General features: G+C 42.3%; 1 pseudogene; it reads right to left on the bottom strand.

Moving 5' to 3' along the window:
• Window positions 1-20,333: 20,333 nt before the first annotated feature.
• Window positions 20,334-51,043, bottom strand: LOC147145456 (uncharacterized; annotated as a pseudogene).
• Window positions 51,044-72,089: the final 21,046 nt, after the last annotated feature.

The raw sequence follows: 72,089 nt of genomic DNA on the forward strand, positions 1-72,089 counted from the left end.
AAGATATAGGTCACACAGGGACGGCGGCATAATGTAGCCATTAATGTATGACATTGACGGCAAACATTCAGGATCAAACCTATGTAAATATACGCAGTAACATGTGCATATACACATGTATATACACACCACCATACATCTACATAAAAAGTATGAGGAACACTCATTTTGGCCTGTACATATTACAGAGGAAAAATACTCTAAGTAAGTGACAGTGCTGCTGTGCTGTAGTGAAATGTAAGGAACAGCATTGGATAAAAATAAAACTAGACTAACAGTAGTGGGGAATGTTGAGTATTGCACGGTATTACAGTAGTGGGGAATATTGGGTATTGCACGATATGAGCTCAGGTGCAGGACTGCACAATTGCACTAATGTTCGCCAGTTTGCAGAGACTACACAATGTTCTTGTTAAAGAGTCTGACAGCAGCAGGCAAGAAGGAACGGCGGAATCTCTCCTTTGCACAGCGAGGGTGTAACAGTCTGTCACTGAAGGTGCTGTGGAGTGCTGTTAGGGTTCCCTGGAGGGGGTGGTCCGGGTTGTCCAGCATTGTTGACAGCTTGGCCAACATCCTCCTGTCCCCCACTGAGTCCACAGAGTCCAGGGAGCAGCCCAGGACAGAGCCGGCCCTCCTGACCAGTTTGTCCAGCCGCTTCTTGTCCCGGGCCGAGACGCCGCCTGCCCAGGTGGCCACTCCCTGGAAGATGACCGATGCAACCACAGAGTCATAAAAGTTCCTGAGGAGTGTCCCCTGAACCCCAAAAGACCTCAGTTACCACCGTGCCGCCTCGTATGGATATATATATATATATATATATATATATATATATATATACGGTGGTCACCGTGCCGCCTCGTATGGATATATATATATATATATATATATATATATATATATATATATATATATATATATATCCATACGAGGCGGCACGGTGGTCGACTGGTTAGCACGTCCGCCTCACAGTTCAGAGGTCGTTGGTTCGATCCCAGCTCTGGCATCCCTGTGTGGAGTTTGCATGTTCTCCCCGTGCCTGCGTGGGTTTTCTCCGGGTACTCCGGTTTCCTCCCACATTCCAAAAACATGCATGGTAAGTTGATTGGATACTCGGTACAGATAATGCATGGATACATCCATCCAGCCATTATCCTTACCTCTTATCCTCACAAGGGTCGCGGGTCGTACTGGAGCCTATCCCGGCTGTCTTCGGGCAGTAGGCGGGGGACACCCTGAATTGGTTGCCAGCCAATCACAGGGCACACAGAGACAAACAAACATCCGCACTCACAATAACACCTAGGGGCAATTTAGATTTAGAGAGTCCAATCAACTGACCATGCATGTTTTTGGAATGTGGGAGGAAACCGGAGTACCCGGAGAAAACCCACGATGGCACGGGGAGAACACGCAAACTCCACACAGGGAGGCCAGAGCCGGGATCGAAGGACGTGCTAACCTATATATATATATATATATATATATATATATATATACACACACACATACACACAGTATATATAATATGATATTCACCAAAATGTGATTTATGAGGTTTTGGCCCAGATGCCAAAAATATATTATACTTTTTATTGTAGTACCTTCAACTGATATCTGGAACCAACGTGCAATTTAGAGTTGATAGATGTGATCAAAGGTTTTTTAACAGGCAGTCAGCAACTATCATAGCACCATGAACACCTTTTCATTTCCCACGTTTCTCAATATTGATTTCATACATAAAAAATGTATCATCACACATACTGAATGCAATTACAAGAAACTGAGTTTGAAGGTCAATGCATTCATTCATTTGTAGTTGTATTCATTTCAAGACTATCAGCAAGGTACAAATAAGTAAGTCATGCAAAGGGAAATGCAAAGGGAACGGAGATACCTGAGGAGAAGACAAGAATAGAATTTCTGAAAAGAACTCTGTGGAGATTTGTTGTGAATGCCAAATGTCATACCTTATTCTCAAATGCTTTAGTTTGTCCTAGTTTGGTTTGAGAAGCAAAATAAAATACTCGAAACCTACATCATGCTTGTGACACCCTTTAATAATAATAATAAACCAAAAGGTAGGTCTGGCACTCATTTTATCGGAGACATTGTAACCAGGCTCCAAAAAATTAAGCATTTCTCTTCGTTAACATTTTTATTTCAGTTGTGCTCTTTTTGTATTTACGGACATTGGACCCCATTCACAAACCGTTTGCACTCATCAAATTGTGTGTACACGCACAATATTTTCTGTCAATAGCTCCAATACGCTTGAACTCTATTAATTACAAATGCAAATTATTTATCTTTTCTATAGATGTTTTGTGTAGCCCACAGCATTCTCCCCTTAAAGTTTGAACTTAATTAAGAATGATTGACATCATTATGTTGTCAGGTTCTGTGTTCAGCAAGCATTTCGATGTTACGAACCTTTTGAAAATGGGATAAAGATTTGAGAAAATTATGGATGTTGATGAGGGGCCATCTCTCAACATTGTCTGAGATGCATCAAACAGATGCTCTTTTGGCGTCTTTTGGGTCCCCCCAAAAGAGCATCTGTTGGCGTGGGTTATGCAAAATAGGACACCACGGGCATGCACTGTCGTTTAGAATGAATTCTGATTCATTTGTACATACAGTGGAGCAAATAAAACGGGCCGGTATGCATGTGCCGTGAGTCCTACTACGGTGATTTTACATATACGCTTAACTTAAAAAATAATATTCATACACATTTATTAGTGATTGAGGCCCATTTTTTTCAACTACTACCCATCTTGTTTTTAGTAAAATAGTTCCACATGCTCATAATATAGTACAGCTGTTTATCACACTGTGTTACGACAGTGTGTTGTCATGTGACGCAAGTGCTGTGATGTTGATGTGTGCTTCTCGGCCTGCTGGGCCACCCATCTTCTAGCCCAGATGTTCTCCCATGGATTCCCCATGTCCTGTATGAAGCCTCACCATCAAGGGTGCCCAAGTCCGGTCCTCAAGAGCCATTTCCAGCCTGTTTTAGGTGTATTCCTATTCCCACACAGCTGATACACCTAAGACAGGCTGGATAGGGGCTCATTTGGACCGGATGTGAGAAACCCTGCTCTCCATGTTCAGCTACTGTGACACACCCACAGCTGTGATGGACAGGACCTCATCACAAGTTGCAGCACAAGACGTCAGGCAAGCACAGAGTCTCTTGTGTGGCGCACATTTGCTGCTGAGCTCAACTGCACTGAGAAAACTAGAGAATGCAATTTCTGGAGAAATTGCGTGTGAAAGAAAGACACTGAATAAAAGCTGCAGAATGCGTTGGAATGATCCTGAATTAAGTTGAATGACCTCGAATGATATAAAAAATGCTGAAGGGAAGCAAGAAAAGAGGAAGCAAGGAAACAATGAAAGAAAGAATTCACGACCACTTTACCACTGAGCCATGCTGCCACCAATGTGGAACCGTGAGTTGAATGAGCTGAATGTTGTGAATGTGCCATTGGGAATTTTTTTTAATGCGTTTAAAGGTTGAACAATTTGAATTTTTGGGAAGTAGGAATTGTGGGTCATGCGGAATGTGAGTTGAATGATCTGAATGTTGTGAATTTGAAATTGGAATGGTTTAAATGTCAAGTGTTGAATGTGCCATTGGGAATGAATGGTGAATTTTTTTATTGTTTTTTTAAGGTTGAATAATTTGAATTTTGGTGAAGAAGAAATTGAAAATTTGTGTTGAATGTCCCATTGCAAATGAATGTTTTTTTGGGGGGTGAACAAAAGGGGAATTTGGGGGGAACCGTAAATGACCGGGGCGAAAAATGGACCCCTGGAAGCCGTGAATTTTTGGAATCCATTAAAGTTGGAATAATAAAGGTGAATGGTGTAGAATAACAAGTGCGGAGGCTCTAGTTGTCCGAAGCTTCGTCTTCACACAACTAGAGAATGCAATTTCTGGAGAAATTGCTTGTGAAGGCGAAGGCGCTGAATAAAAGCTGCGGAATGTGTTGGAATGAAACTGAATTAAGTTGAATGACCTCGAATGATATAAAAAAAAAATGCTGAAGGGAAGCAAGAAAAGAGGAAGCAAGGAAACAATGAAAGAAATAATTCAGGGAAAAAAGTGAAACAAGGAAGGAATGGCTGGGACGCAAACCCACAACCTCCAGTTGGGAAACGACCATTCTACCACTGAGCCATGCTGCCTCCAAGGTGGGAATGTGAGTTGAATGAGCTGAATGTTGTGAGCTTGCCATTGGGAATGTATTTTGTAAAGGGTTTAAGGTTGAATCATTTGAATTTTTGTTGGAATGATACTAAATGAAGTTGAATGACCTCGAATGATATAGAAAATTACTGAAGGGAAGCAATGAAACAATGACAGAAGGAAGTCAGGAAAAAGAAAGTGAAACAATGAGGGAATGGGCAGGGATCGATCCCACAACCTCCTGGTTGGGAAACGACCGATGTTTTTTCTTTTGTTGTTTTTTCGTTGTTTTGTTTTTAGTTGCAACAGCAATTTTTCTTTAATATATAAATAAACATAACTTCAAAATAACTTAAGTAAAGAACTTAACTGTTTAAAAAAATAGAGGGAAAAACTATCAACAATCAATAAATACAAACTTCTACACAGAATACAAATACAAAATATAAATCAAACAGCCAAACCAACATAAATATTGAAACACATACAATTACAAAGAGCTTTTCCACTTTTCAATACTAGTTCCAGATGCAGGGCAGTACCTCTCTCTTGGTCCTCAAGTGTCGCTTTCCTTATCTTCCATTTACGGAAGCGATTGAGGGGATCCAGTGCTTCTGGGTCTGCCTGATCAGGAAGCCCACTTTGTGAGGAGGGTGGAGGTGATACCTGAGGTACGTGTGCTGTTGCTGGGGGTGGCTGGTGAGTGGAGGACCAGCCCTGTACTGAGGGTGCCTGGGTGGTGGCCAACCAACCCTGGGAGGGTCCTTGAGGTTCCTGAGATGTTGGGAAGAGCCAGGCCTGGGAGGGTGCTGGGGGTGCCTGAGTGCTGGAAGACCAGGCCTGGGGGAGTACTGGGGGCCCTTGAGTGCTGGAGGACCAGGCCTGGGAGGGTGCTGGGGGTCCCTGGTGAGTGGCGGAACAGCCCTGAAAATGCACTGACGGTTCCTGAGGGGTGGCAAACCAGCCCTGTGAGGGTGCTGGGGGTCCCTGAGGGCAGGAGGACCAGTTCTGGGAGGGTGCTGGTGGTCTCCAAGGGGTGGAGGACCACGTCTGGGGAGGTGCTGGGGGTCCTTGAAGAAGTGTTTTGGCACCACGCCATCGTTGTATCATGGCCTCTCCTTCTTGATTATCTGGCTCAGGGAAATCCATAAGATTATGGCCGTAGTGTACCGGTTCTGTTGGTTGGTCACACAAGGAAAGGATCTTTTGCCACAGCAACCTTCCGTGGAAGCGCTAGACCCCGAAGCAAAGAATCCCGGCTGTCTCTTTTCTGACGATCATTCAACCTGCAGAATATTTTTTAAAAAGCACAAAAATATATATATTTTTCAAAATTATTTTGGGGGATTTTTTTCTGTGCAAGAAAACAACAAACACTTATTTGTATTAAATAACATTTGTAAAGCGGTCAAAAATTAACTCAGCAGGGAGACACTGTTATGTTATTAATGGTTACGAGAACCAAATTGGTCTTGTCCATAAGAAGAATAAGAATAAGAAGACATTTATTGATCCCACAGTGGGGAAATATTCATCGTTACAGCAGCAAAGATACAGGTCACACAGAGACGGCGGCATAATTTAGCCGTTAATGTATAACATTAACAGCAAACATTCAGAATAAAAAAACAATGGAAATATACACATGCATACACACACCTACATACATCTACATATAAAGTATGAAGAAACACTTATTAAGCCTGTGCATAGTACAGAGGTAAAAAATACTTTTAGTGACAGTGCTACAGTGCTGCAGTGAAATATAAGAAACAGCATTGGATAAGAGTAAGAATACAGTAGTGGGGAATGTTGAGTATTGCACAATATAAGATCAGGTGCAGGACTGCACAATTGCACAAATGTCCGCCAAATTATAAAGACTACCAGATATTTTGTTAAACAGTCTGACAGCAGCAGGCAAGAAGGCGCGGCGGAATCTCTCCTTTGCACAGCGAGGGTGTAACAGTCTGTCACTGAAGGAGCTGTGGAGTGCCCTGGAGGAGGTGGGCCGGGTTGTACACCATTGATGACAGTTTAGTCATCATCCTCCTGTCCCCCACTGAGTCCACAGAGTCCAGGGAGCAGCCCAGGACAGAGACCCTCTTGACCAGTTTGTGCAGTCTTGTCCAGGGCCGAGACGCCGCATGCCCAGGAGACCACTCCCTGGAAAATGACCGATGCAACCACTGAGTCATAAAACATCCTGAGGAGTGTCCCGTGAACCCCAAAAGACCTCAGTCTCCTGAGTAGGAAGAGTCTGCTCTGATCCTTCCTATGGAGAGCGTCTGTGTTGTCGCTCCAGTCCAGTTTATTGTTCAGATGAACACCCAGGTACTTGTAAGTTGAGACTCTCTCAACATCTGTTCCCCGGATATTCACTGGTGCAGGTGCAGAGGGATGGCGCCTACAGAAATCCACCACCATCTCTTTGGATTTCCCCGCATTGATCAGGAGGCGGTTCTGCTGGCACCGGTCCACAAAACCCTGAGTAAGTTCTCTGTACTCCCGATCGTCTCCGTCTGTGATGAGGCTGACAATTGTAGAGACGTCAGAGAACTTCTGCAGGTGACAGGTAGGGGTGTTGTAGTTGAAGTCCAAGGTGTAGAGGGTGAACAGGAAGGGAGCCAAGACAGTTCCCTGCGGTGCTGCAGAGGAGCACGTCAGACTCACAGTCCTGTGTCCTCACATACTGTGGCCGGTTTGTGTGGTAGTCTTGGATCCACGTGGTGAGGTGGTGGGCCACTCCCGCCCGCTCCAGCTTGTCTCCCAATAGGGTGGGCTGGATGGTGTTGAAAGCACTGGAGAAATCAAAGAACATGATCCTCAAAGTGCTCCCCGCCTTCTCCAGGTGGGAGAGTGAAATGTGGAGGAGGTAGATGATGGCATCATCCACACTGATACCAGGCTGGTATGCGAACTGGAGTGGGTCCATTGAGGAGCTCATCAGGGGGCACAGGTGGACGAGGACCAGTCCCTCCAGGGTCTTCATCAGGTGAGACATCAGCGCCACTGATCTGAAGCTGTTGAGCTCCTTCGGGTGGGGGGTCTTTGGGACCGGGACCAGGCAGGATGTTTTCCATAGCTGGGGGACTCTCCCCAGCTTCAGGCACAGGTTGAACATGTACTGGACAATTCCAAACAGCTGGTCTGCACAGGATTTGCGGAGCTGGGGGCTGATGCCATCTGGACCCGCTGCCTTCTTCGCCTTCATCTTGTTCAGCTGGTTCTTCACCTGAGATGTTGTGAAGGCCAAGGCTGGGCAGGAGGGAGTGGTGGCTGTCTGATGTAGCTGGGAGCTGGAGACTGTGGGGAAAAGAGGGGTGGGGGGATGACACTCACAGCAGGGGTAGTAGGTGGAGGCTGCAGCAGAAGAGACTGAGAGGGGGCAGGCATTTGATCGAACCTATTGAAAAAGAGGTTCATCTCATTTGCCCACTGCAGGTCCCCCCCAGTCCGGGTCTTGGGTTGTCCATGGCCTGAGATGGTCTTCAGGCCCCTCCAGACTCCCCTGGCATTATTCAGCTGCAGCTGCTCCTCCATCGTCTTCCTGTACGACCTTTTCCCCTCTCTGATCCTCCTCCTCAGTTGGCGCCGCACAATCTTCCACTCCTCCTTGTTCCCCGACGCAGAAGCCCTCTTCTTCTCCTTCAGGAAAGCTTTGATGTCAGGTGTGATCCAGGGTTTGTTGTTGGAGAAACACCTTACTGTCTTAGTGGGCATTGTTTTCTCCATGTAGAAATATATATAGTCTGTTACAGTGTCCGTTACACTATTAATGTCTTCCCCATTGTTGGAATGATACTAAATGAAGTATCATACTACAGCTGAATACTTCCCACACAGTTGTGCTGAAGCAGTCCTTTAAGGCCTCCTCGGCCTCTCCAGACCATCTCTGAAACGTGCGGGTCACAGCTGGCTGCCTGCGGACCAGAGGTTTGTACACAGGCTGGAGAGCCACCAGGTTGTGACCAGCTTTGCCCAGAGGGGGGAAGGGAAGTGATGTGTATGCCTCCTTGGTGTTGGCATAGAAAAGGTCCATTGTTTTATTGTCTCTGGTGTGACGGGTGACATACTGTGTGAATGAAGGCAGGGAGGAGGGAGAGGCATGATTGAAGTCACCAGAGATGAGTAGCAGGGCATTTGGGTGCTGTGTTTGTAGCCTGCTCACAGCTGCAGTCAAGATATCACAGTCTGTATCACTGTTGGCAGCGGGGGGGACGTACACGGTCACCGCGATCACATGACTAAACTCACGCGGGGTATAGTATGATCTCATGACAACAGCTAACAGCTCAATGTCCCTACTGCAGAGCTGCTCCTTAATCGTGATGTGCCCAGGATTACACTACCTATCGTTCACAAACACAGCCAGCCCTCCTCCTTTTCTCTTACCACTCTAGAGCGTTCTGTCCCCGCGTAGGATTTGGAAGCCGTCCAATTCTACGACCGCGTCCGGCGTTAGCGCTGTGAGCCATGACTCCGTAAATAGCATCAGGCTAGCCTCCCGGAAGTCCCTCTCATGCCGGTTCAACGCCGTTAGCTCGTCAGTCTTGTTGGGGAGAGATCTAACGTTCCCCATGATAACAGACGGGAGGACGGGATGGTATCGTCTCCTCCTTGCCCGGCGTTTAACCCCCGCACGAGATCCACGTCTCTTCCTCTTCAGCTCGCGAGGGATATTGGGTCTCTATCCGGGAGCCGGTGCGGGGTTATCATGGAGTGCTAACAGCTGATCCCGGCTGTAAACAATGGAGCCGCAGCTCCCCGCCAAGACTCCGGACACGATCACGCAAAAAATAGCCACCAGCAGCAGCAAAAATACCGCATAATCTGCCTGCTGTCCTCTAAGAGCTGCTTGATGTGGCTGTACGCCATTACTATTGCCTGTGGAATAGGACATTTTTTCCCTTTGTTGTCCTGGGGACAATTCCTGGGCTCCCTGTACTCTTTGTAGCGTCTCAAAGCGACACACTCTGAAATCCTGTTATGGTCAGGTCTGTAAGCAGCCTGAACATGAACCATAAACAATCTGCAAATAGATCACATAGTGCACATCATAAGAAAACACCTTTATACACATTCACATGAATATAAAAATACTGATATTTAGGGCTGAGCAATATGGGGAAAATCTTATCACAACGATGTTCTTTATATCACTCGACGTTGATATATATCAAGTTGTACATCACTATTTCCATTTTAAATGTTTACTGTGACTCATAATAGAGACGTGCAGAGCTGGGGATCGCCTAACCATCACTGAGTTCCCGTCTGTATATTTAACCGACCCACGTGGTCCCGGTCCGTCTCTCGTCGACGACAGCCAAACGGCGTCGAGAACGTAATCTTCACGTCACACGCAGCCTCTGCACGAGCAGACACGCCGCCAAACAAAATAATATCAAACAAAAACATGCACAGGGTGGTGATCGTGAAATAAAAATTGCGTCTTTGGGACTGCAAGTTACGCAGCACTTATTTTTATTTTTTTTCTGTACTCAGCCTCGTGTCAGGAGTGCGGCACCTGCGTATGACGTGGTACAGGTTAAGTCCGTTCTCAACACTCTTTGGCTGACTCAAACCAACTGGGACCACGTGGGTCGTTTAAATCTGCAAGTAGGAACTCGGTGGCAGTTAGGTGAAGCCCAGCTCTGGAGATATGAATATATCAAAAGATTATTTTTTAAATATGTATTTAATTAAAGCCAAAAGTTGCACATGACATATGCACCAGAGCTATCAGTCTTTGTCTGATAAACAGAAACAGGTTCATATTTTAAATATCATACATTGTCTTTAAAATCCTCAGTCTGTAGGCGGTCTGGTTGTCTTCTTCAGTAACACAGTCATCAGATCTTCCTCCTTTTTGAAAATGTCACTCCATATTTAAACATCACTACAATTAAATGTTTTTATTTTTATTTTTAATATCTGAATATATATTTGGGTTAAGAATAGTTGTTGACAGCCTTTCTTACTGTGTAGGCCGCATTCCCCTCAGTGGCAGCCCTTTTAACACAGCCACTTATGCTGCTACTCCAACACATCTTGTCATGTGTGCGTCAACCTAACGTGATGTGGTTTCAGCAACTTGGTATTTATCATTTTCTAGTTTTATTGTTTGTCAAAACACGGATGAATAATTTCTTTTGATGTATTTGATGTACCATCTTTTTTTATTTATATTGAGGACAAGTGTTTTTTGTAATCATTTTATCGTCCCTCCTGATGCTTGCGTATTGCAGTTATGTGAGATGCACATACCTTTCAGCTGCTTGCTGGCCTGGGGCAGAGCCTTTAGGTTTACGTGAAGCTCTCCATGGTCCTGTTAACGTACCCTTTCTGTGTTTGAGATTGTATCTTGTCGGAGATTGGTCATATTCTTTGAGACAGGAGTACAACTGCAAAATTTCAGACACCTCAGTATTACTGAGGGCTGTTATTGTCCTGTTGAGCCCAACCAAGTATCCTGCCAGGGCATCAACAGCTTCCCATCCAGGAATCCCTCTAAAATCACAACTTGTATCCTGTCACATGAAAGATATTTATAACACCAATTCTACATGCCTGGTGCAGGAAAAAAATATATATTTTAAATTCAGATATTAGACACTTTCCCCTGATGGGGATGCGACTGGTCCAGAAGAGGCACTGGTCTCCTCTGATGGGGATGCGATGTCCGTGATGTTTCTGCCATGTTGCAAGCTGGGGAAGATCGATTGTGGTTCCACCTGGACACTCCCTCAAGCATGTACATCTGGGTATGTACTGCATTGCATCTCCACCCTGATAAGACAAAAGTGAAGATGACTGATGAAAACAAATAATAAAATTATGGCAAGTTGCTGTACAGCATTTATTACACATATTACTGTGTGTGATGTTTCAACTTGCCTGGAATGAAAGCACACTGATGCTTATGGAAGCTCTCAAGGGAGGAGGAACCTCTGCCACATCTTAGGACTTCCAGTGTCTTGCCCAAGTTGCCTCCCTTCTCTATCGCAGTTCCAGTGTTGGTGTACAATGGAACTCCAGGAGGATCCTGGATGCGGGCAAGGTGTTTTTGCTGCACCTTCCACACTTGGGACATGCTCTCATGATTAATGAGATGCAGTCCAGTGCTGTCAGAGAGCCACCACATAGAGTGCAGAAGACTTTGGATTTGAGTACGGGTCTCCTCCACCACTCGGGTTGAAAAGACAGATATTTTCTCAGTCAGTAATAGAGGCAACGTAAGATGGCTGCCCTCTGGCTTTAGCCACGAGGTGCTTATTGATATTTCAGTCATATATACTACTGTAAGTCTTTGGGTGTGGTGTGGTGCATGAGTAGTCGTGACTAAACTAAAGACCCAAGGTGGATAAATAGCTTGTGCATGGCCACATAATAGTTCACTGACTCAGTCAACTAAGAACAAGGAAGCTGCCGAAAGTCTACAGTGATATATAAAGAAAGTTGTATTGTATTGTATGACTCTTGCTAAAATCTGTACTGAAATTTTAAATTGTGGTAAATGAAAACATTGCAATAATGTAAGCATGTTCTCTTTTCCAAACCCATTTTACAATAATTTGAAAAATAGTTCAATAAACTTGACTTCAGATTTCAAAATTACAGTACAAAGCCATAAACATATTTTTTAAACCTAAATGCATTGGGTATTTTTTCTTCTCTACCACTTTATCCACATGCTGCACAAAGTTAATTCATTCATTCATTATCCATACCACTTACCCTCACAAGGGTCGCGGGCGTGCTGGAGCCTATCCCAGCTGTCTTTGGGCAGTAGGCGGGGGACACCCTGAATTGGTTGCCAGCCAATCGCAGGGCACACAGAGACAAACATCCGCACTCACAATCACACCTAGGTGCAATTTAGAGAGTCCAATCAACTTTCCATGCACGTTTTTGGAATGTGGGAGGAAACCGGAGTACCCGGAGGAAACCCACGCAGGCATGGGGAGAACATGCAAACTCCACACAGGGAGGCCTGAGCCGGGATCGAACCCACGACCTCTGAACTGTGAAGCGGACGTGCTAACCAGTCGACCACCGTGCCGCCGCTGCACAAAGTTGTGTTTTTATATTTCATTGCAGCAATTTCTAAGTAAATTAAGTCTTAATAGAATCTTAAGCACCAAAAACAAATCTCAGTAAGAAATGAAAAACAAACTGTTAACTTCTTTCAGAGAAGGGAGGGGAAAAATAATGTTCCCTTGTGAAATTGTAGCCTGTTGAACACAAATAGTGTGGTACTTTATTGTAGACTGGTTCTAAAATGCTACCTCTTTCTCATCCCATCCATAGCAACATCGGTTCTCATCCCCCAGTAGCACAAAGTAATTGCGACATTTACAGAAGAATGGTTTCAACCACTTGGCTTGCCCTTTGGTCATGGAAATTAGAACATGCAAATTGCTGGTTTGGGCTGTTCACACGACAAAGGACGTTAGTTCAAAACAAATCCAGCCACTTGGCCTACCTTCAGGCTCAAAACGTAAGAAAGCCAAATGGCTGGGCTTTAGACTTTCTAGTGTTAAAGACGCCCTGAAGGCACTATTGATAAAGGCAGAGTGGTATGCCTTCTTTGTAAGAAGGACTTTGCTTACTAAAGCAGTTCAAACCTACTACATAAATGCAAAGCAACCAGCCGCGACTAAAGCTACAGCTAATGATAACAACGAAGACGCTAATGTAGCGAGCCATTGCAAAGCTCTTTGCTAGACTAAACTCGAGAACAGCCCAAGAAAGTCTTTGACCAACAGGCTGACGAATATTCTTGCAAAGCGAAGAGCGACGAACTGCAGGCCGATCAACATAGATGAAAACAAGGACAATTGAAGTGTAGCAAACAGCATCCAATGACCCATCATACAAACCACCGTGCAGGACTGCGGTGAGGACTAAAATCAGCAAGATGTATGACGATGAAAACAAAAGCAAACTTGATGTTTTGGTGTAGGATTTGGACACATGTATTGCTATAACTACAGATCACTGGACCTCAACTCGCAATCATGGTTATTTGGGGGTGACTGGACACTATATTGATGGATGAGTGGAACTTTATACACCATAAATACAGTTACATACATTCAGACAATTGTGAGTTTTGGGGCTTTATAACATCTAATAACATTATTAAAAGTAATTTGAACACATTATTTTAGAAGTATCAAACTGGTAAGCCTTCATATTCATCAGTACCTAAAAGTAGTTCTCAGTTTTAAAAAGGTTTGAGACCCTTGCTTTACAGTACTTAGGGCTGTTCGATTTTGTCTAATAGGAAAATCCTGATTATTTTCTCTCAAACCCGATTTTACGATTACCATTCCTTTGTAAAATAAAAAATAATGAAAAATGAAGTATTTTGAATTTCTTGGATTTTAACTTAATTTTTCTTTCTTTGAACTCAAAATGCCAGTCAATTTAACTTAATACACAGATCAATCCATTGGGAACAGCATTTTACTTACACAATAGATTTCAGATCTGTTCTTAATTAAACCAATAATGAAAGGGGAAAGTGCACATACCATCTGAAACAAAATCATCAACACGAGAGAAGGTAGACAGTCAAGTATATAAATCAAACAGTCTGTCAGCAAGTCATTTTGCCAACCAGCTAGTGACGAGCCTTTCACCTTTCTCCCTGGTCTTACTTAAACATAAATCAATGATTAGTGCAAAGATGTCACTCAATACAATGCACTGTCAAGCTTAAGTTCAGCTGGTCCAGAGGTCCGTTGTAGAGGAGAAAAAAAAGGGACAACTTTCAGACGTTGAGTTACTTGCTCACGGCTAGATACACCAAAAATAACAAAATCGAACGTGCTGATTTGAACGTTTTTAACATCGTTTTATCCAGGGAATTCGGTTACGGTTCAAAATCGCTTAATTGAGCAGCCCTAACAGTACCCTACATTGAGAAGTTCTTGGGACTTCAGAGACACCAAATACCTGTTTGTTGCTCATAAGTGGCAGCTCTTTTAATACAATGCATGTGCCTGGTAAGACTTTCCTTATTGAGTTTTTATCTGAAAGTCACACACAAATTAACCAACAGTTTTCTTAAAGGATTTTTCCTTTATGTCCAGTGTTTTCATTTCTCTGGAGAGGTACTGGATTATTGCATCATCCATTATGCATGAAAACTGTCACTGTGAAACCTGGGTGTGTAAGTCAAACGACAAAATAACTATTATAAATGTTAATGAAATATTGGAAATAATACCATCGTGTTTACGTTTGAATATTATTATTATTATTCAAATGCTATGTCTCATTTACATCTGCAACGATGATCACATGTGTCTTTCTTTGTAAAATCAAATCTGAATAAGATTATTGACATTACAGTCAACTGCAACCTAAAGTAGCTCTTATGATGGCCACAATAGAGTGTCCCTGATCCTTTCAGAGAATTGACATAGCAAGCATATGCGGCACCATGTAAAACCAAGTACTGTACTGTCATTGGGCCGGGTAACACAACTGTGGCACAGCTGATTGGTAACTTCCTTTGCTAGTTACGTTTTAATTGGTTGCAAGGTTTGTGGTGACGTCAAGCAGTGTACCTGAAAGGCACGGCAACACCATGTTCAACATTTTCAATGCTGAGCAAGTGAAAATGCTGTCCCATGGCAAAGATAAATAAGGACAGTAAAGACCTGCTCTGTCTGTAGACATCATTACAACTATGCAAGATGTATTTCAAAGGATGACAATTTTAACATGTATTTTCATATGACAGAGGTTTTCAAAAAGAAATTCCAGATTTTTTTTAAATATACTTCAAATGCATGTTAGCATATGAGCTAACGTCAGATCTGATCTCCAGTTACATTTGGTGAACCTTTATTGCAGAGCACCTGTGTCTGCACTCGCAAGACATTAGATTTGTGACAATTAAGGCCATCCAGCAGTGATGTGAATGTTAAATGCATAGGTAATAAAAATATTGATCATAAATAACCTTACCAGTCTGTAAGGGCAAATCATCCACTGCATTTGTTCTTATGATTTGTAAATGTCTCGTTGGTCTTCCGTGCTGGGGTGAAGCCAAATCCAAACAGGAACACCTGAACAATTGCTAGAAAAAATAGAAAGGGTAGTCAAATTAAATATCTGAGTTAAGTCTGCTTAAAACAGTTGGAGGCAGAGTGAGTAGCAGCATGTTTGCATGCCTATAAAAAAACATCCTTCCGACATTGTTCTGTCATTTACAGTCTGTAGGCATGCAGTTTAACTGTCATATAAATCAAGTATTTACCTTAATAAATTACACCCAGATTTTTACATATTGCAGAATTGCTTCCCTTGCACAAGCTGTTCACCAACGACAAACACAAGAACATCAAGCTGTAAGCTCCGTTGCACTGTACCATCACTTTGTGTGCTTTGTCATGTGTGTTAGGTCCTGGCCTTCAAAAACCTTTCTGACCTTTTAGTAAATGAATGGTCATGGGAAACTCAGTAGGCAGTGCCCAATAATCCGCAGGGAATCCCACCTCTGCTGGACCCCCCTTGGATGACTAGTGTCTCACTGTCTGGTTCTGTTCCATGCCAGTATGTCGTCCCTGGGGCATTGAAAATAAAACTGGTGGAACTGCTGCTTTTATGTTCAATATATAACTCTATTTTTGTTTATTTTATATTGAAACCTGTTTATCTTTTGGAAAAGTCTTATTAGTAAATGTTACCCTTACAATAGTAATAGTTGTAGAACATTGACTTAGACAAGAAAAAAACTATTATTGTTTGAAGACTTGATTATTTAAGAAAAAAGCTCTATTAAATATACTGGAATGTGTTTTTTTCAGGGCACCTATATAGCAAGTCAATGAGCATGAGGCCCAACAAACCACTGATGTCTTGACAAATTTAATGAAGTCGGATTCTAAATAAGTCTTGTAGCTACGTCTTTACATATGACACAGTCCTTCTATATACAGCAGTAAAGAATCATTCATGCTTTTCCGTGTAATCTATCCAGTTTAGGCGTTCCACAGCTTTGCCCACATTCAAAACAGCCAGTGTCTTTCTGCCAAATATTATTTCATGGCAGAGCCTCTCTGCAGTCAGCCATTTTGTGTCACAGAGGTAGTTCTGCAGCGCTTCTCTGGTCTCGTATTATTTCACGGCCTATGCTCACACTGCAGGGGGTACATTGTACTCTGGTCACTGAATGAAGTTTGAGGCATTGGCCGCCTGTGGCCTTTAAATGTTCTACTGTCCAACCTCGTTCCATGGCATCCCTTCACCCACCAGGCAGCCATTTTGTGCCAAATGGAAAAGATGAGCAGCTGAAGTTGTGGGATGATTGTCATTATAGTAGGGTAGAGTACTGCTTCTTTTATTCTATAAGATCCCAAAGGTGTTCAAAGGAATGCAACTTCAATATATTGTACAACCACAGAAACCGATTGAGATCATTAAGGACTTGCACTCTATGTCGATAAGTCATCTTTTGTCCAATTAAAACATGTCCAGATGACAATACAAAATATGTTAATAATAGTTAAATACCTTACCTTCCATTTTATCAACTGCTTATTCAACCTATGGTCGCGAGTGAGCTGCAGCCCATCTTAGCTGACTGAGTGGCATAAGGCAGAGTACACATGTACTGGTCAACAACCAGTTGTAGAGCACATACAGAGAAAAAGTCATTCAGACTCAAAACACACCTTTGTACAATTTATACTCTTTAATCAAACTAAGATGCATGTTTTTGAAATGTAGGAGTTAGGTGGAGCACACGGAGAAATCTCACGCAAGCACAAGCAGAAAATGCAAACATCACGCAGGAAGGCCACAGACGGAATTTGAACCCCGAGCCTCAGAATTCTGAGGCAGAAGTGCTTAGAATTCATCTACTATGCTGACATAACTAGTAAGTATTTCTTTTCTTTCTTCTAAAGAGTTCATAACCTGAACAAAAGTGACACAAACTAGAAACCCTGGGTTCTTTAATTGTAGCTCACTGATTGTATTATTAGATAGCAGTTAAGTAACATTTTTCCAGCAAAAAAACAACACCATTCCAGGTGTTTAGAGACTGCACCACTGTGCTCTGTTTGAATTTAAATGAGAGACGCTAGCCGTTGTGTCACAATTGTGCAGGAGTTAATATTAAAGCGAAGGTGCTACTGACAAGTTATGACTGGATTCCCATTAAAACTGTGAACGCCCATTAGGAAAGGAGATATTTTCATTAGGGCCCAAGCAGCGAATGCTGCAAGGACCCTATTGTTTTCATAGAAATTATTATTATTATTATTATTATTATTATTATTATTATTATTATTATTATTATTCTCCGTAAAGACTCATATTCAACATATTTCTGGTTATGTGTTTTAAATGCTGTGCATTGCGTTATTTTCATTGTATTTTGGGTATTTTTACTCAATATAGGGGGCTGGTTTACTTCTGCAAAAACAAAACAAAAAAACATACTGTTAATGTGTATGTAGAGAGGACCTGCTGTCTTTATCTTTAGTAGTCTTGCCCTAGAAATTAGCACGTTATCATTACAATTTAACATTATTACAATTTGTTTGTTTGCTTGTTTTTAATCCAATCCTACTTTGCTGTAGCTCAACATTTAATCATTTATTAGACTTGATGGTTTAGTCACAGATTTTCCCAAAAACTGTTTGCTGTTGTATGTTTCTTTTTCATAAACAAGTGTGAATTTTATCTAGCCTGGCCGGGAGCTCAATCTCTCATCGTAGAAACGACCCTGCCGAAAACTGATCATTTGAGCTATAAGGATCAGGTTATGTTTGTAGGTTAGGTTATGTTCAAAGAATGTAGAGTTGGGTCTCTGGGATTGTTGCTTGTTTGTTTGCCTGTTTGTTTGAGTATTTTAGTTTTGTTGGATAATGTTGGCTTTATTCAAAACGTCAATCAATAAAATAAAAAACATCCTTTACACTTCAGCTTATTTCAGACTCAACACTGAAAAGAGCATTTTGATACTGACAATTTTGTAATGCTTAAGAATGCTTTTTGTATATTACATATGGGGTCACTGATGGTGTGGTGGAAGTGTAGGTTCAGTTCCCTCTTGACTGTGTGAATGTTAGTGTAAACATTGAATGATCTTCTTATGTGCCCTTTGACTGACTGACCGTCACTTGTGAATGTCCTTTTGCCCAGAGTAATCTGGGATGTGCTCTAGCTCCCTGCGACCATCAACAGGATAATGGGTATAGAAAATCGGTATACAAATCAGGGGCTCTACATTATGTCCATGGATTCATCTACTCTCCTGAAACACAAGGATGCATGGCAGATGTTACTTCTGTTTATTCCAATTTTGAAAGACAACATTTTATATTTCCATCAAATTAAAGCTGCAGGCAGCAATGAACGGGATCTCACACCCTCATCACCACCACGCACTCCTGGAAATTGAAATGTGCCAATAAGAATGCCATGAAGAGCATGTTTGTTTGAGCTGCAAAGTCGGCCAGGGCCACAATGCATTGACCCATGTCTCTCCTCTAAGTTCACAAAGCTAAAAGTGATTTGGCACTGGTTAAATGACCTCAACCCACTTTCTTACACACTTTTATGTGTGTTTGGCCTCTTATACTTACATTTTTTTGTTAAAAAAAGAAAACATCCTTAAAGCCACCTTTTTAGTGCTCCCAACTACCAATAACCCTGCAGGTGGCATCGCAGGCAGAGGTGCACGCATATATTTGGAATCTTTTAGAAAAACCTCCCTGTTGGAAGCAGTGTTGCTATTGCTTATCAACCTGCACAGTGCCGTCAGCCCTCTCTGTAGTCTACCGGCAGGGAAAATTTGTGTATAAACCAACCAACCAGCACAACCACCTCCACGAACACAGCGCCCCTGACACCATTGAGGGTGGTGAGGGTTGTCTGTAAATAAACACCCATACACAGTGAGCACAGTACCACTTTCAAAAGTGTGTATATTGTGTGAGTTTTTGTTTGACAAAAGCCCTTTAAACTCAATGACAAATGTTGTCTTTTATGTAACAAAAATTCAAGATGGCATAATCCACATTTGACAGGTGGAAAATAAATACCAATGCAACCATAATCTAAACCAACGTAGACATATTTTCAAAGTTGCAAGACACAAACAGAGACAATTAAGCTGAACTTCGACTAAAATGCAGTATTTTCCGGACTATAAGCCGCTACTTTTTTTCCTAGGTTTTGAATCATGCCGCTTATATAAAGTCGAGGCTATTCTGTGAAATTTTCTTCCACCACTAGGGGCACTCTAACCGGAATTACAATACAATACAATACACTAGCCATTAACAGGATATGACTGCAGTTGGAGGAGTTCAACAGGCAAGGGCGCTATGCACTATGTTATGGACTAGGTGTTGCATTGGGTGGTATGCGAATTGAGCAATAAAAGGTTGGACGTTAACTAATAAACTGGAGTGGCAGCGGGCAGTGAAATTACGTAAGCTAAGTACTGTTTATTTTCTCTTGGTTCTGTTCCGTTCTAATCAGCAAAGTTGCTACTGTGATAAAAGGCACTGTTAGGAAAGAATCTGTTCAGGTACATACATGTAATTTTCTGTTCACAATCATTCTGTAAATGCATTAAATATCTAATTTTTCAACATATATAGGTGCGGCTTATATAAAGGTGTGGCTTATATATATCATTTTTTCATTTTTTTTTTTTAAAATAAAGTGGGTGTGGCTTATAGTCCAGAAAATATGGTACAGTTGAGCAAAACTAATACTAGGGCCTGTATAATTCATTACTAACTGCAGAACTAGTCACTACTTCTGATGTCCCGCACGAATTAGTTAAAAAGTGCAAATGCAAGTATGAAATATAGCTAAACAGATACATTATCAACATGTACATTTGATGAGTTTAGCTACAGAGTAGGATATGTAATTACAAATATAATTTGAGAAAAAAAAGCTCAAAATGATGTTTTCTCTCACATTTATTCTGCTTTATGACACTACTTTTCACATGTGAACTGAGGACTGGTGAAAGATACATCTTTCAGATGCGCTGGAACACATCATCAGTGATGTTTCCTGGCATCATCGGGGGTTTCGGGTCCCTCAACATCAGACCCCCTCAGCATAGGTGACCCAACCGGGGTGATCAATCCCCAGCCTGTGTACCAGCAGCGTTTGCCCATCGTTCTGCCCTCTTAATCCACAGCCATCTTGTGGCTTTCTCTGCGGCTTCAGTTGCGGATCTGACAGCCTTCCCCTTTGCCTCCCCGACAAGTCCTAGCCGGGTGAACACTGTGCAGAGTGACTGCCCTGCAAATCCCCGACAGCCCACCTCCAAAGGCTCACAGGTTGTCTTCCATTCTTGCCTCCTGCACTCTTCCACCAGCTCCTGGTACTTGGCACACTTCCTCTCGTTGGTCTCGTCCATGCGTTCCTTCCATGGCACAGTCAGTGCCAGAATAATCGGCTGCTTGGTGGAATCTGAACCAATGACAATGTCTGGGCGGAGCCTGGTTGATGTAATCCTGGAAGGGAACTTCAGTTGCCTGCCCAAGTCCACTTCCAGTTGCCAGTCGTTGGCAGAGGTGAGGAGGCCGGACTTTTCTTTTGGTAGTATACTGGGCTTCTCTCCAGCTCTGTAGAATGCAATGGTTTGTGGCTTCCTTTGGCCTTTGCTGGTGTTGATGGCGGTGGGAATGCTGTCAGTGACAGTCCTAAACACCTGGTCGTGACGCCAGCGATAGCGCCCATCTCCAAGGGGTTTTGGACAGCTGCTGAGTATGTGTTCCAGGGAGCCCTGTCCTGAGCAGTGCGGGCAGGATGGTGTCTCCGTTTTTCCCCAGACATGGAGGTTTGCTGGACTTGGAAGGACATCGTACACAGCCTGGACTAAGAACCTGATTCGATGGAAGTCCGCTTTCCAGATGTTGGACCAGGTGATTTTCCATTGCAGAATGTTCTCCGATTTAGTCCATGCTCCTTGCTGCCACATTCCCACCATCCTGCTGGCTCGTGCTTCCTCCACGCCTGAACGCACTTCCTCCTGGATCAGATGGTGACTCTCCTTGCCATGGGCCTTGTCAACTCTGGTTGACGGAAAGTAGCCAATGCCTGTACGCCCTGTTGCTATGGAGCCCACGGGTGCCTTCTGCCTCAGCCGTGACTTAGCCACATCTATGGCTTTGCCTGCGTTCCATTTCCTGCCCGTTTGCACCTGGATACCAGCTGATGTCACCTTTGGATCTCTGGATTCTCCTTATTGTAATACTACCCTTGTTCTGGACACCATGAACTCTTCAGTGAGGTCACTGACTGGGAGCTGCAGTATGTTACTGGTGCCATACAGAGCAGAGCTGCTTAGGCTGCGTGGTAGACTGAGCCATCTCCGCAGGTAACTGCTGATCTTTCTCTCCATGCCCTCGACTTTTGTTATAGGTACTGTGTACACTAGCAGAGGCCACAGGATCCGAGGCAGGATGGAATGCTGGTAAATCCAGGCCTTGAATCTCCCTGGAAGACCTGACTTGTCAACCTGATTGAGCCAGTCCTCAAGTTCTTTGCTAGTTCTCTGGATGGAGACAGAGTCTTTGAGGCTGCAGTCAAAGTACTTCCCGAGGCTCTTAACTGGCTTTTCTGTGAAGGATGGAATGGTGGCTCCGGCCAGTGAGAAGCGGAACCTGTCCATTACTTTCCCTCTTTTGAGCACTAGAGACCTTGATTTTTCTGGCTTAAAGCTCATCCAGCCCAGGTGATGAGCTTCTCTAGGCCTTGGAGAATCCACCTGCTGCCTGATACAGATGTTGTGGTGACTGTCAGGTCATCCAGGAATTCTCTGATTGGGGGCTGGCGTACTCCTGATGGTTGTCAAGAGGCCTCTGCACTCTACCTCAGCAGACTTGACTATCATGTTCATGGCGAGGGCGTGTCACCCCCTCCCCTCTTTTCTCCACAGACTCCAGCTCCCAGCTACACCAGATAGCCACCACTCCTTCCTGTCCAGCCTTGGCCTTCACAACATCTCAGGTGAGGAACCAGCTGAAGAAGATGAAGGCGAGGAAGGCAGCGGGTCCAGATGGCATCAGCCCCCAGCTCCTCAAATCCTGCGCAGACCAGCTGTGTGGAATTGTCCAGCACATGTTCAACCTGAGCCTGAAGCTGGGCAGGGTCCCCCAGCTATGGAAAACATCCTGCCTGGTCCCGGTGCCAAAGACCCCCCACCCGAAGGAGCTCAACAGCTTCAGACCAGTGGCGCTGACGTCTCACCTGATGAAGACCCTGGAGAGACTGGTCCTTGTCCACCTGCGCCCCCTGGTGAGCTCCTCAATGGACCCACTACAGTTCGCATACCAGCCTGGCATCAGTGTGGATGATGCCATCATCTACCTCCTCCACACTTCACTCTCCCACCTGGAGAAGGCGGGGAGCACTGTGAGGATCATGTTCTTTGATTTCTCCAGTGCTTTCAACACCATCCAGCCCACCCTACTGGGAGACAAGCTGGAGCGGGCGGGGGTGGCGCACCACCTCACCACATGGATCCAGGACTACCTCACAAACCGGCCACAGTATGTGAGAACACAGGACTGTGTGTCTGACGTGCTCCTCTGCAGCACGGGGGCCCCACAGGGAACTGTCTTGGCTCCCTTCCTGTTCACCCTCTACACCTCGGACTTCAACTACAACACCCCTACCTGTCACCTGCAGAAGTTCTCTGACGTCTCTGCAATTGTCAGCCTCATCACAGACGGAGACGATCGGGAGTACAGAGAACTTACTCAGGGTTTTGTGGACCGGTGCCAGCAGAACCGCCTCCTGATCAATGCGGGGAAATCCAAAGAAATGGTGGTGGATTTCGGTAGGCGCCAGCACTCTTCACCTGCACCAGTGAATATCCGGGGAACAGATGTTGAGAGAGTCTCAATTTACAAGTACCTGGGTGTTCATCTGAACAATAAACTGGACTGGTGCGACAACACAGACGCCCTCTATAGGAAGAGTCAGAGCAGACTCTTCCTACTCAGGAGACTGAGGTCTTTTGGGGTTCAGGGGACACTCCTCAGGAACTTTTATGACTCGGTGGTTGCATCGGTCATCTTCCAGGGAGTGGTCACCTGGGCAGGCGGCGTCTCGGCCCGGGACAAGAAGCGGCTGGACAAACTGGTCAAGAGGGCCGGCTCTGTCCTGGGCTGCTCCCTGGACTCTGTGGACTCGGTGGGGGACAGGAGGATGTTGGCCAAGCTGTCATCAATGCTGGGCAACCCGGACCACCCCCTCCAGGGAACCCTAACAGCACTCCACAGCACCTTCAGTGACAGACTGTTACACCCTCGCTGTGCAAAGGAGAGATTCCGCCGTTCCTTCTTGCCTGCTGCTGTCAGACTCTTTAACAAGAACATTGTGTAGTCTCTACAAACTGGCGGTCATTAGTGCAATTGTGCAGTCCTGCACCTGAGCTCATATCGTGCAATACCCAATATTCCCCACTACTGTAATACCGTGCAATACTCAACATTCCCCACTACTGTAATACCGTGCAATACTCAACATTCCCCACTACTGTTAGTCTAGTTTTATTTTTATCCAATGCTGTTCCTTACATTTCACTACAGCACTGCAGCACTGTTACTTAGAGTATTTTTTCCTCTGTACTATGTACAGGCCGAAATGAGTGTTCCTCATATTTTTTATGTAGATGTAGGTTGGTGTGTATACACATGTGTATATACACATGTTACTGCGTATATCTACATAGGTTTGATTCTAAATGTTTGCCGTCAATGTTATACATTAATGGCCACATTATGCCGCCGCCCCTGTGTGACCTCTATCTTTGCTACTGTAACAACGAAAATTTCCCCACTGTGGGATCAATAAAGGCATTCTTATCTTATCTTATCTTAAAAGATGACTGAGATGGTGCAGCCGGTTATAATGCCTTTCTCAAGCCAATGCCAATCTGATGTTCCTGATCCAGTGGTGAATCTTAGCTTGAAGTTACAGTAGTACTAAATCCAGAATAAGATCTGAAACTTTATTGGGAACATGTCGAAGGAGGGCAAGCTCAACAAGCTTGTGTGGGATGATGGAGCCATATGCGTTGGCGAGGTCAAGCCAAAGCACAGTGAGGTCCCCTTACCCCTCACGTGTCTCCCTTAGGAGTTGTGTTACCACACCAGTGTGTTCCATGCAGCCAGGCACTCCAGGGATTCCACCCTTCTGGACAGAGGTGTAAATGTAGCTGTTCTTCAGAAGGAACTCCGTTAGACGTTGTGACAAGATGCTGAAGAAAACCTTTCCTTCGACGCTTAGCAGAGAGATTGATCGGAACTGACTGATGTCCTTGGAGTCCTCCTCCTTCGGGATCCACACACCCTCTGCGCACCTCCATTGGTTAGCAACTTATCCCCTACGCCAGATCATCCTCAGGATCTTCCACAGGTGACGAAGGAGTTGCGAGCAGAGCTTCTACACAGCGCATGGGACTCCACTAGGGCCTGGTGCTGAAGCTGCTCTGGCTCCTTTCACCACTTCCTGCACATCTTTCCATGTGGGCTCCCTCAGCGCAAAATCCACTGATGGTGGTTGTGGGCTTATGAGGACGTTCTGTGGCTGTAGCGCCAGTTCTCTCTCTGGGTCGCTCAAGGTGTTGTGCAGAAAGAAGTTAACTTCTTCAGCTGAGCAGACTGACGTGACAGTAAGTCCTGACGTCTTATGGACCCAACAGAATCAGACACAATTTCCCAAGCACAGACCGTGTTCAGGTAGACATGAGCAACCTCTGGGGGATGTGATACAATCTATTCAGAAACTTTGCACCACCTTCATGATAGCTGACCAGCCAATCTCTACCGCAGGGGTGCCCATTACGTCGATCGACCGGTCGACTGCAAAGACATTGTGGGTAGATCGCCAGCCTCACATCCGTCCTCACTACTGTATTGCTACATTCATGCTACGTTTAAACCAACTGCGTTGGGAGCGTTTTTCTAGCGGCGCGTTTGAATTGGAGGCAATGTAGTTCGTGCAAGAGGGCGCAGTTTGGAGCGGCGGGATGCGGAGCAAAGCACCGAAAATCCGCCCATTCACTCCATTCGGCGCATGTAAACTTTTCATGTCAACTGTTTTGCCATTTCGCCTCGCAGCAGCCAATCAGCGTCGGGCATACAACATCACACACAGCCACACAGAGTCCTGTTCACTCTGCTGCCTTTTTTTTTACAGTTCTTGAACTTTACCAAGACAGCAATATTGTTAGCATTACCATCGTGTGCAAAAACTTTACTTGTTTTATATGCGCCAAATGGAGCGAATGGGCGGATTGTCATGTCATGTCATCTTCCAAACCTCTTATCCTATATAGGGTCGCGGGGAGTTGCTCGAGCCTATCCCAGCCGTCAATGGGCGAAGGCAGACTACACCCCGAACTGGTCGCCAGCCAGTCGCAGGGCACACATAGACACTGTCACTGAGCGGGAATTGATCCCACGCTGCCCGCACACAACTCAGGCGTGTGTACCACTAAACTATCAGCAGACGGTGTGGGCGGATTGTTGTTGCTGCAAATCTGCTTGAGGCTGGCTATCAGCAGCTACTGTCAGGACTATGTGTCCCTAGCTGTTTCCATTCAGTGCAAGCCATAGAGTAATGTAATTACAAAACACGTTTTTTGTTGTATTGTGCTATATAGGTTGATGCAGTCATGCAAGGTACACCAGCATATATGGTACATATAAAAATAATTCTCAATATATTTATAAATAATATGTTTTGCATTTTTAGTAGATGGTAGATCATTTTGACTAGGTCATGTCAGAAGTAGCTCTCAGGCTGAAAAAGTGTGGGCACCTCTGCTCTAGCGTTTTGCTGCAGACATCACCACCTGCTCCAACCCATCCCTTCACTTTGAATGAGGGTGTGATCATCTCACCGGCACTGCTTCACCTTTGCAACAGGAATCCAATATTCCGTCACCCAAACATTATCCCTGGTAGGTCAAGTCAAGTCCATTTTATTTATATAGCCACGTCTCAAAGGGCTTCACATGCCCAATATTAACATCCCTTGATCGTAACCCCCAGGAGGGCAAGGAACAACTCAAAAAACTCTAATTGGGGAAAAATTAGAAATCTTATAAAGGGGCCGCAGACTGGGGAAACCCCCTTCCAGTATGACCAGGCTGCAATGGATGTTGAGTGGGCAACATTTTACACATATGATGCTATACGATGTTAGTTGTTACAGTGTCAAAGTGAATTTAATCAGATGAGTGCTGCAGGAAGAAGCCTTTGTGAAGTGGGTCCCAGCCGAGTTGGTCAATGCAGAAATCTCTATAGCAGCTACTCCGGTGGTCAACCTCCGATCTTGTCCCACATCGAGTCATTGCAGAATCCAAGAAAGCGACTTCCAATTCAGTCATCATCACTTAACACCCTCCTCAAGCTAAGGAAGAGGGGGCAGAAGAGAGAATAGATAGGCAGTCAGGCCAACATGTATTTCAACTACATGCTCTGTAGGTGCTTGTGGCCGATTCCTGCTGAACTATTCCTTTGTCTTCAAACAGCAACTTAGCGTGCATTTGGACTATTGCGCTAAATTGGCCTATGTTATCAATTTGCATCGGGGGAAGGGCTGGGAGGTGGGCCAACTCCTTGTGGGAGTCAGTGTCAGAGATGTTGGAATCGTTTGTCTCTTTTTCTGCGGAGATGCGTAGAGTCTTTGATCAGCCCTTCATTAAACAGTCATCCGGCAAATAGCTGATGACATTACGTCAGGGCACTCAGCCAGCTGCAGACTATGCCTTTGAATTCAGGATTTTAGCCTCTGAGTGTGGATCAAATGAAGCCAGACAAATGACAGGTTTTGTTTGCGGACTGTCAGAGGACAGTCAAGATCAGCTGTCGATTTGGGATGATCCCGAGTCTCTCGAGCAGTTAAACTCATGAGTGATTCGGATTGACAATCACATCAGAGAATGCCACTGGAGTGCCAAACCTGCCCGCTCTTCTTACCCTCGTGCCGCTGTTTCTTGACTGCTCACCCAGCCCTTCACAAGCCCTAATACGCCTACTACCGCCGGGGAAGACAATACAACTCGGCAGAACATGCCTCTTCAGGAGGAACGCGCCCGGCGGGTTGTGCAGGGTCTTAGCAGTTTCATCAACCAGTTTCCACTCCGACCCACAGGGACCACATAAGGACCAGTCTCCGGACACACCCTGACCAGTAAGTGCTATTGACGGAAGCCTCGAGAGACTGTGACTCACGGGACTGTTTCCCTTTCCCTCCTCCTTTCCTGTTCTGGCAGGGCACAAGGTGCATCCGCCATCCGTTCCTATTTGGCCGGCGCACATCTTCAGCTCCCATCCCTTCCTATTCCTGCAGAGCATGACCTGTGCCTGCCAGTTTGACTCTTCCCTTCTATGATGACGACACCCAACTCTTACTAAAATCTCTCCATGCTTTCGCCCCACCATACATCACAACCTCCTTTATTACTACACCCCTTCTGGGAACTTCACACCGGCCTGTGGTACATGGCAAAGTAAATGGAAGGCAGTGTTTTACCTGAACGAGTTCAATAAACGAAGGTTCATGAACTTTTTCTTAGAGTATGTGTGACAGCTCATTTCGGCCGCTTGTATTCTGGATCTTTTTCTTTCGGGCACGACCCACAGCTCGTGACCTTAAGTTAGGGTAGGACATAGATCAACCAGTAAATTGAGAGCTTCGCCTTCTCCACAACAGACCGAGAGGGTCCGCATCAAAGCAGACGCTGCACCGATCCACCTGTCGATCTCACGCTCCATCCTACCCTCACTCGTGAACAATATCCCAAGATACTTGAACTACTCGTACACTTGGGACAGGATCTCATCCCCGACGTGGAGAAGGCACTCCACTCTTTTCCGAATGAGGACCATGGTCTCAGATTTGGAGCTGCTGATTTTTATTCCAACCGTTTCACACAAAACACATGTTACGGCCCACGTTGAGTCATGGCCATTTAAGTTGTGTGTGTTGGTGCTCTCCCCTGATGGGTGGCCTTTGTTAGCCATCCAATCAGAGCAGGGGAGAATAACCAAATTAGCCAATTACTTTCAGGTGTGGCACTGAGCAATTAGTTTAAGAGGGACTGGGTTGCTGGTGGAAGGGGCTGGCTGCGGGTGACTTAGTCAGTCCCTGGGCTGGCTGTGGGTGATGTAGCCAGTCCTTGTTCATTTTTGTTGGCTGGCTGCGAGAGCCAATCCTTATTCGTTTGTGTTTATGGCTGTGAGTGATGCAGTCAGTCCCTGGGCTGGCTATGGGTGATGTAGCCAGTCCTTATTCATTTGTGTTTGCAATCGCTGCCTTTTGTGTTTTTTCATTTTCCCATTCCAACTCACACATATGTTGGACCCCTCCTCATTGCCATCTTGAGGGGTCGTAACACACATACAAACTGATTGGGCGAACTCCCATGCACTCTCAAGTACCCTGCTGAGGGTGTAGAGGTGGTCCACTGTTCTACGGCCAGGGACGAAAACCACACTGCTCCTCCTGAATCCGAGATTCGACCTCGGTCTGCCAATCCAGAGGCACTGTACCCGATGTCCATGTGATGTTGCCGATGTGTGGTAACCATTACAGCCCCACCACATCCAGAGCCTTTATGAACTCCGGGCGGATCTCATCCATCCCCGGGGCTTTGCCACCAAGGAGATTTTTAAGTACCTTGGTCACTTCAAACGATAGGCGAGCCCACCTCGGAGTCTCCTGGCTCTGCTTCCTCAGCGGCATGTCGGTGGAATTGAGGAGGTCTTCGAAGTACTCTCCTCACCGACTCACAACGTCCCGAGTCGAGGTCATCAGCACACCATCTCCACTATATACAGCATTAATGGCGCACTACTTCCCTCTCCTGAGACGCCGGATAGTGGACCAAAATTTCCTCGAAGCCTTCCGGAAGTCATTTTCCATGGCCTCACCGAATTCCCCCCACGCCTGAGTTTTTGCATCAGCAGCCGCTGAAGCTGCATCCCGTTTGGCCAACCGGTATCTGTCAGCTACCTCTGGAGTGCCACAGGCCAAAAAGGCCTGATAGGACTTTCTTCATCTTGACAGCATCCCTTGTCGCTGGTGTCCACCAGCGCGTTCGGGGATTGCTACCATGACATGCACCGACCACCTTACGGCCACAGCTCCGATCGGCTGCATCAAACAATGGAGGCGTGGAACATGGTCCACTCAGACTCAATGTCCCCTGCCTCCCCTGGGACGTGGGAAAAGTTCTGCCAGAGGTGGGAGTTGAAACTCTTTCTGACAGGGGATTCTGCCAAACGTTCCCAGCAAACCCTCACAATACTATTTGGGTCTGCCGGATTGAACCAGCATCTTCCCCCACATCCGAGCCAACACACGACCAGGTGGTGATTAGTTGACAGCTCCGCCCCTCTCTTCACCCAAGTGTCCAAAATATGCAGCTGCAAATCCGATGATATGACTACAAAGTCGATCATCGAACTGTGGCCTAGGGTGTCCTGGTACCAAATGCACATATGGACACCTTTATGTTTGAACATTAAGTTCGTTATGGACAATCCGTGATGAGCACAGAAGTCCAGTAACCAAACACCACTCGGCTTCTGATCGGGTTGGGCAATTCCTCCCAATCACACCTCTCCAGGTCTTACTGTCATTGCCCACGTGAGCATTGAAGTCCCCCAGCAAAATGATGGCGTGCCCAGGGGTAGCGCTCTCCAGCACACCCTCCAAGGACTCCAAAAAGGGTGGGCACTCTGAATTGCTGTTTGGTGCATAGGCAAAAACAACAGTCAAGACCTGTCCCCCCGTCCCCCTCCTAAGTCAGAGGGAGTCTCTCCTCTCGACCACCGGGGTAAACCCCAATGTACAGGCGCCAAGCTGGGGGGCAATAAGTATGCCCACACCTGCTTCGTGCCTCTCACCTTGGGCAACTCCAGAGTTGAAAGGTCTCCAACCCCTCTCGAGAGGACTGGTACCAGTGCCGAAGCTGTGTGTGGAGGGGAGTCCGACTATATCTAGTCGAAACCGCTCTGCCTCATACACCAGCTCGGGCTCCTTCCCTGTCAGAGAGGTGACATTCCATGTCCCATGAGCTCGTTTCTGTAGCCAGGGGTGGTCCCCGCCTTTTGCCGCCACCCAGCTCCCATAGCACGTGCCTCCTTTGGCACCTCCCACATGGGGTGAGTCCATGGGAAGTGGGACCCACGATGCCTTTTCGGGCTGAGCCCGGCCAAGCGCCATGACTGCAGGCCCGGCCACCAGGCACTCGTCAACGAGCCCCACCTCCAGGCCTGGCTCCAGAGGGGGGCCCCTGTGACCCGCGTCCGGGCAAGGGAAAACGGAATCCACTGATTTTTGTCATCACAAGGGGTCTTTTGAACCGTGCTTGGACCTGTTTGCCATGGGTGACCCTGCCAGGGGCATAAAGCCCAAGACAACTTAGCTCCTAGGATCATTGGGACACGCAAACCCCTCCACCATAGTAAGGGGATGGCTCCTGGAGGGGACATTTCACTCTTCTCAGTTATGAAGCTTTTTTAAATGTTAAATACAGTGAAATCAGATGAGCATAATTAGGAAAACAAAAAAGCACTGTGCTAACGAAAAATAAAATAAATATTTTTTATGATTTTATGTGGACTTTATTTATCCAAAAGGTTTTGCTTTGCTTCACAAAAGGGGGAGGTACGTGCCATCCCCCCAGGTGCTTGGTGGGACTTTGGAATCTCAGTTCAGTTTGCCTCCGGGGCGACTCCCCAGGAAACCAAAAAATAAGCACTGTGAGTGGCCATTTCGGCCTCTCCCAAATACGGGATTGCTCGCACCACCACCGCACCGGCCATGACCCGCCATCGGAGGGATTTGCTCTCCAGCACGGGGGAGGCTGCGAGGGAGCACGCAGCGCCGCCCACTTCCACATCCGGTGCGCCCGCTCAACAGCGGGGCTGTATCCTTCGCGGGCCTTGGGGGGGCGGGCGTTGTTCTCAAAGCCACAGGGTTTTTTCTTTTTTCATCAATATTGAATGACTTTTTAGCCTTAGCGGAGCTGTTAGCCACCAATTATGACTCTCTCAAGGCACTTACATTTGTTGACAAATTAGTTTTGAAGTCTGTATTGACTGCACATTGTTGTGCAGAGCGGGCTTCCTTCCTGCGTGGGAATCACTTGTCACCCTAAATCCATATTTTAAGTAGGTCTTCTGGTATTGTCTGTGAAATGAACCCTTCTTTTTCTTCAATTCTCAAATACGTCTGTTTATTTTACTCATTTGCTAGATGTGCATTTAATATTAGAGTTACGCGACTGAGACTACTTGACAGCAGGCCCACTAGTTGAAACACGGCATTCTGATTAATTTTGCGTGTATGGAATATAAGTTAAGCAGCATAATGCACTTGTTTTTAGCCATCTCTGGGGGCGGCATTTTGTCTTCTGTCAAGTGAAAATGACATCACAACTGCTCACAACGTCCAATCCCGGCTGACCCGTTTTCTGTATCTGAGCCGTGACAGTTTCAGGGGAATTTGCCATTTACAGACAGGCGCTGTAAAGAACTCCCCGATGGATTACTGTATCATTCCCCCGCAACACGTACTGCATATCCCTTGGGAAGCTTTGTTCACTTTGGAAGATTTATGACATTGTATATTTGGCTTGGTATTTAAACTAAAAATAAAATAAAAAAATAAATCGGGATGGTACTGTAAATTTCATTAGAATGGCTGCATAAGTGGGTTGGAGCACCAATTAAAAGTTTCTAGAAATTACATTGCACATTTTCAATATATGTAAAAAGTGTAGGCACAGTTGGGAGGGTTACTTTAAAAATGTATTCCGATACAGTTACTAGTTGCCTGTTGAAAAATGTAGTTAGTAACATAATGCAAGTACCATAATAATAATGTAACATGAATACTTTTAATTACTCTTGGATTACTCCAATACCAAATATGTTGAAAGAATTTAAATAAAAACATTTTAAAAAGCAAAAAACAATTTACTGTAATACAGGGGCGTAGCCAGAACGTGTCTAATGGGTGGGCCTGGAAAAATCAGGGTGGGCCTGAATATTCCTCTCACTGAGCACAATCCTCCTGTCCCGACACTATTTTATTTTTCATTTGATGAAATGTCATCTGACATCAATGTATAAAAACTCAAACACCTTCCCTCACAATTACAGGAATTGATATATATTTAGTAAAATTGACAAATAAACATATTAGGAATACGCTTTGTAGCTATAATAAAATATCTCCACAAGGTAATTTGTACTGGAATACGGAATTAAATAACATAAATTGGCGTAGAACATGGTTATGCCCCCTTCAATTTTGCATCTCAAACAAAATAAGAGCTTCAGTTTAAAATACTGCATAACATTTATCCTTGCAATAATTCTCTTTCCAAGTTTACTAATGTAGATGATAAATGTACCTTCTGTGGAAGTGAGTCAGAGACAATTCTGCATTTATTTTGTAATTGCCCTATATCGTCAACATTTTGGAAAGATTTAGAAAGATGTGTATGTGAAAAAAATGGTCATACTATTGCAATTGCTGTAAAAGATATTGTTACAAATTTTATATATAATGATGGATCCTTGTCCTTTGTAATTAATTTTATGTTACTACTTGGCAAGTTTTATTTACACAAGATGAAGATGTCCAAATCCCATCCAAATCATCAAGTATTCCTTACTGAGTTTCAACGATATGTAGATACCTTCAAATTAACGAAAAATGAGAAAAGTGTTTGTACATTACAGTTCCTTCGTCAATTATCTCTGATTGATCTTGAATGAATGTTTATTGTGCCTTATATATAATTATTGCTATTTTATTTTTTCATGTTGGTTATGTGTGTGTGTGTGTGTGTAGCATTATATTGATATTTTCACTTTCTTATACAACAATATTTGTGAATGTTCGAAAGCATCAATAAAATATGGCATCAGGCATGTGTTGCAGACCTGTACCCAACAGCACAATGCGTAGATCATGTGAATCAATGCGGCAGTTGTCGCTCGCGACGATGCGGGAGTAGAAAGAAGCCTAAAAATAAGCTTTTCATCGAGTAAACTGAGATTAAATTCGGCCGCCTCGCGACCACGTAACACGCATGAGGGCCGATTAGTGGGCCGGACTAAAATCCACTTACGGCCATGCTTAGTCCAGCCCTTTTTTAAAATTTGTCAGTCCCCACTCCCCGCCCCAAAAATGGGCATCCAGCCGGGCCAGAGGATCCAACCGGTCCGGTCCCGGGATGGACTGCCCAGCTCTGGAAAATATACATGACAAACAACGCTGCATTTTAAGGGCAAGCAAGAAAAGTATCTAATCAAAGCAGTTTATGAAACCATATGCTGTAGGTGTATATGTACAGTATGTATTGTATGTATATGCTGCAGCTGCGTATGCTTATAAGCAGTGTTGGGGGTAACGCGTTACAAAAGTAAGGCAGTACAGTAATATGTTACATTTAGGCAGTAACGACGTAATGTAACTCGTTACTCAGATTTTTTTTGTAACATTATTACAGTTACTGAGACCAGTAACGCGTTACACATTTCAGGACCTTAACACATATGTTGACATCATTTAACAAGGAGGTCCGTTCATAACATCACTTAATGTTAAGTTATTACTTCCTGCAATACTTAAATAAAACATTCTTGTCACACTTGGAGCTTCACGTAACAACGTCAGTGCGTGTGTCAACTCTCTACCAAGCGATTCGCTTGTCTTTGCACCATTGACACCACCCAAGAGGGCTGAGAAGTTATTGTTTGTGACAATAATCACTGTCACGGTTTTATAAAATAAAATGCAAATCAAAGACACAAAATACAAGCAGGAACAAACCTAAGTAAAACGAAGCGAATAAACTGCAAAAAAATAAGTCACTGTGCTTTTTAGATATGATTTAATGAACTTAGTGCCATCAATTGCCATATGTAAAACGTAGTGATTCTGATTGGCTGTTCACAATCAAAATGCAAATCATCTGCCAGTGACAAATGACGTCACGCTACGGCACCATCAATCGGACAAACTACAATAGACGCCATTATTAGAGTCTGATGCGCTCGTTTCTTATTTACCTTTTTTTTTTTCAAATCACCTCGAAACTTTGTCTCCATGTAGTAAAAGAAAATGAGTACCAACTGAACTTTCAATTATTATAAATAGAAAAAATAATAATGAAAAAGGAAAAAAAATTGAGTTGGGTCAGTTTTGACTTCAATACATATTTTTGCTTTTATTACACATGTCTGTGTGTTTCTATCTATCTATCTATCTATCTGTCTTGTTGGACCAATTATCGATTATATGTTATGCGTCACTATTATTTGTGTGTAAATGGCAAATGCACTGTCATTTGTATAGCGCTTTTCTACCTTGGTACTCAAAGCGCTTCACACTGTACCTCATCTACCTCCTGATGACGCAGCATCGGGAGCAACTGGGGGTTCAGCATCTTGCTCAAAGATACTTCAACATGGTCACAATGGCCGAGGATTGAACCTACAACCTGCCGGTTGGGAAAAGACCACTCTACCACTAAGCCATGCCGCCCCCAGTGTGTAAATCAATTTGAGAATAATCATTTCATTTGTGGTTTACAGTCTGTGATTATTTATTTACTGGACAAAATATCAGTTCCAATATTTATATTTAAAAAATAAATCTTATTGATACAAATATTGATCAAAGGTAGTGATGTCCCACAACACCATAGAGTTGAAACATTTAATATTATAGACCACACTATATAGTTAAATATGCTCATAAGTTAACTTTACCATCTAGAGTATGGCAGCAAATTTTGCATTTTCCTTTTAAGGTCTTGAGATTGTTATTATTGTTAAAAAAATGAATCCCCGATTTTGAAAAAGTAACTTAAAAGTAACTTAAACTTGAGTCACGCATTACTCTACAAATATTGTAAAGAAACGTATTGTTTTCACATGCAAGTAACTAGTAATATGTAATATATTTCATTTTGCAAGTAACTTGCCCAACACTGCTTATAAGCTAAATATTAGCTGGATATGTGCATTTGTGTGTTGAACTTGTTGGCTCAATGTTGCCATTAGACGTACTTAACCGATTCTGACTTTGGGTCATGAGCCGCATCGCGTCAGTTCTATGGCTGGGCGATGGCCGAATGGGCCAGCCGGGCCAGCGAAGGGTGACAGCTGCCACAGCTGTAGAGATCTCTGGGAAAGGCCGGGCGCACACCCAGAGTCGCCACCACACCGGCCCACGCTTGCCGGCCGGTACGAAGTGAGCGGAGGGGCTGACCGAGAGGACCACGGCAGGAGCCAGCGGCTGCGCGCTGTGCACCTTTTTTTTTTTTTTTTTTTAAATCGGTCGTACTTCGTTCGTAGCTCTTCCATGCGGCTAACTAGGAAATCGAAACTTAGCACCGACATTCTAAAATCTGAACGGTTCCGGGAAAACCGGAATGATGGACCTGGTTCCACTCGATTCCCGGTTCTCGGTGCCCGGTTCTCGGTGCCCAACCCTACTGACAACTTGTGTTGTTGTTTTTTTGCTGAAACACTGTAATAGGTACTTGTTTTAGGCTACGATCCGTGTATGGCAGGGGTCACCACGTCCGGTCCTCAAGGGCATCTATCCTGCATGTTTTCCATCCCTCCCTGCTGCAACACACCTGTTTCAAATGATCTGTATCGTGTATTCTGAAAAGCTTGCTGATGAGCTCAATGATTTCAATCAGGTGTGTTGCAGCGAGCAGAGATGGGAAAACATGCAGGATAGGTGCCCTTGAGAACCGTATTTGGTGACCCCCGCTGTATGGATTAATGAGAGCCTCTCAAAGAGTCGACTTCACTCACTTGTATAAAAGAAAAACACTTAACTACATTTCACATACTGTAAGTTGCCATACTTGAGACCATTTGAACATATCAAATCCGTTGCCATTCCAATCACCCACGGGTGGTTTTGCGGGTCGTGCACGCAGGACATTCACTACATACTGAACAACTTCAAAGCATTCCTGGGCATGTTATAGATGGTTAGAAAACTGAGTTTCCGCAGATTCGAATGATACCAACCATTATAAGATATAATCATATCTGCAGGCTCGGCAAGCATTTAAGTCAAAACAATGCTAACACACAAAAAATGTGCAACCCACCATTTCATCCTCAAATGTCCGACACAATTTCATAATCCATCATCAATGATCATATTACGTTGACAAGGGTCTAGTAAAAGTATTCCAGTACTAAAGTTAGTCCACAACAAGCCTGACATCCATAAAGCCACATTATTAGCTGCTGCAACCGTTACAAGTTGCTATCAGATACATATACATATGTACATATTTTCCATTGTAGATTGAGTTACCTTCGACGACGACGACGACGTTTCAAAAAGTAGGCTGGACCTTAGTTTGATTAATTGCTTACTTGATCCAATAAACTAATGTTTCCCATGTCAGAGTTCAACAACAGCCAATGAGCATATTCCATGCATAAATAGTACCACCCCTGCATATGGATGATTCGTCGGTTATGTTTGCAGTCACCACCAAACTTGCTAAGCTGGTGATTGACGCATTCAACGGCCAATGAAATTCTTAAAAAAAAAACATGAAAACTGTTTTCAACAAAAACACCGGGCGTAACTTGCGTAACACACACTTTCAAAGCCCAGCAACATCAGGGCTGTGCGTCAGAGCGCACATCATATCGCGTCACCTTCTTTGATTTTTCTGCGTTTTTTTTAAATCTGGATGTAGGATATGATAGCACCAAGTCTTACTTTTCATTAGAACTCATGATTGTTGAAGCATTCCACAATAGCAGCCTTTTCTCCTACATATGTGAACATGGTTGCAACATGATTGCAATGGGATTCAAATGACACACTTGGTTCACCTGGACATCCCCTTAGTAAAACTTGTGTAAAATGCTCATTTTCTGTCATATTATTGTCAAATCTGAAATGGAATTGGAGGAGCCTTTGAGCTGTAATTATGTTGTGTTATTTTAGTCCACCACCTAATACAAAATTTTCCAGGCAGATTTTGGGAAAAGAAAAAAAATAGGCGGACATAAAATCCACCTTCTCTTGTGTATTCAAAAAGACTATGCTGATACTCCAAATGGTTCAAGTACAGCTTCAGTTTTACTTTGGGTGCACCTTTTTAGGCGTTCAGGTAAAAATACCAGGGGAGTGGCAAGATGGCAACCACACTTTTACCCGACTGTCTGTGGTGAGCGAGGGATAGGAAGATACCTTACGCTTTTCGTAAAACCCGCGTTTCGTAAAACCCGGAAATGGAGTGGATCCCACAAACGCAGACAAGAGAGAAGATTTGAACAATATTTATTTACAAATGCAAAAACAATTTACTACCGTAAAAAGTACAAAATAAAGTGCAGGTGGATTGCCTGGAAAGAACACAGGAAAGCCAAAAACGCTTGCAAAAGGCAAGGAGAACAACAAACTCGAAATCACCTGCCACAGAGGGATCAGGGAAAATCCAAATAGAAATAAACCAAACTCCGAACAAGATAACAAAATACAAATACCAAAATACTTGGGGCAAAAACACGCGATCAAAACTACAAGATAACTAGACGGATTGGAAAAACAGACACAAGGTTTGGTAGTACGCAAGCGAGGTGAATACTCTCACACCAAGCCCTAGGCGCCGCAGTCCTTTTAAAGTTCCTGATTGCAAATGCTGCACAGGCGTGCCACCGAAGGACACGCCCCCACAGTTAATCAGCTGAAACACAGAGCAGATGACAGCAACACAGAACAGACCATGACAACTACTTGTGTATCTGAAGACTTTGTAAAGATTTGGAAAAGACTCACTATGAACTATGATCTCACACCCCTCATATTTAAAAACAAGTTACAATTTTTTGTCTCAGCATATTCTTAGACTGAGATTTTACAAAGACTGAATTTTGCAGGGTCACTACTATTTACAACTACAACTAGATTCTTTAGGCATTTTGTTTCCCACAACGCATTTCGTCCCCATGCATGTATTTTCTCTGATGAGCAGGTCCATCGATGCGCCCCTCCGGAGAGGACGCAAAGCCAGGCTGGGTTGATGATGAAAAGACTTCTCCAACAATCAGTTGACTGGAAAAAAGATTTTATTCAGGCAATACAGCTGATGTCAAAGAAGTTGTCCCTTAAGTTGCCGCGCGCGCACATGCACGTCCCTTCTCGCGTCTCCCGTCTTGGAAGAATATTCAAACTTGCATTACATATGCATTGGTTGCACGCGAATGGCTTAATCCTTTGTCTGGCTTAATCCTTTGTCTGTGTCCCGCTGGAAGTCCCAAGAAAAAATTTCGATCCTGACAAGCTGGCGCCGTGAAATCTATGCCAAATGACATCGCCCCTCAAATTTATCACCCAAGGAAGTGTCTGTTAGCATCAGGCAAGGCCCAGGAATGCTTGCCCAGATGTCCACTTCCTAAGAACATCCTGCACTCCCCCTAGAGAACCAGAGACGCATTGACCCCCAGGTCTACGGGAGATGTCTCCCCTAAACTAAGAGCATTCCAGTGGTTCAATGGCGATATCTCCCGTCTAACTATAGGGACATTCCAGCTATGACTGTATTAATCAATCTTAAAATATACTTCATTCCCCCTTTTGAGGCAATCATCTATTGCCACCTGACGCCACCTAGAAACCCCCTGTGCGGCCACCAGACAATCAACCAATTCAAATCCCAACACCAGTTTACTGGTCATGGCAGAGTTCCCATCCAAAAGCAACCCCCCCCAAATTGAGCCAAGGATAACAGTAAAACTTTAGTGCGGTCCACATGGGAGAATGAAGGATTCGCCGAACCTCCGTCTAGAAAAAACTCTTCTGCGAATCAAAAGAGAAAAAAAGAGGGAGATTCTTCCTAAACACATCAGTGACCCTTTCGTTCACAAGCCAATCAAAACAAAGGACCACTGTCACAAAGTCAAAACAGCATAAAAATCAAAACATTCAAAACAAGACTAAAGGTAAGCATAAAAACTAATTCCCGAATACGCCTAAACGGTTATCACATAAAATCACATACTTATAAATGAAACAAAGCATCCAAGCTATATGGATGTTAGGCTGCCTCACACATTGCGGATACTATAGGTACAACATGAGGGATGATGTGACGCTGTAGTGTTGTGCTGCTACGGTCCGCCCGCAGAAGACGCCACAGGCTGCCCTGGGCACTGTGTGGGTTGGAGCGCCCAAGGAAAAGATTGCAGTTGATCTCATGGGTGGGGCGTTTAATGACGCGTTGTTCCATAACATGTAAGAAGCAGCCATCCCCTTCGTAGCTGATGCCCGATCATGCTTCATGAGTCAGTTATATGCACATCAAGTTTTCCTGCTACACAATAAAGTTTCCAGTAATATTTATATCATATGTGCAGATCATGCATCATGTGTACTAGGGCTGGGCGATAGGGGAAAAAAAAAAATCTCTACATTTTTTCAAAAAACTCGATAACGAAAATCTGGCGATATTCTACAAAAAATATTTTAAATCTGCACTTGCTTCACAGACCAATTGTGGATAGACAGAGTTTGTGAACAACATCTCGTTTAAATTGCTAAATACAGCTTCTGCAAAACATAATGATATTCTACAACAATACAGTGGTACCAATACTCACGAACGTCTCTTCATACAAAATTTTCAAGTTATGAAACGCCTCAACAGGAAAATATTGCCTCTAGTTACGAAAGAAATTTCAGGACACGAAAGGTAAAAGTATGGGCTGATACTCGCAGTATGGGCTGCTACTAGCAGTATGGGCTGCGATTCGCAGCTCCGGAGTTTCCTGAACGCAACATACTCATAGCTGCTCTGCCATTGGCTAGCCCAGCATCTTCCTGGCATCTCATTGGCTAAAAGGGACCTCTACCCTATGTGTCTGTGTGCAGATAGACAGGGAGATAGATAGATATGTGATAGATATGTCTATGCAGCGTCCTCGTCATTCGCCCCTTGGGCCATGAGGTGTTCCAATAGTTTTACATGAATTAGAAACGAGGAAAAGAAACAAAGGAGAAAATTGGTTTGAAATGGATTTGGTTGATCTCGCCAAAGAATATGACCGTAATGTATCGACAGTCGCCACATTATTAAATCAGTTCTTTACAAAACACAAGGCAAAAACCACTTCTGAGAGAGAACATGAACCAAAGAGGGCAAAAAGCGATGAAGACAGCAATTAAAAGGTAAACGACCATCATTTTTACTCCTTACTCTAGTCGTTTATTTTTTTACATTATGCACAACTCTCATTTATTGTGCAATAATCTAATTGTGACATATATTTGTTACATGTTTTCATACATTTTTATGCTTAATAAAACATTTATGTCTCAATATTGGGGGTATTGGAACGGATTAGGGCATATACATGGAAAACGCGTCTCTACTTACAAAATGTTCTACTTAAGAAATTTCTTCCAGAACCAATTAATTTCGTAAGTAGAGGTACCACTGTATTTAACAATAAAGAACAAAAAATGATGTATAGACTTACATAGATTTTTGGAAATATTTAGGTGATTGAACACTCAGAGACATTTGTCTCTGCTGTTATTCCATAATGATGTGACATTTTGAGCTGCAGCAAGTACTGGTGTACCACTGCCTACTACTAGAGCAATCAGAAGGAGAAAAGGGTGTTAACTACAGCAATCAGAATGGGAAATAAATGTATTTGATATGTGACGTGTGTCGAAGTGTCACCCAGCGAGAGAAAAAAAAAAGACGTCGTCATGACAACACCCGTTCTCATATTTTGGCCACTGTATTGGCCACTGTATTCGGAATAAAGTTGAATAACAAAACTGCAATTGCAACCGAAAAGTGCATTTTCCCACTCATTCATCGCTGTGATATGTGACTTTATTCATGTTTGGGTGTATGCTGGCATCACACTAATAAGCCGCGTCGTACTTTGTGTAACAACATGCCTCGGGAATACAGGCTAGTTATGAATGATGCAGACTACAAGCGTGTAAACTGAATGTTAACCGATCATCCAGGATGTCACATTTGACTTGCTCGTTAAAGTACTGTGTGCGTGTGTGCGTTTGTGTTTGCGTTTATATTTGTTGGTTCAACTCGGCGACTGTTTTCTGAGTTTGTGTGTGTTTAAGCTTTTGTTTAGCGTGCATGCGCGGTCGCCAAGTTTTCCTCGTAACCCATATGGCTCGTGGTGAAACAGAATTGCTCTTCGATGTGACCGTTTTGGCACATCTAACAATGTTATTCCCACCAACGTCAGTATTGTCAACCCCAAACCATTTACAGTACGGATGACGTGGACTTGCTATTATTCCCCGCTGGACACTCCTCCATACTTGAAACATAGCTCGGCTGCAGTGCGGACAGAGTGAGGTCCTGCCTGCTGATTCGGCAAATGATTATCACTTCCTCCTCCTCTGCCGTCAATGCACACTGATTTTCAGCATCTCCTCGTACTTTGCGGCCGTCGGCTCACTCGCTTTTTGGGGCAGTATTAAAACTCGATAATGTAAAATTACACATTGTGAAAGCAAGATTGACGATGATATTGATGACGATATATATCGCCCACCTCTAATGCGGACAAATAAATACTTTTATGTAGTACCCGCTCGTTAGGTAGGCGGCGTTGGGGATGGACAAGGGGGGAAGGGAATCGGTGAACTCTGCGACAACCTATATTTCATTTATCGAGTAAATTAGAAGCTAAGCAATGACTAAATGGTGTAAATGTAAGCAGTGCGCGTGTGAGAAATAGACAGCTACACATAAACTGTACTTATCTGCCTGCGTGTATGGGTGTTTATGTGTGTGTGCCCTCCACCCTAAAAATTACAAGTTTTTTGGGAGGGTGTGGGGGTTGGTACAAAATAAAACAATTTCCTTGTTTTACACCACATTCGGTTTTCCCTGCACTTGATGCAGGCATGTGGCGGAAGGTTGTCGGTTGTGAAGAGCTGCAGGAAGTGAGCGGTCAGAGTTCAGCCGAGCATTCACGTCATGATCACGTACGGCATTGCTATGACAGATATATTTATGACTGCCAGCCCAAATGTGTTCAAACCCTTCACATGCACGAAATTATAAAAATGTAAACTGTTTCACATACAGTGTTATATATTTTGAAGAGAGCGTGAAGCCTCTCTCCCATAGACACACACATATCTGCACGCACGCACGCACACACCTGACTCACTCCTGTATGTAGTTCATTTCAATAGTTTTATCTATCCATTCATTCTGAACCGCTTATCCTCATGATGTGCAAATCATTTATTTTGCAATTAAAAGGCCTATTTGGAGTGATGTTTATTAGGTTTTGTAGAAGGAAGACATCATTTAGATATTTGAGCTGTCACAAAAGCAAAAAAAAGAAAAAACAGCTGTGTCATTGTTGAAATTATGCTTGAAATGCATGCTTTTACAAAAAGCTCTTTTTTTCAGTTTCTTCCCCCAGGAATTTAAACTCTCATGCTATTTTCTAATGGAAAAAGATAAGATTTTTTTCTGCTGCAAGAAGAGAGTCTAATCTTTCTTTTGGTAGGTTCCAGTTTTGTATAGCAATAGAACACAATATTCTGTGGGCCTTTCAAGATCAGTCAAAATCCCGTAAAATGCTGGGATTGAGGGGTGGGTGTGCTTCAGTGAAAACAGCTGGCATTTAATGAGTTAAATGACAGTCAATTCCCTTCTCTGTCTATTTTTAAAACTCGTTGGAAGACACATTTTTATTCTTTGGCTTTTGACCCAACTTGAGACTGACACTGTTCTGATATTTACGGGTGTCTACTGTATATGTTTCAATATCATTAATTTGTGTTTTAATGTATTGCTGACTTGGTCTTTGTTGTTGTATTATTGCTATTTTTCTTAAATGTAAAGTGCTTTGTTACAGCTGCAGCTGTTGTGAAATGCGCTATATAAATAAAGTTGCATTGTATTGTTTTTAAAAATGGTTCAATAAAGCAAGACATATTGCTTGCGATCATACATGTATAAATATGCAATTATTCAATGTAATAGTGAATGGAATTTTATTTTATTTTTTTAACCAGAAGTGTTTTTTTCTGTTATTTTTTTCAAAGAAATAACTGTTTCAAATGGAGAAATCCCTATCATGGATTAAATCGAATCGCTTCACTGTAATCATGAGAGTGAAAGTGTAAAAATCCTAATGGAAGTATTTCTGAATTGGTTACGGTATTCAAATAAAGGTAAATATTTCCTGTAAAAGACTCAAAGTATCACGTTTGTTTTCTCTCTGCTTCTTAATTAAAATCTTGCCTTTTCATGTAGACACATCTGTTTTTTCTTTTATGTTATTAAATCAATTTAACATAAGAACTAATATAATAAACTAAAACAATAAAAAGCAAGCAACATTGATATATATATGGGCCATTCTACTGAAATGGTTCAAATTCAGAGTTGGAAAATGTGTGAAATTTGTATTTCATTTCAGAAAAACTTTTATTGTAGTCACGTTGCACCATATCTAAGGGGCACAAATATAGTAAAAGTACAGTCAATTTTCAAATACTATTTTCTTGGTTTTCCCTAATATCTTGCCTGTCCCTAAAATGTGTCACTACCGAAACAAACAATTACGGAAGAATAAAAATAATTCTACTAGCCAATTCATATTTTTTTCCATTCCCCCTCTACAGAGTATATATATGGTTTTGACATCAAAACTAATCAAAATGAATTTTTAACAGAATTTAATATGACTTTTTTCCGAAATAAATCAAAATGTATATGCTATTTTTCATTGTAAAATGTAGAAAGTTGATCATATTGACTTCAAACGTCATCATAAATTAAAACAAACATACCCTTAAACAATCATTGTCAAAAATTGTTGGTTGATAATTCAATACTTTTTATTATTGTTAAAACTGTTTTTTCGGAAGTGACTGCAACATTTCAGTAGTGACCATATTGTTGCTGCTGTTGCAGTAATAATTTGTGTGAGGGTAGCATTGTAATCACTTAACTAGTTTTGCTATATTTTAACTTTTAATGTGTATTATAACTAATGAAACATTATTTTTTCCATCTTCTACTGCTTTGAGCTGTACTCAGGGTCGCAGGGGGTTGGAGTTGATCGCAGCTGACTTAGGGCAAAAGCCGGCCGGGTACACGCTGGACCGGTCACCTGTCCATCACAGGGCTCTTCACCATTGAAAAACTGTGGTTTCACCTTCCAAATGAAAATTTAATTGGAATGGCAAACATTTTTGTAACATACATTTCCCTGTATGTATATTCCCTCTCTCTCTGTTTTTTGAGAGACATCCGGTGGTCTTGTCTTTTCCTCCATACTCTTCTGACTTTCGTTTGCTCTCTGCGGGATAATTCATTGGTAGACTTCAGCTTTCCTTCTTCCTTCCATCTCTTATTTCTTTCTCTTTCCTTTTGAAATATTCTTTGTGTTTCACTGGGTCATTGTAACCCTTCGCCTTAACTCTTTCTCTGCTAGGCCTTTTGGCATTTGGGTGTTTTGCACTTCAAATTAAGAGAAATTAAGAAATAGAATATTGTTAAAATCAGAAAGATCTATGTATGACATCTATCTATGACGTATGTATCTATGTATTATATTATTTTAAACTTTCTTTATTAAAAAATAGACATCATATTGTCACTACCGAAACCAGTATGTCACAACCGAAACCTATCTGTATGTTTTGGTAGTGACCGTTTTGGGTTTATTTTTCCCTTCAAATTTGGATAAAATATGGAATAGAATATTGTTAAAATGAGAAAGATCTATGTATGACATATGCATCTGAGTGTGCACATATACATTATTACATTATAATATTGACAGTAATATAAATATTACATTATTTAAAACGTACTTTATACAAAAACAAACATCATATTGTCACTACCGAAACCATTATGTCACTACCGAAACGTTTCGGTGGGGAGAGAGAGAGAGAGAGAGAGAGAGAGAGAGAGAGAGAGAGAGAGAGAGAGAGAGAGAGAGAGAGAGAGAGAGAGAGAGAGAGAGAGAGAGAGAGAGAGAGAGAGAGAGAGAGAGAGAGAGAGAGAGAGAGAGAGAGAGAGAGAGAGAGACCTCTTAATGTGTGTTGCACAGAAGAAACAGATGACGTCGCTCCTAGGAGACGAGTTTGCGTGTGGTTTTTGCTCGAATGGCTCCCCACCTTTTGTTATTTAATTCAGCCTGAAATGCAACGTTAGGTAAAAAGTGCTCTTTTTTTGTTTCATAGATTCAGGTATTCAAGCCACAAATCCAATTTCAAAGTTGGCAACTTGGCAAACAACTTCAGAATAAGTGTTATGCACTGCACTAAACTGCCCCCTGTATTATCAAAATATATATATATATATATATTTTTTTAATTTATACTAAAGAATACTTACCATTGTGATTTTTAAATCCTGCACAAGTAAGATAATTAAAAATAAATAACAATATGAAAACGTATACTAAAACTAAGTAAAACTAAACTAAAACTAAGTGTATTTGATGTCCGCTGATAATGTAGTGGTACACATGCCTGATTTGTGTGCGGGCAGCGTGGGATCGATTCCCGCTCAGTGACAGTGTCTATGTGTGCCCTGCGACTGGCTGGCGACCAGTTCGGGGTGTAGTCTGCCTTCGCCCATTGACGGCTGGGATAGGCTCCAGCAACTCCCCGCGACCCTGTATAGGATAAGCGGTTTGGAAGATGACATGACATGACATGTATTTGAAAAAACAAAAAGTAATAAAACTAATAAAGCCACACTGAAAACTACTGAAAACTAAATTTAAAAAAATGATATAAAAACTAACTATAATTAAAATGTCCAAACTATAATAACCCTGATACAGACAGTGTGTGTAAGTAATATTAATAGTATTAGCTACTTTGTAATAATAGAATAATGAAAAATAAATATAATAATAATATAATAATCACAAACTGACCTTATCAAGAGGTAGAGCATTTTGTCTGTACCTCTTGAGTTCTGCCTTGCTCATTTCCTTTACTTGGCATCAAGTATTTGTGCTTTTTACGTTTATCGCAAACCGGCTGAGCTTTTGATTGTCCACTCTCCCTGAACTTTCTCTCGGTCCAATCTCTCGGCCGATTTATGTCCGACTGTCCTAAAACGCTTGCCACTGTCCCTTTCTCAAACAAACACCATTTCTACATTTACGGGATTGATAAATCTCATTCTGATCAAATTACAAAAAATGTCTGTCAATACATTGAATCACTACGTACCCCGATACTCAATAGACAAATGTTCTCTCTCTCTTTCCCTCCCTCTCTCACCATGAATATATATATACACACACACATACATACACTCACACACACACTAATTTACATGCAAACTTTTCTTTTTTCTTGGTGACATCAGCCCTTCATCATTAATTTTAATGACCATCAGTAAGCAATAATACATTAGTGTACACATCCACACAGCAATTGGCGCCACTGATCCTGGAGAGCAATTATAGTCTGCACTTTGTTTATTATCTTTTATGATAGGCAAGGGAGTGCGTGTGTGTGCGTGCATGTGAGAGAGAGGGGGGAGAGAGAGAGACTGAGTTCTCTGTTCTCTTTGAACTTCTAGTACAGACTGTATGGTTTGACACAATAAAGCAGTTTTCCCCAACCCCTTTAATAACAGGAAATATTGAAGGCCATAGATCTGGCATTGATGGTTAGACATTTTTCATTTGTGCTTTACAGGGACTCTTAAATGGGTAAAGAAAGGCGGCCACAAAATGGTAGAAGTGTTGAGCAAGTTATAGTTTTTATTATAGTGTAGCTTTTCATTTTGTGTGTAAATACTTTATTGATTCCTACAGGATTCTCATCATCTCTGGTAAAAACAGAAGCAATGCCATACTGAGGGGGCTCTCCAATTATGTTGCTTCCTGAGAGGTTTGGTGCCTTCTCTTAGGGTACCTCAAGAGTTCTCTGGAGAAAGACTGGTCTCTCACCAATCAACAGTCCTAATTCCTAAGCCTCTATCATTTTGCCCTTTATTTAATAACTATGACTAGCTGTAAGAAGTGTGCATCAAACCACATGTTACTGTTACAGATCACACAGCAGCTCTTCGTATTCCTTGTTTTTTTTTTTGTTCTGAGGAATCAAAACATTTTTGAGCTAATGAACTACAATATATATATATATTTTTCAGGTTTGAATCTGTGTGGGCCTTTCTGTATGGAGTTTTCAGGTTCTCCCACATTTTTCAAAACATGCATGTTAATCTTACATGGCAAGACTTCCAAAGCCTGAGCGACACCACACATGAGGATACAAAAACAAAAAAATCACAGGTATAACAGTTTAGAATGCACAGTGCGTGCCACACGGCAAAATCAACACATCACACACAAACCGATTTTACTCATGAATATTCCCAGGTCAGGTGGGGAAAAAAAACTCTAGATTACCATAAACATGACTTGATAGTAAACAAACATGGCGGACGAAGAGGAGGCAGTTTCGATAGTTTGTGGTTTGTTTTTAGCAGGGGGAAAAAAATGTGACATACAAAGAAAAGGTTTTGGTGAAAGGAGTGGAGACAGCACAAGCACAGACTTTATATTGTGCCATGACTGTTTGGATTTTGAATTCCCCACCGTGCTTCCTCGCCACCTCACTCGCTGATTGGCTACACATCATTGTCAACAGGCTGTGTGCTCATTTGTCCTCCAGGCACACCACACACGGGGAGAAGTTGGGCAAAAAGAATCCAACATGTTGAATATCCCCATTTAAGTTCTGAGAAGCCCAAACATCCTTCTGAATGGTTGAAATCAGCCTGAACTCACCAATTTGATAAGATTATCTTTGAAGCCATTATGAATAGCAGAGCATCCTTACAATTGTCAGGAGGAGAGAATCAGGCCAAAAATTGGCCTAATTATCTTGCCTTGTTGAACCAGGCTTTAAATAAAGACTCCAACTTGCCCAAGGTTGTGAAATTGGGCATGCATGAATGTGGTTGTCGTTGTACTTTTAATTGGCATGTGATTAACTGGCAACCACCACCTCTTCCACCATCCTTTTTAGAATTCCCCCCAGACGCTCAAATTGTTTGCCTGCTTTCTTGTGCATTGTCTTAGAGCCTCTACACAACAATCCGACATCAGCCAACGTGCCTGACTATCACATCAACTTTAAAGAGACACTTGGGTCAGGATCACCATGTTTTTCACGAACAAGTTCAGTTTATATATTTTTTGATCAGGAAAATTAAACGAGTTGTCATGTTCTATGTTATCCAATCATTTTGGACGAATTAGGAAATAAGTTAAAGCATGAATAACGTCCACTTTTAATGAGTGATATGGCCACGCTCCCTTCCGTTCTCTCCATGTCTGGGTGGGAGTCACGACGGGAACCGATCGCAGTTTGTCCATTGCAAATCATTGTACACAACTCGCGTATAACGTCCAAAAAACAGCGATCAATTGCCACCAAAATTTATGTGGACATGCCTACTTATGACGACTTTAACATATGATAAGGATCAGCCTCTCTATGGCAGACTTGTATGAGAAAATGTGGATGTGAGCAGATGCACAGATGGCGCATAGAGGCTGGGAGAACGCGTACACTCGTACACTGCTTCTTTGCGGTCCACAGTGAGGGCGTATGGGGCATAAAACACCAGTCAGGATATTTACAGAGGCTGAAGTGGGAATGAGTAATTGTGCACATTAATTTAACAAGAATTAGCGCCAGTTTTTTTCGACTGTGGGCGACGTTATACCAACTATAATACCTACTACACACCGTCAACTAGAAAACGTCTCAAAACAGCAGCTCTGACTGTAGTTCTGAGTCGAAGATTTAGTATTCTGATTCTCCCGACAACGAAGTAGAATGCCAAGCCATCAGACAGCTCGGAATTCAACCATCCTGCTTCGAGCCTGAAGTCGAAAAGGGGACGTTGGCAACGAAGATCAAGAGAGAAGGCTTGGCAACGAATGTTGCTGGGTATTGTTATTGTAGTTCTTAATGTTTAAATTAATAAACAATAGGTTATATTGCTTGATATATATAATACATGTAGTTTTTCAACTGCTGAAACGTAGTAACATAGTGACATAGTGTGTAAAAAAAAAAAAAGTTTGCTTTTGGGCTTCTGTGCGATTGCAATTGTTTCGTCATATACAGTATACTGTAGACCAGGGGTGTCAAACTCATTTTTGTCCCAGGCCACATCATAGTTCTGATTTCACTCGGAGGGCGGTTACAACTGTGAACCCATGTAAATCTATGATTGCTTTATACACAACAAATTGATAGATAGATAGTTTGGAAATCAGAAGCCAGTTAATAGTTTGTCCAACTATTTTCCAATGTATTTTAAAGGAAGGATTGGTCACAAATACTTGAAATAGCTTATATGTTGTGTTAACAGTGAAGACAATTTCAAAGAAATTCATGTCGAGTGAATACACATGATTTGCCTTCGCGGGCCACATAGAATAATGTCGTGGGCCAGATCCGGCCCCCGGGTCTTGAGTTTGACACGTGTGCTGTAGACCACAAATCACTAATATGTGTTTATTTTCATACCCGATCACATTATTTAACTTGATACAGCCAGTTTTCATCTGCATCACCACACACCAGTTGCCTGGGCGACTCACCTGTTTTTCATACATATGACAAATGCCCATGCAATATGTGAGGCACATACACAGTACGTCTACTGTTATTTGCACTAGTACATGCACTGTCATTTCACAATTATTTTTCAGCTATCATTTACTAGCCACAGCACTTGCTTATTTCAGTGATCATTCCCAGGACTCTCACAGGACAAATTCGAACATTTGATGCATGTATGAAGTATAGTAATTGAAATGACATTTTCTGAAGTTCACCAAGATGCACAAATTAACTTAAACAAAACATGAATATGATATTTGGATGAGATTTCATGTCAGTTTTATCACTTATTAACCCAACATGAAATAAGTACTGTACATCCTTTGGCCATGTTTTCACTAACAAGTTCATTTTATATATTTTTTTTCATCAGGAAAATGAAAAGAGTTGCCATTTTCTATTTTATCCATTCATTTTGGAGAAATTAGGAAATAAGTAACTCCATGAATAACGCCCCTTGATAATGAGCACAATGGCCTACCGTTCTATCCTTGTTCGCGAGGAACCGATTCCAAACTCTTAAAATCGCAATGCTTTGAACCCTGCTTTGGGATTCAAGCAACATCAGTTGTCCTTCTTGTGGTATGTTGCAAAGCATGGATTGCTTGCCTTGAGACAGAGGAATGATGTACATGTAGGATGAAATCCCACTGCATTGCTAAGGAGGGTTACACACTTGTTGTCCTTCTACTTGATTGCGACAATACCCTCTGAAGATCTGTAGTAAAATTCTCCTCGGCCTCTCTTGTTCAGCTCATTGTCTTTCATCGAGGGAGCTCCATCAGTGCACTTTTCACAAGCTGTGCCGATGCATTTCACAACAAAACTTGATTCCAGATCCTTGAACAGGCTGTAACTCGTGAAGAAGTTGTCGCAAAAAACAACAGACAGTCTTGGCTCAGGGATGGTCCGCACCACTTTGGCTCCCAGCAGAAGCTTCTTATCTTCCTTACTTAGTGTGACATTGAAGAAGGTGGAGGCTGCTTGGTAGAGTAGCTGGTCATGGCTGATTCCAGAGGTACTGGCCCGACTGTAGATCTTGAAGCCAATACGATGAGGCTTGTTTAGGATGAACTGACGTAGATTTCCTGCTCTGGTGCCTTTGTAAGGAACCATGAACTCATCCACTGACTGCTTGAAAGTAGATGGGATTTTGAGGCACTGCTTTCACAAGATGTCAAACAGTGAGCACATCTTGTAGAAACGATCTGGTCTCTCTGCAACTTGCTGGTTGTCATTGAAATCGAACCTGTATATTTTCTGCTTTAAGTATTGCTCAAGTCTTTTTTGTTTGTTGTTTGTTTTTTGTATGCAGGTCATATATGTTTTAGTAATTTTGTAATTTTTTTGTAAAAGTAATTTTGCTCGAAACAAATTAAAAAAAAAAGAAATGGATGAAACGACATAGCATCTTAGAGCGGTTTTGTGACATGATTTCTGCAATCATGGGGACATGTGATTCCATGGCCCAGTAGTCTTCAATGCAGGAAATTCAAATACTCCCATGAATAGTAACATAGCCAGGAAGTGTTCCATCTCTGCAAATGCTTGTGTTGATTGGATCTCTCAATTGTTGAGCAGAATAGTGATTGGTGTGGTAGACAATGTGCCTGATCATCTCATCCGTGAAAATCGTTTTGAAGTAAGCGAAAGGTGTCTTCACTTCTTTAGGGAGGTCAAATATTTTTTCTGGAACCGGGAATGTCTCAACTCGACAATTGATCTACAGGCAAAAGGTGTTGTTGATATTCAACAAGATCCATCAACTTGCCTTTGTCTACAGAAATCAGAAAGGTTCAGTGACTAATTCACACATGCCATGCTTTGGTTTAGACAAGACAATAAGGCTCTCTACAAGGCTTGCATTTGAATGGTTGGACATTCATGTCAACGACTGGATACTGCATCTAGATGCAGAGGAGTTGTTCATATTTAACAAGGTCCATCAACATGTCTTTGTCTACAGAAATCAGAAAAGTTCAGTGACCAATTCGCACATGCCATTCTTTGGTTTAGACAAGACAATAAGGGTCGCTACAAGGCTTGCATTTGAATGGTGGGACAAACATGAGTCTTTAGAGTCACTGAAACACAAGAAATGAATACTGAAGCTACTTTGTGTCTGAAATTTCACCTATTGACTGAGATAACCATGCACAGAATGTTTGCAGAGGCAGACAACGTGTATGTCCTGTTGCTACATTTTAATGCCTAATTCGTCCAGGGTATCTGTTTGGCACAGCGTGTTTTTGAAAAAATATTGCTTCCCTATTTTTTGTTTTTTTCTTCAACAAGTGACCTGATTATGTTGAGTAGTCATTCCTAAACCACAATATGACAAAAAAACATTCCAACCTTTGAAAAACCAACCAGAAGTATGTTATAAGTGAGGGGTGGGTTGAGAAAAATTTCCATCTTGCTGGGAACTACTACTTAAAGTGCATAATGGCTCTCCCCAAAAAGTGTTCTTTTTGGGCATAACACATGTATACCAAGTATAAGAGAAGGTTTAATGAGTTAAAGTTCATTTCTAAGCAAATGTCTATATTTTAAAACCATGTAAAGATTAGTGTGCCAAACGGATACGGTGGCCATTGAAGGGATATTCTGTATTACAAACTCAAATGTCATCACTCCATTTAATTTTTTTATACTTATGCTTCTTCTTTCAGGAGAAATAGGCACATCGCCTATAGGTGGCTGGTGAGATGGTGCTGGCGATTCCTGGGGTGCTCAATTTGGGTACCCCTTCCATCCCATTCCATGACCAAGCTCAGGGAGGCCTTTCCGTCATGGGTTTCAGGAGCCAAAGAACATTGTTTCCTCATGTATATGAAACCTTTCATTTAGTGTGTTTCTATAATGAACATTTATTTTGGAACTAATTGTACACTACCATGAACATCCAGGAACAGATCACTTTTTACTTCACGTCACACTTCATGTACACAATAAATACAGAGATAAAACAATGCTGACAAAAATAAAGCATCGCCTTTATTTGAAAGTCTGAGGTGATTTTTTTATCATGACTTGGTTTGCTTGTTCGGATTGAATTAGCTTCAGTGTTGCTCGACAAGTTCTTGCTAAAAAAGGTTCTTCCTTGCTGGGGTCAAAGCCGCTTGTTAGAGGTAGTGGTGATGGCTTCCTCTCTGATATGTTGTCCTCTTTTGTGCGCTTCACCACAACCTTCACCAACTCTGTGATGTATCCCAGAAAAAAAATAAAAATATTAAACATTGTCAACATCGATCTAATATTTTTTTTCTTCCAGAACGTACTAAGAGAATGAACACATACAAGTTCCTTTAGCAGTGTTCACACTTGTCTTGTGTAACAGGCGTGGTTCTTTGCGTCGTGTTCTTGTTGTAATGAAGTAGACTCAAACTGGGTCTCACACGGTGTTTTGTTGACCGACCTGTGTACACACAATGACACGTGAGTGGCGTGCAACTGCGACAACCTTGCTGGCTCCCATGGAGATCCGCGCTAAAGTGCGCGCTAATCGGCCTTAGCAACATTAACTTAGTCTGTTGACGGACAACTGCCCCAAATGTCACCCAGCAACTACAACACGCCCAAAAAAATCGCCCAGTTGAATATACGGGTTTCCAGAGGTGGACATTCCATCTGACTGAACCGGTCCGTCTGCCCGTCACTGACGGACGTCCATTTTGTCATGCACTGGTTCGGACTGATGTGGAGGACCCAAATGCAGGAATGTGAGACAGGGGGTAGGTTATGTTTTTTTTTTAAATATGTGACAGAAGAAGTGGAGCTTGATATGGCTGGAGAAATGGGGCTGGACGTGACTGGAGAAGCAGGGCTGAACGTGACTGGAGAAGCAGGGCTGGATGAGACTGGAGAAGCAAGGCTGGACGAGATTGGAGAAGCAGGGCTGGACGTGACTGGAGACGGAAGTCGCCTCGCGGCAGCCAATCGGCATCCGGGAGTACTGCGTCACACACAGTGTCCTGTACACTCGGCGGGTCTTGTGGTGTGCGCAAAATGGAGTAAAAGATTATCGGCATGGTTTGTGGACATTCCATTTGACTTTGCTGTGCACTGTGTTCCTTCCTGGGAGTTTCCAATGCAAGTAAGTAAGCACAGTTGGGTAACTAGTGGCACGTTTGAAGCGCTCAGAAACTTTTGGTTGAGATTAACTTTTGGCCGCCTCGCGACCACGTCACACGCATGAGGGACGATTAGTGGGTTGGACTAAAATCCACCTCTGCCCTTGCTTAATCCGTCCCTTTTTTAAAACGTGCTGTCCCCCGTCCTCCATCCTAAAAAAAGGCGCCCGTCCTGGACGGAGGGATGGACAATTCCGCTCATCATGCGGCCAAAATCATAGCCGTATTGAACTCTGCTTCTTAGGCCCCATTTGGAGTCAAATGGTTTTTTTTTTTTTACATTTTGGGAGCGATTTATGTTGTAGTGTAGCAGTCTAGTGCACTTCCTTCAATGCAAGCTGCCCACCAGGGCCAGGGTTTGAAGAGTTGAGTTTGGCTGGATCCTTATAGGATTGGGATTTGATTTATACTTGTCGTGACTTTAACTTGTCTTAAATGTATGTATGTAAATGTATGTGTCATGTCATGTCATCTTCCAAACCGCTTATCCTATACAGGGTCGCGGGGAGTTGCTGGAGCCTATCCCAGCCGTCAACGGGCGAAGGCAGACTACACCCCGAACTGGTCGCCAGCCAGTCGCAGGGCACACATAGACACCGTCACTGAGCGGGAATCGATCCCACGCTGCCCGCACACATCTCAGGCGTGTGTACCACTACACTATCAGGGACTATGAAAATGTATGTTAATAAGTTATTATTTTTGCAATACATTTCTCCAATTTAATGTTTGACTTAGCACAGGTACTGCCCCAGTGACAAGCCATTAGACCCTCAAAGGTACATATTTTGTCAAATCTGTACTCACTAGGTCAAAGAGAGTAATATATTTTTAAAAATTAAAAAAATTAAAAAATAAACTGTGCGCTCTCGTCTCGTTCTCTGATTTGCTAGCTAACAGCCAAACAGAGTGAAAATTTGCCCGACCATTTCTACATTTTGAATGGGCCGAAAATGCCTCCCAGGCACCCTGACAATGGCTCCAACATTATAATGGTTTATTTTACCAAGCAGATGGCGCATACCGACTTCCCGACTGCCGACGTCGGATTGGTGTGTAAAGGCCTTTTGGGCGACCGCCTTTCAGACCAATTTGATTTGGTGTGAGCACTGAGAGGCTGACTCCTTCCATCTCGGTAGCAATGCAGGCAGCACTCATATGTCTTTTTTCCTGGATATGACACTGAGCATGTACACACTACTTCTTTGGTCGACCAAGGAGAGGCCTTTTCTGGGTGGAACCTGTCCTGTTAAACTTAAGTGGCCGATGTGTTTCACCTCAGTTCGAGGGTGTTGGCAGTCATTTTATAAGATGGGCCAACAATATGTTGTTGTTTTTTTCTCACATTCTCAGAGTTCTTTGCCATGAGGTGCTATAATACTGAACTTCCAGTGACAAATTTGAGTGTGAGTTATAGCACCAAATTTAATCAGAATCAGAATCGGAATCATCATTATTGGCCAAGTATTCAAAATCACACAAGGAATGTCTTTGATAGTTTTAGCCACACTAGTATTACATGCAGAGGTGGGTAGTAACGAGTTACATTTACTCCATTGCATGAGTAAGTTTTGGGAAATATTGTACTTCTGGGAGTAATTTTAAATCACTATACTTTTTACTTTTACTTGAGTAGATTTGTGAAGAAGAAACTGTACTCTTACTCCGCTACATTAGGCTACATTGAACTCGTTACTTAAATCGCCTGCGCGTACGTACACCTCTTTCTCTCTCTCTCTCTCTCTCTCTCTCTCTCTCTCTCTCCCTCAGAGAAAGGCGCATTTACTTTGTCAGAGAACTGCTCCAGGCTCTACCATGTGACTGTGTTTCACCAATCAAACGCAGCCGTATGGCATTCTCTTCACGTGATCATATTCAACTTCAGCTGTGGGAAAGAGTTGTTTTCGGATGAAACGGATCGAAAATGTCTGCATCTGCAGCCTGTGGGAGACTTTTCAGTCATGCTGGTCCCTGTTCACTGCTAAACGATCACAGCTTCACTGCAAGCACCTTGAGCGCAAACTACTGTTAAAGCTTAATAGTGGCATCACTGAGTGATTCTTTGGGAAAAATGTTTGTTTTGCATGTTTTGTCACATACACACAGACTGAAACACGCACACACATGCACGCACACTCCCACACAGTTTATACGAGTTCATGGGCTACCTTGTTCTGCCTGCGGAGCCTGTTAATAAAAATCTACTGGGGCTGAGATTTTGTGCTACTTGTGCTTAATTTATTCCTTTTATTTATACTATTATTACTTTATTGTTTATTAAAGTACTTTAATTTACCTTAAGATTATTTTAAGATATTCTTTAATTAAATGTAATTCATTTTATTGATTGGATGGACTTCAATATGCCTGAAGATGATTATTTTGTATTTTCGTCAGATTGAATGGATGTTTTGAAAAAAAAATAAATGAGACGCTACTACAGTTACTCAGTACTTGAGTACTTTTTTACTTTTACTCAAGTAATTATTTGGATGACTACTTTTTACTTCTACGTGAATCGTATTATTCTGAAGTAACAGTACTTTTACTTGAGTACAATTTTTGGCTACTCTACCCACCTCTGATTACATCAACAAGTAACTATAACAAAAAGAACATGTAGGACGTAACACAAATACAGAAAGTTGTTATGCAATGTAAGAATACCATTCGTGCGGTAATAGTGAACAATGACAGCTGTGCAAAGGATGCAGAAAGTCATCAAGCAAAATAAAGTGACCAGTAGTGCAGTAAATATGATGCAATGACAATCTTGAAGATGATGCTTAGAATCGTCACACAATTGAAAGTAATACAGTACTGTATTTGTATGGCAACACATCAAAACTGAAATCTGATTGGATACATTTTTTAAAAAAATCCACCAACGACTGGAAGCCGTGCAACCAAGACACACTATGAAATGAAGACAAAAGATTGTTGGGAATAAATTATTACTATTTCATATAATTTGTAAACATAGCTCTGTGCTTCTGACAGTGTTTGGGCCAGCATAGAGGGCCTTGGAGGCCCTGACGACACGCCACTGGGTGCAAAGAGTGAGCCTTGAGGCCTTTAAAGTGTCCAGTGGTGTGAAATATGATAAACAACAGTTCTACAAATATGTAGAGAGCCGAAGCTACAATAATGAATATGCTAATATTGCCACACAGGGATGTGCAAAATCGGGAAACATTTGGGTCACAGCGCCTGTAAACAACAATGGCCAATTCTGGAACTAATAGACTTTGACAACTACTGTACAAACGGAATTTTGAGTGGACTGGACAGTATCTTGCGTCTGTTAAATGTGTGATCTGTTAAATCCGGGACCTGTAAATCGAGGTTCCAACTGAAGTGAGGGAGAGACAGAGAAAGAGAGGGAAAGAGATCTGATTTTCCAAACAGCTTTATTTGCCTCTTTTTACATTAACAAAACAACATAATCATATATTTTGAATCCACTCACACCATAAATGAATAAAGAAGTTACATTAACGAAACAAAGAACATTATTAAAACACTAAACATAATAAAATCTTTCCAGATCTCTAGGGGTTGTGTAAAAAATCAAATCTATACAGAGCCTGGATTTAATCTGTTAACACACACTGACAGGATCAATAACAAAACCACCCCCCACCCTCTTCTTCTGGTTCATATACATTGCCATCTTGGATTGCCCAGGTGCAAAGTTTAAAAGCTGTCTTATTTTCCTTGTAGATGTGTATTCAAAACCCAGAATAAAAAACAGCCTGATAAAAATCTCTTCTGGCTAAAAAGCCATTAAAAACTAAAACAAAGGTAAAAGACACTACACCCCCCCCCCCAACAAAAAAATCCCCAAACAAAACAAAACAATGAACAGGCTTGGGGAGAAATTAAATACATGTACCATTACATACACATGATCCTAATTTGTTTTTTTTAACTGCAATCCATTACTTTATCAGAAAAAAACACCTAATCAGATACATTTATTTAAAATAAGGATTATTTTGCAGGATTACATTTTTACTACGGGGAGAGAGGGGCTGCAGTTGAGTCCTCGCCCGGTATTAAACAAGCTTTCCTGGAAATAAATGGATAACTTGTCACAATAGAGTTTAACGGACCGCTATTGCTGTCCCATGTAAGGCTTGAAGTGCCTTGAGATGATGACATTCATGACACCACACTCATGCATGGACACATACAGTAGATAAATCCATGGTGATGCATGCCCAATTCTATTTTTATTTTCTGAAGTCCACCTCTTGATGATACTAATGTAAGATATGACATACTGCCAAAACATGGCAAATTATACTTTGCACAACATACTCTAACTAAAGATGACCATGTTTTAACCATTCCAGAGCTAACAACTATGTAGCCTATTCACACATCTGAGATTTAGTGTTAGGAATGACGATACGATTCGAGGGGTAGACCCAAAAGTGAAAAGGAAAACAGGTGAGAGTAGAGATATGGTTTAATGACAACAATTGAGCTATTGAGCTCTGTCTGGGAGTGAGTCAAAGGAGGCCGTGAGTTGGTGGGTTTCTTAGAAGCAAGGGAATAGGTGACGAGTCAATGGGGTGGCCCTAGATGTCCTCTGTGGAAAGCCGAGACTCGGGATGACAAGAAGGTGGAGGCTGAGGTCGGAGCACAGCAGCAATTCTTCTGGACGAACTGGTGACAAGAAGGAAAACCATCAAAAAGGGAAATTGAAACTCCAAAACCATCAAGATGCAAACTGTAGCATACCACTGTGAGAGCTCCTGCATTGCTGGTCTGACTGGCTTTAAAGGTCAGGGTGCAAATATTTTTCAGAGTTTGTTAAATTACATATTCTCATTGGTAATAGGTTTTATAATACATACAAGTCACATCCTGCAAGTTGTAAACCACAGATCGATTAGAAAATAGGTTTTACTTACTCATTCCGAGTGTTTACGAACCTCATGGAAGCTCGAGGAATCGTGGCTCTAGTCACCGGAAGAGACGTAGATATCGCTAAACCACTCGCTACACCATCGATTGTACAATATCACAGCAAATACAGTTTGCGATGTTTTGGAATGAGAGGATTTTGAAACACACAAACCGACAGAAGGGGGCGTTATTAGACCGTTCATTATTAGTAGTCACTGAATCCTCTGGGAAAAAGCAGAAGATGAGGGGTCGCGAGATTCAAACGGCAGACGACACATTCTGAATTGTATTTAGTGATTAAACTGCTGTCTACCAACGACCTAATCACATTTTAATGACAGTTATGCATTGTAAAAGGGGTCCTAGAGGGCTACAGAAAAGTTTTCAATGTTTGCACCCTGACCTTTAAACCTCGTTGATTGCAGCTGGCTTGCAGGTGTCCTCCAGATAGAGCCCCTCCCAGCCTGAAACCGAAAAGCCACCAAAGAGAAGCAAGGCAGAAAAGGAACTATGCCTGCAAAAATAAAACTAGTGCATAAACCGCCACATTTATTTAGATACTGCATAACTATAACACATGCAAAATTGACACCAAGACAACACATAACAATCAGACTTTCTTTATTGTCATTTAATTAACACATGGTGAGTGCACATATACGTATGTTCACCAGTTCAGGGGGTAACTCGCCTCTCAACCCAAGTCAAAGGGAATAGCCTCCAGCACACCAACGACCCACTATTCATTTCAACAAAAATATGCTCTATCACATTGAAGATAAGCTATTGAAGATATACGGTTCAGAGCAAGAATGACTGAAAAATTACTAGGAGTCATATCCTCTCATTCGTGCGCAAGTCATTTTTTTACATTTGAGTGAGCGTCTTACACTTTCATGGCACGCAGATTCACCTGTGCAGACATCTGCCACAAAAACTTTCATCCATCCATCCATTATCCAATTCGCTTATCCTCACAAAAGTCACGGGCGTGCTGTAGCCTATCCCAGCTGCCTTTGGGCAGTAGGTGGGGTACACCCTGAACTTGCCAGCGAATTGCAGGACATGCAGAGACAAACAAACATTCACACTCAAAATCACACCTAGGGGAAATTTAGAGTGTCCAATTAACCTACCGGTACCACGTATGTTTTTTGGAATGTAGGAGGAAACCGGAGTACCCTGAGAAAACCCATGCAGGCACGGGGAGAACATGCAAAATTGGCTGCAACGCTTCATTGCTTCATGAAGCTTCATTCGGCCATCACTACAACACACTACTTACTCTCGTGTAGTGACCTTCAATTCAGCAAACACTACACACACTACTCGAACCTTTAAAGCAACACCTCTTTTATATGCTTTGGGCTCACATGGTACAATTAGACATTTATTTACTTTTATATTAGCACAGAGGACTTTTGATCACATTTACAGAAGTGGGCATTTTACTAAAGTTTGCCGGTCCATCATTCGTTATCCGTCACCAGCTTGGGTAAACATCCGTCAACCCGTCTATTTTCCAATCTGTAATCGTCTGTCGGTCAGTCCGTCATGTTATTTTAACCGTGCTTCCGTCAGTAGATATGAAAGGTCCGCCAGTCTGTCTGTCGTCAATACAGAAAAAAAGGTCCCACAGATGAAAAATCCATCCATCCATCCATCCATCCATCCATCCATCCATCCATCCATCCACCCATTCATTATCCGAACCAATTTGATTAAAATGGTAAATGGAGTGCACTATGTACATCACAATGTGTCGGCTTACGTTTTGCTTACCTCAACCAGAATGCCGTGTCAGATTGTTGTCAAAGGTACAATCCTGGATTAAAATGCTTCCTCCTTGTGCAAACTGAAAAAAGTTCCCATTACAATAAAAGAATGTTTTTTTTTCATCGAATTCTTCTTTTTCTCCCTCTTCATCTTCTCCTTCTGTCTTTTTGCTGTTGGCAAACAATTTTTGGTGCATTACTGTCTGTGCATTACCTTCTGAAATGGAGTGTAGGCTGGCAAAATACCGTTTAACAGCTTCCTAGCCCCACTCTTTCCAAAAATAAAAATCGAAATGTAAAACTTAAAGGGACAATGAGGAGAATGTTTTGAGTTTTCAATGATCATTAATTTTAAAAGCCCACTATTCATTTCAACAATATGCCAAAAACAATGCTCTATCACATCAACATAATTATGTTTATATAATCGTAGGTGAAGTAATCTCTAATTATTAGATACATACATACATACATACTTCCCCTACAGGAAGCTCTCATGTTTTGCTGCCATCTTTGGACTATGGATACTCGAAGGAGACAAACTTAGCGAATGTAGTTCCTAAGCATCATGACTACTGCATGTGTAACAATTGCAATGCACTTACTTCATGATAGAAGTCGTTTGTGTTGATGTTTATCTTGCACCTCTGCTGAACAAACTTTGGTAGGCTTGCGACATGTGGTCTCTCAGAGGCACCGTGGTGCGTGTGCTTCAAAATGCACTCGATTCCATCTTAGGTTGTTGCATTCTATTAGTTAACCAGTAGATTGTCCTTTTAACTCACAATAAGTTCTTTGTAAAATTGTCTCTGTAGTCAAAGCTACTATATTGCTTCTTAGCCTGCGCAAAGCATGTAGGCTGATCGTTTCGCCCCGCCCCAGGTCCCCTCCCACCGCAAAGACGCGGAACGGGGAGAGTTTTCACAGAGAGCCGAGCGCAGTGTCCCCGGACAGAGCATCTGGCATGTTGTGGTACAGAGATTATACGCATCGTTTTTGTCCGACCTAACTGTCACTTGCCCAACGACTGCTGAGCCAGAACACCACCCTCCTTGGCACAGTTAACAAAATTCGCCGTGAAATTCCTCCATCTGCGAGACAGATGGACCGCAAAGAATTCACCACTCAGTCATGTTGCATGTTGTTGGATGTGGTTCTATGTTTGTGTTTGTATAATTTTTTTTGTGTGTAAAAGTGGTGTGAAATAAACTTTTTTTTTTTCATTTTTCTTTCATTTGTTGGGTGTTTTCAACCACTGGTGCCATACTGACGGTGTATGTTCCCAAGTGGAACTAGATCGTCCACCTTCTCAGCATCATGTACAGCGAGGTTCAGACAGAGAATACCAAGAAGAAGCCAAACTCTTTACAACACCACAAATTGCGGTGTGGATGTGATGGATCAGATAGTGCGGGAGTATACTGTCCGCAAAGGTACACAGTGCTGGCCAGTCGGCGTGTTCTACAACATGATTAACATAGCAGCATTGAATGCTCATGTTCTGCATCAGGCATGCACCGAGCAGAAGGAGAGATGGGTGGACTTCCTAATGAACCTTGCAAACATAGCAGCATTGAATGCTCATGTTCTGCATCAGGCATGCACCGAGCAGAAGGAGAGATGGGTGGACTTCCTAATGAACCTTGCAAAAGAGTCTGCTAACTCTTATGTGGGTGCGAAGCAGGTACCAAAGGTTACAAGTGCTTCACCAACTACAGTCCACACCAAGCACTAGGAAAAGACTCAAGCGCCAGGTAAAGAAAAAGACTGCAGCAGCAATCACGCCACTTTGCGATGTGTGGACTGCAATAAACACATGTGTGGGAAATGCAAAAAGAAAATGCTATGGGTATGCAAAAATTGCCCTGCCACTCTCTAACACACTCGCACACATGCGCAAAAACACACACACAAACTGATCATCTGTATTATCACATTTGGTATTAGTATATTATATTATTATGTTATAATATTATCATATTACATTTCACAATTTATAACTTGCATCAGCTTTCATGCTTCAGCTGGAAACATTTCATTTCATCATTTTGAACGCGTCCAAAGTTTAGGAGGCAAAGATATGAGTTTAAACCTACGGTATAGCTACACGGTTATCTCATAAACCTGGCCAGGAAAATGATTACTACCATAGAGAAGCATCAATGCAAAGTTAGCAGCATAAGCACAGTAAACAATACACACACATACATTCATCCATCCATCCATTATCTGTACCGCTTCTCCTCACAAGGGTCGCGGGGCGTGCTGGAGCCTATCCCAGCTGTCTTTGGGCAGTAGGCGGGGGACACCCTGAACAGGTTGCCAGCCAATCGCAGGGCACACAGAGACAAACATCCGCACTCACAATCACACCTAGGGGCAATTTAGAGTATCCAATCAACTTACCATGCATGTTTTTGGAATGTGGGAGGAAACCGGAGTGCCCGGAGAAAACCCACGCAGGCACGGGGAGAACATGCAAACTCCACACAGGGAGGCCGGAGCCGGGATCGAACCCACGACCTCTGAACTGTGAGGCGGACGTGCTAACCAGTCGACCACCGTGCCGCACATACATTCAAATATGTTTCATTTCTATGCAAGTCAGAGATTTACCATTTCAAGGTAATTTTGATTGACCGAAATGCATAGAAAGTTTAAAACTCAGTCTTTGTCCAGCACTGCCAAGTACGTTGGGGTTTGGCCCCCTGCTGAGTGAATGCGGATCCCTCCGACTTCATGGTGGGGAGGCTCCAGAAAGTCTGTTTCCAGGCAGTTCGAATCCACAACCCATTGTCTGTTGAAGTGGTCCAGGTGACGACAAGTTTCCCTTATCAGGAGTTTGTTTCAAATTCTAGCATGTCTTTGGCCCTGTCTACACATAGCCTTGGTTTTTGAAAACGCCGGATATAAGCCTGTGGTTAGCCCTATCATCCACACGTCCCCGGAGTTTTTTCAGTGAAAATGCAAAACTCCGGACGCAGTGGACATCTGCACATATGTCCGAATGCGCGTTTTGCTGTGGACGGTTAGATTTACATCGACGCCGTGCGACAACAATGCTTTGACGTCATTGCGCGACTTGTGTTTTCATGCAAGTCAACATAGATTCTCGAGGCGCTGCGTTGGTTATAGCCATTCTCTATGCACTTTTTGCTTACTTATTTGTCCGCAACCAACCACTGCTTCTCGTTGAAAGGCTTAATAGCAATTCTGACCTCTTGTTGGTTCTCCTGAACGAGTTTGGCACCGTGTTTTTGGTTTCGTAGAAGTGACGTCAAAGGACAGAAGTTCCTTCTGAATGGACAGTATTTGGCTAACTACGGCCACCCAGAGGCTTGGCATGCGTTTGAAAAATGCACTTCCGCGGTTTCATGTGGATGCGTTTTTTTATGTGTATTCCAACGCATGCGGGGGGAGGATATACAGTTATTAAAAACCCCCGACTACGTGTAGACAAGGCCTTTGTCAAATCAAATGGCAGGGATTCCCTGGTGATTCGATTGTTTTTAAAGGCCTAGATAGACCAATCCGATGTTGGCCAACAGTGACAGACGCTTACCCCCTGTGGCGTCGGGCCGGCTGTCGGCATGTCATGCTGGAAAAATACATCGCAACGACAGACAGCGACGCTGACCATTAAAGTACCTTCTGCGCATGTGTGAGATGTAATACCCTTCCATACCATTGGCGGCGGTAGTCACTATTTCTCATTGTTAGAAAAATCCAACCGGAAAGCTATTGGTCGGGGCGGATTATAAAAGCGTAAACAATGCATTCAGCTATATTCTTCAGTCATGGTTAACTCCCACACAAAGTAAACCCTCACGTTCTTGACACGGTATTGTGAAATACTTACATTTTCAACCCTCGCTATTGTACTTGTAAGAAGATTAAGGCAGCAAAGGCGTGCTCACTGTTTATCCACATTTGTGACTTCCCGTTGGTGCTCCGAGCACTGATTTGCTAGCTTACAGCCAATCAGAGTGACCAAATGTCACGACTGGCGACGCCGATTCAATATAAGTAAACGCCCACCAGACGCTTCCTGACGGGTTACGAGACTACGGCGGCGGTCACTACACCAATCAGACGGCGCATTCAGACGCTACGGTGCTTCAAGACCTCCGATGTCGATTTGGTCTATCTAGGCCTTAAGTGAGCTTGGTGGCTGTCCTGGCTGAATCTTGTGTCCAGCCCTGGAAACTTGTTCCACATGAAGGCATATTCATGACATGGTCAAGCTCTGATCTTGTAGCGGTCAGTTGCTGTGGGATCAAAACAGCAACCTTCAATTCGGTCATCATTGCCTAATTCCCAAGCCTGGGAAAAGCGGGCAGAGAAAAGAATAGAAGCGGTAGGAAAGAGGCCAACATATGGTTAAATTAAATGCAAAAGTATACAAATAAGTCTTAGTCGTCGTGTTTTAATTTAACATTTCTACTGAGGTAGCGCCTTTAATATCCATGGGTAGGGCATTCCTAAGCACTGGTGCCTAAATAGAAAACGTTCTAGAACCTGCGGACTTCTTTTTGCTCGCGGGAACATTAAAAGCCTGGCATTTTGTGAACAAAATGTTTCGGGACAGAACATATAGTTCACTAGGTCGACGAAATAGGAAGGTGCTAAGGTGTGCTTGGAATCACATCTGAAGTGGACTGGGAGCCAATGCAAATTGGTTAGTAACGGAGTAATATGACTGAACTTTCTCGTCTTTGTCTGGAGTTTTGCTGCAGCATTTTGGACTAGACTTTTAATACTAGACATGGAAAGACCAGAGAGCAAAACGTTACAATAATCGAGGTGAGACAAATGCATGGATTATAATTTCTGTATCACTATTTGATAGAATTGGATGAATTTTAGCAATATTGCAGAGATGGAAAAATGCAATTCTAGTCATATTCTTAATGTGCATTTCAAAAGACAGTTGATTAACACCAAGATTTTTTGTTGAATCAGTTTGAGTAATAGTTTATCAAGACTCAGAGTAGTGTCCTTAAATAGATGCCGATGACGAGCAGGGCCAATAATCAACGTCTCGGTTTTATCTGAGTTAAAAATCGAAAAATTGAAAGACATCCATTGTTTAATCTCATTAACGCATGCCTCTAGATTACAGCAATTATGAAGGTTTGTGATTTCCAGCGTCATATATAATAATATATTGTATACCATATACGCTATATTTATGTGTAATATCACCAAGCGGAAGCATGTATATGTTAAACAATAGGGTTCCAAGTACGGACCCTTGCGGGACTCCACATGTAAAATTACAAAACTCAGAAGTCGAATGTTATCTCTAGTCTTCAGCCAAGTGAAGTAACCTACAATCTCAGACAAGTGGTTTTACAGACATTCTGTGCTTCAAGCATCTCTTTCAAGCATCTCTTCTGTGTCATCAATATGTTGCAACAGAGAAGCAAAGAAATTGGAAGGAAAAAAAGTGGACAACCTTGGGAAAAAAACAACAAAAAAACCCCACCTTTTTTGTCACATTACGTTTGAACGTATTTGCCAGTTACAACATTTTACTCCAAATCGTCAGTTACACGCTTCTGTAAGAATCGAACCAATCATTGAATATGGATTTGTGACAAATAAAATCAGCCCTAGTTTTTATTTTAGCAAACAGGTCATTTTATAAGCGTAATATCAAGTCCTAATACCATCTGTATAAATATCCACACTGTCCACTCATAAATAATGGAAAACATGTCTTTTAATAAAACAAACATTTCTAGTCACCTGAACTCTTAAATGCATGAAAGAGCATCATTTAAGTTGCTCGTAAACCACGCCCATGTTTAAAACCTGAGTGTGGCCCTTCGGTCGTGCTACTGACACTGTAAGGGAATTGGGAATGGTGTGGTGTGCTGTTTGTAAATTAAACTGGGGTGGAAATGAAGGAATGAGTATAGAATTGGAATGTGTGTGCGTGGTGCATGCCAGCATCATCATGTGCGTTGAGAGGGTGACAGAAGTCCGCAATTGCTCAGCGCGCAGCTTCGAGAGACCATTGAGCTCAATATCCCCAGAGGTGGCGCGCGCACACACACACACACAACAAAAAATCAAGATAAGGCACAGCAAACTGTCATTCGTGATCAACTTCAGTGAATTCACTATGAACTGCAATGTATAAACACTCTTCTTGTTCATTAATTTCAAGTTGTTTAAATATAGATTAAACTCTACAAAGAAATATTTGAATATTTGGAAGGGAACACCATAAGATTGATCACAAAGGACAAATACTTGTCATCATGTACAAAACCTGTAATTAAATCGTTTACATCAATTGCAAAGGTATGACTACATTTTTTCACACATATATTTTTCAAAATCCCTCCAAAATTTTGATGACACAGTGCCATTACAAAATAAATGTAGAATTGTCTCTGACTCACTCCCACAGGAGGTGCATTTAACACTGTGCATAATTATGATACGCTGATGACGATACATGACATCAAAATTCCCCGTGCCAAGTTTAGCCGATTTAATTGTGAATATGGTTTTAAATACTAAATCTGTTGCTAATTTGTGATGCAGGTGAAAATTACGTTAGGTGCAGCGGGCTAGCAGCTCGCTCTATCATAGCAGGACAATGCAGGACTCTTGACAGCTCGCACTTGTCTTTGTAGATCACATATGTCAAAGGCCCGCGGGCCAGATGTGGCTAACTACTGCCTGATGGAGAAGGTTTTCTATGGCCCCTGGGATGATATTGCTTTATTATTAGATCTGGCCCGCAGCCCGCAGCAAGCCGGTGTGGGTAGCAGATGCGATCGGGTCCTTTGCGCCTGCCGATGACTTCACGCTTTAAAATATATTGTAGCGTCTTCCAAGAACACAGACGTAGTTTAATTATCACGTTTTTATTAGTCCAACCGCCTACTGTGGGCCGCAGCCGACGCCAATACAGTACGACAACCATTCAGTCAAAAAACAGCAACGGCTCTCCTCTTCGTCCATCCAGCGAGCCGTGCGATGCATTCATTAACCTCGGAAACAACACAACTTGGCAAGAAACAAATTCGACCACAACACAGATAACCCAATTCGTTACACTATTTCTGTAATATATTTCTTTGCATCCATGTTTGCCACCCACTGGCTGTTGTTATAACAAACATTACCGCTACTTTTGTGGGGATTGTCCTCCGGTCGTCTACGTGCCGACTGAAGACTTCACGCCACTTTCCGTGGCTTTCAGAATCGGATTGTGCTGAAAAGTTATTCGGAGTAAAACACGTTTTATTAAGAAATACTTCATGTTAGAAATCCCACGTTGTTTTAGTATTAGTAATTGTTGGCATTTGATCATAAATTCATTGAGTTTTGATGTAGTGCTGAGATGTCGCACACTGTGAGCAGGCATTGAACGATCCTCGAGCGCTAAGTGTTGATAGCGATAGACGTGGTTTCTTTTCTTTTTCCTCCTTCGACACAGCTAGCTAGTAATTTATTCCTGCCAACAAACTCAGTAGTTGCAGTTTTCCCGTGTTTCACCACGTTTGTTGTTGTGTGTAAATGTCAAAAGGTGAGTTTAATAATTTAGGTTCATGTCAGGTACCTGCTGTACATAATAGCCTAGCTAGATATGTTCTCGTGAGTGACGTCACGTTGATGAACACTAGTTAGTTATTTCGGCTAGTATGCTAACTATTCTAGTGATGAAATAGGTGAATGTGTATTGTATGTATTGTTTGGCTGTTTAATTGCTTAATACAGTGAATTGTAATGTTTACGCAAATTGTTAACTAATGGATATGCATTGGACGATTTTGCTCATTTATTGTTTGTCTGTGTTGTTGCAGACCACAATAAATAGACGTGTCAAGAGCAATACGGGCCTGTGTTTTCTGACAGGAGCACCCACATCCATACCTTGCCACTCTAAAATAGAGTCAGCTGGAGACATCATACCAATCATATGATCCTCTCCGTTTTACTTCACATTATGTACAGTTCATACAATCTTGCAGCCCGAGTCAACCAGAAAATTGTTTCCAGTTTGGCAGTTTGTTTCACAAGATGGGCAGCAGCTTCTTCTCGGGTCATAAGCGGAAGTGACGTACGAGCTGCCTCACAAAAGTAGCTGTAATGTACTTTATTTTTTTATTTATTTTTTTTATTTAGTAACTTCGAACATAAAAACACAACAGCCAGATGGGTGACAAACATAGAGGCAAAGAAATATATTACAGAAATACAAAGCGTGACATTAGCAGCAGTCGCGAAGGACCCAATCCAATCTGGACATTTTTAAAAAATTCAATGAACATTCTATCAGTCCGGCCCTCGGCTTGTCGCAAATTTATTTATTTGGCCCTCCGTCCATTTGACGTTGACACCCTTGTTGTAGATGCTTAAGATAAATCACTCCTTCAATGTCCTTGTCCCAGTGAATAGTGGTCACCACTTCCTCCTTTCTCCATGTTGCTTTCAAACTTGCCATGTGTGTGTGGCTAGACCTATTTAAGCAATTTATCTACTTGTAGCACCCAAATGAACAAACGTGCCTATGGCCTTTCTGTCTGCATTTAAATTATAATCTTGCGAATAATCCCAATTTTTAATACATGTCTGATTACATGCTTTTTTTCTGTAACTGAATAGTTGCATTTTTTTGAGAGCTCGTCTTGCATTTCCGTCTATTTTTGTCATATTTTTCTTTCGCGCTGCGTCAACCACATATGCCAAATAAATTTTAATTTCTTTATACCTTAATGAGAAGAATATGAAAATACAAAATGTAAAACATCTTATCTTAGATTTTTTTTATTTTTTTTATGTGCTGCATGCGCTGAAAGGGTGAGGGCAGTGCGCAATTGCTCACATGTGCAACTTAGAATGAACATTGCTCCAGACATCTGTAAGTGATATGTTGATAAATGTTGGTACTCCGCTTTAGTACAGTCCTTCTTGTACAGTGGGGCAGGCCCCCCTGGCTGCTTCCCCCCATCCCCGTGCAACAATAAAGTGTCATTGCTCGTCCACTACAGTAGGCGGCAGTGGTGTTCTCATATATTTATTTCTTTAAATTTCAGAAAAATTGATGAATTTGGAATCTTTTCTATGACAGACTAAAAAAAAATCATTTTTAAAGTATATTTTGTAGTAAGTAAATTGATTTTTCTTTCTTTTTTCTTTAATTTTAATAGAGATGCAATGTTATGCAGAGGTGTACTTATAACCAGAGATGGGAAATCCAGGTCCAGAAAGTAAACCCATGTCACAGTTTGGCTGCAGCCACAGGTGCTTCTACTCAGGGAGCTTGTTTACCTGCCAGTTGAGTCGAAGCCCCTGTGGCTAAAGCCAAACTGTGGCAGGGATTTTTACTTCTTGGACCTGAATTTCACATCTATGCTTGTAACACTTTTCTAGGCAAATGAAACTACTTATTGTTGCAGCGGAAAGTTGGGGGGAGAAATGTTTTCTTCTTCCTAGAGGATTGGTAACAAAATAATTGAGAAGCACTGGTTTAGTATGAAGGTAGTCTTACTTCATCCATTCAGGCTCTGTGAAAGTAAAAATCAACAATGTTAATTATTTATTGGCGTTAGGCCTGCACATGTGTCTTTTGAACATCGCGATTGCGATGTGCGCATGCGAGATAGTCACATCATAGGACGTGCAATGTTTTAATTTTTTTCCTTTCTTAGAACACGCAAACTTTTGTTTTGCTTCAAAAAAGCAGCAAGCTACTCCGTGCTCTTACACAGGCTGTCTCGCTCACCCCCTCCTTCTTGCCAATCAGACACCGGCCCCTCCCCCTCCACTCTGCTGTCAGCTCTGAAGCGACAGAAGCGGCGGTGGATTTAGTAACCAAAAGAAAGTCAATATCCAAAATATGAAAGTATTTCGGCTATAAAAAGGAAGATTCAGAACAACAAAACATGCTTTGCCAACAGTGCCTCACCGTTGTTGCTGCAATCGCCGTCACAAGCCCCTGTATGAGCAGTTCAAACTAAGAAGCGGGATCCGAGGTCTAACGTCATCTACTCGAAAAACTATTACAGACGCCTTCGCCAGCATAACTCCTTATGATAATAAGTCCAAACAGCACCGACAAATCACAGATGCTATATGTTTTACAGACCGTTTTAGTTAGTGTTAGATTTTTGTGAACAACTCAGGCGCTTAGTACACCTGCTTTTTAGTTTTTTTATATATATTATAGTTTAGTTTAAATGTGTTTATAACTCTGCTGCTGCTTTAGAGGTTTTTTTTATTTTCTTCTATTTTTTTAAATGACTCAAGAGTCTAGTGCACATGCTCTTTTTATTTTTTGTTTGAAATATGTTTAATATTTGCTGTTTACATTGAAGTGTGAAATACAATGTTAAATAATCTATTATGTTACAGAGACATGACCGCTGTGATCCCTTTTATATACAGCAATCATCATTCACAGATGAACCCCCTTAGTCTGGATTAAACAATATTATATGAATACAATGATGTCATGGTGAGTTAACCAAATTATTCCCAAACAAATCTATTCAAGTCATCTGGTGAAAATTCTATTTTTAACATCGCAATATATATCGCAAACCCCCCAAAAATCGCAATGTCATTTTTTCCAACATTGTGCAGCCTTAATTGACGTACTTATTAAGTTATCCCCAGTTACCTAAAGTTCTAAAATATCTTATCTTTTATCTTATTGATATCGACTACAAGGGCAAGAAATTAATTATTAGTACCGAGTGAAAAAGAAGTCAGAGTATTCTGCATTGCTACTTACCTTTTTAGAGTGCTAGTTCATGTTGCAAACCATTTGAATACAAAACTGAAACTACTTTGATCAAATGCAAAACAAAAATAAGCACACACTCCAACTCTGTGTTTTTTTTTGTGTGGGGTCTAAGTCTTTCTTTGAAATACATAATTTCCTCTATCAATCAATTGTTGAGTTGGGGAAGATTTAAAGAATGCAGAAAGATTAAAGTTTCGCTTTACAACAGTGTACTGAATAATAAAATATATTTTAAATTAAAAAGAATTTGAACAAAAACGTTTTCTCTAAACACATTAGGTGGTTTATGTGAATGGCTAACCATGACAGAAGTCTGAAGTTGTGTGGTTTATTTTACTGTAATTGTAGTGTGTATATTTGCGTTTGGTGGATGGAATCCAATACTGCGGATTTTGGTAAATATAGGGTTGCCATTTCAGTCTCTTGTTGTCGCAACTGAAGCAATTATATATTTTTATATTGTTACTCACTATGACGAAGTTAATGTCAGAATTTAACAATAGATAATATGCAATTGTTTGAATTTGTTTAGGAAAATATCTTTTGCAGTATTTCATATTTAGAAA

Source organism: Filicampus tigris, chromosome 6, assembly GCF_054856515.1.
Source record: "Filicampus tigris isolate MCC_2025a chromosome 6, RoL_Ftig_1.0, whole genome shotgun sequence".
Lineage (NCBI taxonomy): Eukaryota > Metazoa > Chordata > Actinopteri > Syngnathiformes > Syngnathidae > Filicampus > Filicampus tigris.